Source organism: Ornithodoros turicata, chromosome 1 (genome assembly GCF_037126465.1).
Source record: "Ornithodoros turicata isolate Travis chromosome 1, ASM3712646v1, whole genome shotgun sequence".
Lineage (NCBI taxonomy): Eukaryota > Metazoa > Arthropoda > Arachnida > Ixodida > Argasidae > Ornithodoros > Ornithodoros turicata.
This window is the reverse complement of record NC_088201.1, coordinates 135286485-135347432: the sequence shown is the minus strand read 5'-3', so window position 1 is coordinate 135347432 and position 60948 is coordinate 135286485. Positions and strand designations below refer to the sequence as shown.

The 60948-nt window shown below is 46.2% G+C and overlaps 1 protein-coding gene across 1 annotated transcript; it reads right to left on the bottom strand.

Annotated features, from left to right (window-relative positions):
- Positions 1–250: 250 nt before the first annotated feature.
- On the bottom strand, positions 251–35553 carry LOC135369419 (uncharacterized). The gene is made up of 3 exons (XM_064603014.1): positions 35450–35553; positions 14916–15320; positions 251–561 (listed from the first exon to the last, which is right to left on the bottom strand). The coding sequence occupies exons 1-3, from the start codon at positions 35538–35540 to the stop codon at positions 350–352; spliced, it is 708 nt and encodes a 235-aa protein (XP_064459084.1). The 5' UTR covers positions 35541–35553; the 3' UTR covers positions 251–349.
- Between the last annotated feature and the right edge of the window lie 25395 nt (positions 35554–60948).

Here is a 60948-nt window from a genome sequence, read left to right as displayed (position 1 = left end):
CAGGCAACTTGTGGATAAACACGAAGATATTGATCTCAATTGAACCTCTGTATGCAATAAGGGGATAAGTCGAAAAACCCTAACCGGAGGTCCCTAATCTGATTGTCCGTTCCATTGACACACATGCATTTCCCGTTTTTTACCATGCTGTAGCGGGCCAACAAATCGCAATAAGTTCCCAAAATTGTCATTGGCAGGTGCATACTGGTATGCAGATGTCATTGCAGCAAAAATAGTAAAAGGGGCGTACGTCGAATAATCCGTTTATAGCATTCAAAGGTTCAATTGTACACGCGTCTAAACTGCATTGTTTCGCATGGTAGCATTCCTAAATGGCAATTACAGCGAGTTACTCCAGCGGCGGTTCAAATCGAAAGGCATTCCTTATTGCTACGTATAGCCATCCGTTGAAAAAAGTCGCGGCCGCGGCCTCTAAGTTCTTCTTGAGTTCAGCGTCGAAACGTTGTCTTCTTTCACTATTGAGGTCCGGTTCTCTTGACAAGGCGGCTACTTGAGCGTTGAGCGGAGCCACCCTCCAGGATACCATTTCTGCCGGAGTTCCTGTGAGGGATAAGGGGTGAACACAAAGGTAAGTACCACGAGATAAATTCACCACGTTTTTACCACGTCTCAGGACGTGCTATATAACCCGAACACTTTGCAATAACACATCGCCCACTGGGGCTCTATTCTCGTCAATTATTCTTTGCCTGTTATTGGTCGTTACGTGAAGAAGGCGTGACCATCAAGGCGTGACGACCAATGACAGAGGTGAGACACAAAGTAATCGAGGTCTATTACTTTGACGAGAATGGGGCCCCTGGGGCGTCTTTCCCAACTCGAATAAGAAAATGCACCCTGTTTGATCCGTTCCAGCAGTAGAGACTTTATTTATTTTGAGCATAACAGCGATAGAGACATGTATAGAACGCCTAGAAACTTCCTTGAAAGAGTACGAAGACGCGCCCTTGGGACGCGGTCCACTCGCCGTTGTGGGAAGTAGGATTCGGTCCGCCGGATACGAACAACCCGAAATCCCAGGACTTCCGCATAAGCTCGGAGGAGGAGGAGGAGGAGTGTCGTTGGGAGGAACCCGAGAGGGTTGCCTGCCTGATTAGGCGGCATGTTTCTCGGGAAGGGAAAGGTGGTGGAGAGGAGGAGAGGAAAGGGTGAAGTGGAAGACCGAGCGGAATCCGCTCGGGGGGAGGATAGCTGCGTCCATGGGCCGACTTCAGGGGAACTGTGCCGGCATGCGCCTATTACACATCTGAGGGAAACCGAGGAAAAACCCGCCGGCCCGCGGATTCGAACCGCGGACCTCCCAGTCTCCAAGCGCACGCGTTACCGCTGCGCCACCGGAGCTGGTCCGCATAAGCTCAGGTCCCAAAATCTTGGGATTTCGCGAGCCCACATCCCGGGATTTCGGGATAATAAATTTCGCGTTCGTCGACAATTTGGTTGAATTATTCTTTCTTTCTTTGCGGAATAGCAAGCTGTCGTCCCGTCTGGCGACCTTTCCTCCCGTCCTTTTCTCTCTGTTCCAATAAATATATCCCCCCCCCCCAGTGACCACGTGATTGTGACGCAAGCAATCATGGAAAGCAACGGGCATAATGGTAAGTAAACAGCTTAAATACATGGCACGCACACGAGTATTTGCGGGCTCACGACAGCGTTAATCTCGATTAAGCCAACCGTCCATTTCCTCGGTTACATCGCGAAACTGAAGTATCCAAGCTCAGTTTCCCATAACCGCGGTTTGCTGCATAACCTCCGTTTCGTAGACCGTGCGTCTGCGTCAAACCGCGATTGCGCGATTGCGGCTAGCGCTGCCCATGTGACAAGTGTACATTGAGTTTGAGCTTGATTATAGAAAAAAAAAAACGACAAGTGTACATTCTTGGTGTGTGGCACAATGGAACAAGGTTTGTTGTTTGTGATGTCCTATTTTGCTGTGAAGCGCACAACGATCTTTTTCACAACCCGTGTAGCGACAAGGCGACTGATGACTACATTCACCCGTAATCTGGTGTTTGATCCTCTGCCTCTTAAAACTACCTTATTGATGTCGTGGTGAACCATTGATGTGGGTAAAAGCGCTAGAACGGAAAGGGACGAAACAGAGACACTGAGCGCAAACTTTCTTCGTTGTTGGACGAGAGCGATATGGTTTTTCTGTCAGTTGATACGCGGGGTGTGTGAATAAACAGTTGAAAGTTTGCGCGCACAGTCTGTGTTTCGTCCCTTTCCGTTTTAGCGTATTTACCCACATCAATGATGCGCCGCCGCGTTTCCTTTTTAGTGCAATAGCACTATTGCCCTAGTCAGAAATTCATCTGCTCTGAGCTAGAAACGAAGCTCGGACGGCACATGGTGTCATGGAAACCGTGGGTGCAGAAAAGTTTATGGCTCCTGTAAAAAAAAAACACAAAAAAAACACCAGTGGTCCCACGGCAAACACGGGTCTCGCGCAACAACAACAACAAACAAAGAAGTAATGATGATGTTGTGGGATGTTTCGCCGCTGAAGCGGCACCGTATCCCATTGCTTGAGGGGGAGAAGATGGTGAATGTTCAGAGTTCACGCAGGAGCCCTAGGTTGCTGCTAAGAAGGTGATGAGGTGATGAGGTCCCGCGCAAGAAGCTCGTTTATGGCCCCTAAAATGATATACTGGCGGAAGGTTGACGGTTGTGTTGTACTACCTTCAAGCTCATTTTTGAAAAATCTGTTTACACCCTCAGCGCCGTCAAGCAAACCAGAGGGCAGCGGTTAACATTTACTAACATAACGTTCATATGAGCAGCATACAGAAATATTTTTGAAAATCCACATGAACAAATTGCACAGACACGAGGAAGTATAAGAAAAAGGAAAAGAACCATTTGGGTCGATTACAGCAAACAATGACAGCAGAAGCGTAAAACACGGATATTAAAAAATGACTACGCAACGTAATGGTCGTATAAACATTTCTTAAATTTCGTGGCGTCGTGATCATGGCATCGGGAAGGTGGTTCCACTTCAGCGATGTACGAGGCCCAAACGGAACGTGAAATGACATTGTCGAGCACCAGGCAATACCCACTTGCTGCGCATGATCGGTACAACCTGAGATATACCATAGGCAGTTGGATTAACGATTATGTAAGGTGATTATTATGATAATCAATTTTTTTTTGCAACGAACAGAGACAACGAAAATGACAGGAATTAGCCTAGACAGACTACATTTAAGGACAAACACAACACATAAGCCTCCAAACACACGGAATTCAGAAGGCCCCGTTTCGAATGCTGCTGTCAGCACCTTTTTCCTGAGATGTATGATTTCTTTGTTTGTTTGTTTTGTTTTTGCAAAGTTTGGAGGTTTACGTGTTGTGTTTGTCCTTAAATGTAGCCTTTCGAAAGTCTATGGGGAATTTTTGTTCGCAGGGTTCCGTAAAACTCATTAAATTTCTACATGAAACAGGTATACAGGCGTGCTCTCGTCGAGTTTATCTAGGGAATGAGAATGACACATTTTTAAAGGCCTGACGCGACCCACTGTCTTTTCGCAGATTAAATTTTCTCAAATTTTCAATTCATGGGAGTCTATGGGAGATGGAACAACATTGCTTCTCTCGGTCCGCCCGCCCGTGATATTTGGGCCAAAATGATGTCATTCCCTAGAGTAGCAGTCTGGAAACGGATTGCAATCAACAAATTCGACAAGCTTACTGCAGTTTTCCAGATCCCTGCGAATGAAAATAATGGCTTTGTCGTTTTCCAGCATGTTCTGCGCGCTGGCGCCAATTCTATTACTTCCTTAGAGCGTGCGAGAAAAGCAAAGCGAAGAGAACAATTTTAGGACGGTGCGGCCAACCCTCTCCGGAAGCGAACGTTAACTACGTAGATCGCACGAGTCCGCCTGGAATGTAGCCTGCCTCGGCTAATTCCCGTTGTTTACGTTGTACCCACAAGTTGTCGGAATGTCTCGGTCTGAATGAGGGAGCGTGTGAGAAGGATGCCAGAGAGAATGGTAATAGCGTGATTGGTTGTCCGTCTTCCTGTACCTTGAGGTATTCTAGCTCAGGAGAAGGTCCTTCTGTCGTGGTGTTGCGGTAGCTTGTCTGATCGGAAATCAGAAGGCCCAGGTTCGAATCCTGTCGTCAGCACCGTTTTCCTGAGATGTTTGATTTCAAGTGCAAAGCAGAGGCAGATTGATGTTATGTTTCATGGCAACGACACTGGCGATTGTAATTACCAAACATGAATCAGGATGCCATATTTTCTAATATTTCTATTGAGTTCAACTCAAGATACTACTGTGATCAGTACCCACACACGGAGGCTGCATACCCCAACTTTTGAAGGACTATAATTGACTGTCGAAGCGCGGGTTCGCGGTTCCTTTACTTCCATGCCGTGCAACTACGTTGCGATGTGGTTACGTATGTTACTTATGGCACTCATTGTGCCGCCAGAAAAGTTCTCCACGCCAAACCACACTCCCCTCTCTGCATTTCATCATAACTGACTGAAGTTGTGCTTCTATATTCTTACCCGTACCTGCGAGCCATTACGCGCAATTAAAAATTATCCCCGCATTTTCTCATAACGTCAGGTATTGCTATCACAATCCTTCTTGTTGCATCAGTAGGGAGAGAGATTATTTGAATGAATTTCAGGTAGCTAGTCATCTTCTAGTTGAATGGTTTCTTCGAGAGGATATCTACCTGGCCGTATAACTCAACTGCAGAAGCAACATCTATGCTGTTCTCGCAGCTTTTTATGTCAAAAAATCTGTACATGTAAAAAAAAAAAGGATGATCCATTGCGGGATCCTTTGGAATGCATTAGCATAAGTCTTTGGTTTCTCCTTTTGCTTCCTCCTTTCTCTTTTGCTTCTGTTCTTAAATTCGTTCCTTCTTTTGCTTCCTCCTTTCCCTTTTGTTTCTTTTCATTAATTTCTTGTTTTTTGCTTCCCCTTTCTTTTTTAGACTCTTTCCTTTGGTTCCGTCTTTTGCCTTTGTTGCTCGTCAGTCTGGGCAGCCCGTCGCCGTCGATCGCATTCTGTTTTCCTTTGTCGCCTAAATGGCACTCCATTGTGTGCACAGGGGTGGCATCCAATGTATTCCTCCATTGGACGAAAGCGTGCTGGATGAGCGCAATGCATTCTGGCCAGGTCATCGTCACATGTCACAGCAAACGTCACTGCACACGTGATCTTAAAGACGGCTGTGCCAGTGATCGGCTGTCAAACCGTTTGTAAACAACGCCTTGGCTCTTTCTGAGCGCCGTTTTGGACCTTTTTCGATCCTGGTAACCATTTTATCCGATAATATCGCTCTAAAACGCTCAGTTTTCTACAGGAGAGCTCGTTGACCACTTCCAAACATATGATGGCGACCCCGCATTAGGACACGCTGAGCCGGTATGATGTACGTCAAATAAGGTGAAATGGGATATCATGTCGAGGAAGAAGCACCGTATAATTCACGCTGGCAAAATGCGTTCATCTCTTGACTTTAATATGTCAACGGTAATATGTCGGCAAGACCCAGTGCCTTTGTTTACATCAAGATGTAAACAAAGTCACGTGACCTTAAAATGACATTGTATATGGCGCGTGACCACGACATGATGGCGGTTTTGTGAATTTCGAATGGCATCGTTCTCTCTCCCGATTTCTTGAAAAAAAGGAGGAGTACACCTTTTTTGTGACAATTATGCAGTTCACTGTTGTCCCCAGAAAGGCGTACGCCTCCTGTTTTCAGCAAATCAGGATAGAGAACGACGTCATTCGAAATTTTGGTTGGACTACAGGTGAAGTAGCGGTCGTTCCGCTAACGGTCTCAGGTTTGCTGAAAATAACATAACGAAAATAACGTGCCCCTCAATCGAGGCGAAGGTTTACTAAAGACACACAAATTTGTCTAACATGATGAACTAACCTGCAGCACGGGAACGGAGAGGGAAGTTCTGACAAACACTGTCCTAGATTTCCAACAAAATATATTTTTTGCAGCCATTATGACAGGAACAGCATCAGGTCACATATAGGTGTTCATTGCCGCAAGTGCGGCTCCACTCCAAATGTTTTACAACAACAAAAACAACAGATAAATTTGTGATGATGAATGGGGATATTCGCCACATGAAGTGCGGCCCTCTACCCCAAGGCATAATGGACAGGATGAGATGTGTCCTGGTGATGGGACGATAGACGACGCGGAATGAGGGATAGCCAGCGGTGTCAGTAAGACAACATCAAAGGAACGCTAGGCAAAAACACAACACACAAAAACACACACACAACGCACAGGTAAGCAGGCACATCACAGAGTAGAGAGGAGATCGGGGTCCCGGAGAAAGATACGAAAGCACTGAAGAGCTTGGCGATGGTCGATCTCGTTAGACCAAGACCCGAGGATTTTTGCCAATATGAATGATGCGGCCGTGATCAACTGCCGGCGACACTACAAGGCTGCTCTTTGGGAGGTGTACAGACGGCAGTCGAGAAGCACATGCTTGGTGTCCGTCAAAACAGTACAGCGTGAGCACAGCATACAGTGCGAGCGGCCGATGCGTGAAATGAGGGGTGAACGCAACCCCGAAAGGAAGCCTGTGCACCAGCTATGCAAAATCACGTGACACACGAGAGGGTATGGTGAAGCAAAGGCCAGGATTCACTTGACGCACCAGAACTCTTGATGGATCGTGACGGGACCATTGTGCATGTGCAAGAGGCCTCACCTCATCATTGAGAACGGTTCGCCTGTCGCCTTTGCGGAGGCCTGTCGCTTTGCGGACGCAGCTGCTCAAGTTCCGTCAGCCTCTTCATTGCCGCGGATGCCGCAGTGTGCAGGAACTGACTGGAAGTAGACAGAGTACCAGCTCGTCTCAAGACGGCTTAGTTCTTCCAGTATTTCCACAACCACTGGCGTCTGTGATCCACGAATACCCATGTTCGCTATGCACCGAAGAGCTGCCTTGGAGTCACAGTATATCACCCATCTGCTGATATCGGTGGATGGAATGCGCTTGAGGGAGAACAAAATGGCATACAACTCTGCAGATGTGGATGAGGTGCGGTGTAAGAGACGGTATGCGTGGCACGATGACACAATCGGAATTGTAAAGGCAGTAGTGGAACAGGGTGAACTGATCGACCCATCTGTGGATACTGCTGTGTGTCAATGATAGCGGCACTGCATCATGCACAGTGATAAACACAGTGATAATAAAGGTAAGCTCAGCAAATCCAAACACTAGCAAGGCGAAGCAAGGCAAAGCAAGGCGAAGGCAAGCTCCTCTCCCAAACTACAGGAGAGAACCCATGACAGGAGGCGGACGGGGTCGCAGGACCCCAGTGGTCCGCGACGCCGAGGAAGCACCTGACCCTGAGCGATCAGACCAGACTAGCGCTGGCGAGAGGAGCCGCTCCCCGGTAGGGAGACGCTCCAATGGAGAACTTACGCCGGCATCAGGGACATCACAAACGGAACTCCTGAACGCCTTCGATGATGAGGAGGTGACGCCCCCGCTGGCAGACGGAGACGTGCCCATGTCCATGGATGTTCCGCACGGCCCTCCTCCCGCCCCCCCTTGCTCACCATTCCAAATCGTCACATACAAGAAAAGCCGCCCACGTGGAATCCCAGTTGTCTTCAAATGTGTCGGGGAGTTGGATTCTTTCTGGAATGTCAACCCCAACTCAATAGCCCATGATGTACTCACCACGACGCAAGAGAAGGTTCTCCACCACCGAATCAACAAACGTGGCACCCTCACAGTTCACGTCTTGTCGGAGCACTCAGCGCAAGGCCTTCTGAGCCTTAGGTCCGTCGCTGGGATCTCAGTCAAAGCCTCTATCTCACAGTCCTACCTGCGCACTACCGGAAGAATCACTGGCGTCCCTCGACGTTACAGCGAGGAACAGCTATTCGAATACTTCTGTTCCAGCGGTGTCACTGAGGTAAAACGGGAACTTGCATACTCTCGAGAGAATGACGGGTCCTCACACACCATCATCAAGAGTAGCGTACTCCTGACCTTCAAACCTGGCCAGCCGCTACCAGCGGAGATTCCTCTCGGCTTCACGTACTTCCCCGTGTCGGAATACGTAGACCCGCCAACGCAGTGTTTCAACTGCCAGAAGTTTGGCCACTATGCTCGTGACTGCCGCAGCTCGAAAAGATGCAAAGTGTGTTCTGGCCCACATGATCATAAGCAATGTACCTCACGATGTGAGCCCACATGCGCAAACTGTGGCGGCCACCACGCTGCAACGTACCGTGCCTGTACGGTTGCAAGGGCAGCAACAGCTGCACACCGACGGCGCATGCTCAGTGAAAAATCGCATGCCCCTCCACCCCGTCGCTCCACTAATCTCCACACTGCTCACTTTCCGCGCCTATCTGGCTGTTCCGCGACACCCGCACACGCTGATCACGGCCCTTCCAAGTCTTTTGCCTCTGCCGTCAAGCAAGTGCCACATATCGCGCGCATCGCGGCCCAGGCCAGTGGACAGCGGACACCAGACCCTAAAATTCCGAAGCCCCGTCTGTTGGAGGGACAAAGCAATACATCTCACACTGTAGTCGCAATGCTCTTCGCCGCCTTACACGCCATCGTCCAGCAGCTCCCAACGGCGGCAGACTTACCTGCAGTTCAAGCTATACTTGCACTGGAACCTCTCCTCCGTACTGGCTCCTTCCTTACGCCCGATAATGGACAATGGTCGGCCTCGCGCCTCAATGGTTCATTATCAATCAACCACGATCTTCCAGTGGAATTCACGTAGCCTGCAATCAAAGTTGTTTGACTTCCGTCAGTTTGTGTGGCGCCACAAATTCCCTGTGTGATGCATCTCAGAAAGCGGCATTAAGGATGACTTTCGTCTCTCGAATTACGTGACCTTTGTTTCGGAGCCCCGTGGACAGACCAGCTGTGCTGCGCTCTTTGTCCGTGCCGACCTCCCGACGATCCAGCGTGACCTGCGAACAGTTGGGATCGGCGACTACGTCTGCTGCTCTGTTCGTGTGGGCTCACTTGACGTCACCATAGTCTCACTATATATCCCACCATCGGTCAGATACAACGTGGATGAGCTGGGCTCCATTATAGCTGGCCTCCCCTCGCCTTTCGTGCTCTGCGGGGACTTTAATGCCCACAATGAAGTCTGGGGCAGCATGCGTACTGACACCAGAGGCCAGCAACTAGCAGACCTCTTCGCGGACAAGAATCTCTGCGTTTTAAACGATGGCTCTCCAACTTTCGTTTACCCGACTTACCGCTCTTCTTGTCTTGACCTCACTGTCGCGTCAGCGTCCATCGCTCATCGGCTCCTCTGGAGTGTTGATGCGGACACCCTTGGCAGCGACCACCTACCTGTCCTGGTCGGCATCCCGCATGGGCGCCAATCTTCCAGCTCGCACTCCGTCAAGCGGACCGACTGGCCACGATTTGCTCGAGTGCTCGAGTCTTCCCTTGCATATGACGGGCTAAGCAATGCGCAAGACTTCTGTCGCGCTGTGGCCACCGCAACCCAGGAAGCAACCACAGTGCACCGCGTCCCGCTTCAGTTTTCCGCTACAGACGCGGAATACGAGCGGCTCCGTGCACTCCGGCGACGCGCAGAACGGCGAGCACGGCGCACCCTCCTACCCCATGACCGGCAGGCTGCGAGACGGATTCAGAAGGCTGTTCAGCGACGCCTCCAGAAACTCACACGGGACCGTTGGCGTAACTTTGCATCGTCCCTATCGCCCCGCACACCTCTGTCTCGTATTTGGGGTGTGCTTAAAGGCCTTTGGACACCTGTAGCGCAACGCCACCCGTTCCGCTCCTTGTCTCTGGCCACATCACGCACCGAAATTGACGTTGCAGAGGACTTTTGTGCCCGCCTCACCGCCTTGCCTGCTTCAACTCAAACTGCTACTACTCCGATGCCATCTACCAGCAACACAGTCCTGGACTTACCTTTTACACTAGAGGTGTTAGACTCTGCCCTATGTGCCTCGCCCCAACATACCTCCCCATGTGCAGACCAGATCTCGTACAAGGCGCTCCAGCACCTTCCGCATATGGGGAAGCAGCACCTCTTACGATTCTTCAATGACAGTTGGCAGCAGGGGCGAATACCCGAGGAATGGAAATTGGCGATGGTTGTCCCCTTGCTCAAACCCGGCCAGTCGCCCCATCACCTCGACTCCTTCCGCCCGAAAGCCCTTACAAGCTGCGTGGGTAAAACTCTGGAACGAATGATTTTCACCCGTCTCATCTGGCACCTTGAGAGTGCTCGTTTCTTCCCGGAAACAATGATGGGCTCTCGCTCAGGCCGTTCGTCACTCGATAGTGTCATTGCTCTGGTCAGTGAGACGCAGCAGGCTCGGGCAGACGGCTTCCTGACCGCTGCTTTTTTCCTGGATATCAAGAAAGCCTATGACAGTGTCCAACATAATGCAGTCCTTACGGCTCTCCAGGACGCTAACGTAGGGGTATGCCGCCTATCATGGATCCGGGACTTCCTCACAGGCCGCTGCCTCTTTGTCCGCACTGCTGACGGAGATACCACCTTGTATCCCGTTCACCGAGGCGTCCCGCAGGGAAGCGTGCTCAGCCCCCTCCTGTTCAACATCATTATGGCCTCCCTCCCTGCACAGCTGCCCAGCCACACCCACATCACAATCTATGCAGATGACATTTGTATTTGGACCTCTGCTCTTCGTCGTGATGTGATTCAACGCCGTTTACAACGCTCCTTGAACACAATCTTCAACTATCTTGCCGACCGCGGCCTAGCCATCTCACCCGCCAAAACTGTCGCCATGGCCTTTTCGCAGAGATCGTTCCACAAATACCCACTCTTCATCGACGGTTCGCCCTTAACCTTTGTGAAAACCTGCCGTTATCTGGGCTTCACAATCGACCAAGGCCTCACATGGTCATCTCACGTGAAGACGCTTGCCACGAAAGCCTCCAGCCAGGTCAATGTCCTCAAACGTATCGCATGTGCGTCCTGGGGCCCGTGTTGCCAGGACCTCCACCGAGTTCATACGGCTCTTGTTTTGGGCACACTGCGATACAGCCTCCCGATCCTTCATGACCTCAGCTGCACACGAGAGCAGGAGCTCCTGAACCTCCAAGCCCGCAGTCTCCGAGTTTGCCTTGGTGCCCCTCGAACAACGGAGACATATTCCGTACTCGCCGAAGCTCAGGAGCACCCTCTGAGCCACCCTTCGCGTCTACGCCCGCTGCCTGACGCAACCCTCTCATCCTCTTCGCCGCATTGCTGTGAGCTGCCCTGCATCCGCTTTTGCCAAAGCAGTTGCCCGCTTACGAGACTGTCTCCCGTCCTCGACACCTGCCACTACCTTTGCGCCAGCAATGTGGACCTTAAAACGGCCTCCCATTCACGCCACTATACCAGACTTTCCCCGAAAACAGGCAATCAGCCCTCAGTGGTAGCCCAACAACTCGCTTTGGCCCATCTCACCTCCACCCATCCCCATTGCCGAAAAATCTTCACCAATGCTTCCGTAATGTCTGACGCAGCGGGCGTGGCCTTTTACGTTGCCGATACAGACCATGAACAGGTCTACAAACTGCCCTACCCCATGTCGTCCACCGAGGCTGAACGGTTCGCCATTCTTACTGCCCTAGAATATATAACTGACTTGCCACCTGGGAAATGGGTCATCCTCACAGACAGCAAGGCGTCTCTCCTCCGCTTGATGTCGGCCCGCTCCAACCTCATACAGGGTATACCCAGCTTGATCATTCAGAGGTATAACGGACTCCGTGCCAATGGTCATGCTTTGTCCCTTCAGTGGGTGCCCGGTCATGTGGGCCTGACCGGTAATACACGCGCAGACGCGGCTGCTAGACGAGCCGCCGCAGCTGTTACTCCTGTCACTGCACGTCCACCACTTACACTTTCGGCTTGCCATTTAGCTATTCGCCGCCGGTGTGCAACCCGTGCCCATGCATTTAGATCTCAAGCCGTCGCCTACAACAGTCACGTGCAGTCCATCGACCCCTCGGGTAGCTTTTTCATTGCGTGTCGCTGCAGTCGTCAGGACGAATCACTGCTGCACCGCCTCCGTCTCAACTTTGCCCGCACCCCATTGCTCCTGTACAAAATGGGCCAATCCAGCTCCCCCTTGTGTTCCAGCTGTGGCGAGGTGGGCGACATTGCTCATTGTCTTCTGCACTGCCAGCAGCACATCCCCCAACGGCAAGCCCTCCATCGCCGTCTAATACAGCTGGGCTACAACACGCTGTCCATGGCCACCCTCCTCGGTCCCGTCCCTCGGCCTACTCAGTGGGCCATCACCACAGCCCTGCTCCGCTTCTTAAATGACTCTGGCCTTGCGTCTGCCTTCTGACTGGACGTTCTTCGAACTTTCCTTCGTGCCTGTGCTGCACTGCACTGCGTGCCTGTTTTTCTGTCATCTTTTCCTTTCTTTTGTTTATTCACAGTTCCTTTTTCTTTTCTTTCTCGGAATAGCAAGCTGGCAATAGCCTGGCTGACATTTCCGTTTTCCTTTTTTAACTCTATCAAACATATCCCCCCCCCCCAAAAAAAAAACACTAGAGATATTGTGGAAGCTTATCAAATAAGAAAAGAGGATCCGCGTTCTGTCATGTCCTCTCCTGTCATGTTATGTCATGTCGTCCATTATGTCGTGGCTTGCGTGGTGTTGTTATACGCGTTTCATATTTCGAGACCGCAACTTGCTTATGTGGAAAGGCACCGGTATTTACCCTGGCCTTTTGTTACTCGTTACATTACTCGGTCACTACCCAAGCAGCACAATGTACTGAAAGTTGAGTGCAATAGGGGTGGACGGGTAGGGGGAAGGCCTTGAACAGACTCGTGAAACTAAAGAACATTGATAAGTAGGGCCCGGATTTTTAGGCATGTGCCTAGAAATGCCTATAAACGCCTAAATGCGACATTTTCTGGGTTGCCTGCCTTTTTATATACCCTATTGAATTGTAGTCTTTTTTAACAGTTTTAGACGCCATAACAGCCTTTTTTGTGTAAGTGGGAGTGCGCTTTTCAGGCTCGTGCTGACTGGTGCTTTTTGTTTCTGCGTGTTTGCGACTTTTGTTCCTTTTCTTCTTCTTCTTCTTTTTTTTTTTGCGTTTCCTTCCCTTCAGTTCTTCCGTTTTCTAGAAGGTGTTCATGTACATTTGATCGAAAGATGTGACTTCTCTGAGCCTTTCAAGATCTTCCAGGGTGGAGAACTAAAAGTATTGCTCGATATAGCGTGGTCCCGGGCCGCCTCAGCATTCGTGTACCAGACGTCGAAAAGCTTGTATGGCACCGTACCCTTTAGACGAGCAAGTTTTTCTTGATAGGGCATTCTGAAACACCAACAAAGCCAAAGAGCGCACCAGATTAACGTGCCTATTTTTGCATTTTACTGCCTATTTTCGTATTTTTCAGGGCCTAAATGCCTGCCTATTTCCATCGTTTTTCGTATCTAAATTTCCGGGCCCTATTGATAAGACACATACCGTCCACCCCTATTGCACTCGACTTTCAGTACATTGTGCTGCTTGGGTATTCATATTTTTTGTCGCAGGGATCAAGGACAACGATGCAGCCTCCGTTGATTTCCAGACTGCAACATGCTTATCAGGAAAGGTATCGTATGTACCTGGACCATTTTTAGTCCTTACTTGCTACACGGCCACCATTCATATTATTTGTCACAGGGATCATGGAGAACAATGCAGCCACCGTTGTGTTCCAGCGCCACTGTTTATGGTTAGTCTTATAGGCAGCAACTGTTTCGTTAAACTGACACAACTTTGCTGGATGAATGACACTTGGCATCAGGAGATATTTGGAAAACGCAATGTAGACAACAGGTGAGTGTGGACCTCTATCTCAGAGAGATGAATTTGCTGATGTTACTTGTTTCTTTCTTCCGTTTGAAAAAGCTTATAAACTGTCCCTTCATCTTTCGTTCAGCGAGGTAATTCGTTGGGTCGTTACTTGAGCTTTGCGTCATGTACGCACACAGACGTGTGCACGTTGCATTACTTGCGTTGAGAGAAATAAATGTTTCGATATGATACGACGCTTTGTTTTTTGCTTCTTTCTGGTACGTACGTTTGGAAATACACGACCCCCTGTTGACAAACATGTGACGTCACGTGAAGACCGGTTCCATTTTATATTTTGCTGTGGGCGGCAAGAAGCGGGAAAAACGCGTCGGCCGATAGGCTGATAATGTTGATAGTGCTGCTTTGTGCGGCGGCGTTACGTATTCAATGACGTAGGGGCGCAGGTCGTCTATTCAGCGAGAGGGCAGGGAAAGGGCAAATGAGTGCGAGAAATGGCAACACACACTGCTGGAAGGCCTCCAAAATGAGAGGGCGATCTGTACCTCTCGATCTATAGCGGGTTTCTGGTACCCTATAAATCAGTGGTTACATATTGCAATTTCTTACCGCCTGAATAAGCGGTCGCCAGACGGCACCCACCAGATTTAGAGTGCATTGGTAGCACCGCTGTGTAGTACACTGTGCGAGACTGCAGGCGGCGACGGGACCGAAGTCTACCACGACACCGACACTGTCGGATGGGATACACCTCAAGAAGCTCGAGTAAAATCTCCTTCTGCTATCGATATAATAAAAATACAAATAAAAAGTGCGTGCACTGACGTACGCGCTTTGAGTGTTGTGGACACAAAGGATGACGTAGAGTTTACAGTTTTCGCGCACTATTAGCTCAAGTATACTTTCACACCCCTAGTCCGTGTCATGCATTGGGAAATTCGCATGTTGATGTTGACTTTCGTAAAGGCAGCCGTGCGCAAGGTTCATATGTCGATATTTCAAAATTTTCACCGATTGAATTTTGAGACCACTGCATTTACGAAATTGTAAAAGCTGTGATTCATACACTCACCTACTCTGTATAGCACTTCGAAATACACCACTGTGTCAAGAAAAGTTGCCTCAACATCGATGCTCTTGTTGGTTTGGTGCCAATCTTCGCCCACCGTGAATCCCTTGTACGCTGCCCTGAAGTCGCTCAAGGAAACGTTGCACATGATGGCCGTTCTCTGCTGTGCTCTGGTTTCTGCCTCCGTAACTGAGGAACAATCTCCTAACCTTCTGAGAGGAGGTTCAGGCGGTACCATACGTCCTTTTTGGAAATCCGCTCTGAGCTCACGATTGGAGACGAATGTCGACTCCACGTGAAAGGTGAATGGATACATGACACCCGAACGCAGATAGCGTGGCATCAACGATGATTGCAGAATACTATCCACGTGTTGGTTGATGTGGATGTTGGAGTAGCCAATAGCTCCTGGGGAAAACGAACACGAAGCCATTCTCGTAACCATGACTGTACAATGTACAGGATTAAGGGTGTAGTGTAGGGTGTACACAGTCAGACACGAATGCATCAAATTGGCATACACAAAGAGGGATTACGAAACGAAATATAAAAATTGTATTTTGCTTTAACCGTTGTCCTACCGCGACCGAATGTGTTATATTACCAAATAAATAGGTCACTCGTCATTCTTGTCTTTTCACGAGACATACCCAGTGACATCGGCCTATCCCGTAACTCCAGCGCAGATACGGCTTCGCGACGTGCTGCAGCAGTAGTGACGTCCCCCCCCCCCACACACACACACAGCTGTACATCTGTCCCTTGCTGTTTCAGCCTGCAGCCTGTCTATCAGCCACCGATGTGCGGGTCATATTACAGTCACATACACTCAAGCGACCCCTGGGTCTGCTTCTTTATTGCGTGTTGCTGCACTCGTCACGAGGAATCACTCCTTCTCCGCAACAGTCTCATCGTCGCCCGCACTCCCCTGCTTGTGCTCAAAATGGGTGAATCCAAGAGCCCCCTCTGCGCCAGTTGTGGTCTGGTGACGGGGGACGGGGGAATATGTTTATTGAAAAACAAGGCGAGGAAAGGTTAGTCAGGCATAGACCGACTTGCTATTCCTTTCACAAAAAGAAAACGAAGAGAAAGCAAGAAAACGAAAACAGGAAAGAAAACGAAAAGAAAGAAAAGAAAACGAAAAAAAGGTACGCAAACGAAAAAAGGAAAGAAAAAGAAAAGAAAGAAAGACAACGAAAAAAAGAGAGAAAAGAAACACGCACATACACACAGCCAGACATGTACGTATCTTGAGTATTGTATTTGGAGTACACTAATTTAAATAATTTTTTCAGTATTTTGTATCTTGCTAATTACTTTTCAAGAAATGTATCTTGAAATCTAATTTAAATACTTTTAAGTTTTTTCTACTCAGTATTTGAATTACTTTCATTATTCTGGCTCATAGTCTCGTGAAGATCTTTTTCCGAAGTGCCCCGACGTTTCCCTTCTCCTCATTTTACCGATGACAGGTGAGGGTAGGGCAGTCAAGAGATGACCTCACAATTTTTGTTCTCTCTGCGTGTACGGAGTAGCAGGACGCATGTTAGTCCTCCTGGATGTTCTATACTCATGCGTGGAATGAGATCCCCTACAACCCTCCTGTGACCCAGAAACAAAGCGGGACTTGTACCTCTGGCCGGTTTCCACGCAAGAAGTGGCGCTCAGGTTGATGGTCTCACCGCTCCTGAAATTCGGTGAATTCCGGACCTGCTTTTGGGATATGCCATTGACCTGAGTGCGGACCTCCTTCAGCTTTGAAAGATGCCATATAGGGAGACGATTTCTAAGGGTTGTTTTCAGTCACTGTTAGCTGCGCGCATGATCACATCTCAGGATGGAGCCCCACACGAAGGCTGCGCCTTTACCAGGCTCCAACAGCTCCCCATAGCGCCCATAGTTTGAGATAATTCACACAACACTGCGCACACGACCAATGACAGTGCAACGTTGTAGAAATTATGCAACGCCCGTCGGCCAATCAGGAGCCTTAACTTTGGCTGACCTTTCGACCGGTTCTGGCTACCATCGACTTCTACCGGATTTCACGCCTACCGCCGTTACCCGATATTCAAAATAACTGAAGCTTCTTTTGGCTAAAAGAAATATTTATTTGACATAAAGCACTGATTCAAAGATCTCATACATGGGTGCACTGTGAATACAAAGTCCACTGCGTTGCTGACGCACTGTAATAAAGTTCGAACTTGAAGCAAAACGAACACAGCTCTCGAAATCCGACAGGGCCCGCGCTTGTTCTTCACTCTCCAACCGCTCCAACTCACGAAGCATTCCAGTTCCGGGGTTGATAGACTGTTTGTGGGATAATAGTCATGTCCAGGAACAGCACAACCCACGTTGAATCACATCGACGCATGAATAAACCAGCGAACACTTCTATAAACTGTTCTGCCGATTGACATCACCGAAACACGGAACACAAGAGGACGCCTTGCCGGCCGATTTTATGATAAGCATCTTCTTTCGTTGTTTCCAGAGCAGAAAAGACGTTTGTGTGGCACGTAATCGTAATCCTGTCTTTGTTGTCAGGCCTCAAAATCCGTCGGCGCCCGAACGCGTTCTTCACGCTCCAACCGCACCAGCCCACGAAGCATTCCAGTTCCGTAGTTGATAGACTGTACGTGGGATAATAGTCCTGTCCAGGAACAGCACAACACGCGTAGAATCACAAACTGTTCTGCCGATTGACATCACCGAAACACGGAACACAAGAGGACGGACGCCGTGCCGACCGATGCGAGCTATTTCGAAACTATGCTGAAACTGCTGAAACGGCCGCCGGGACGCTGCACGCACATGCGCGCGTACAAAATGCGATTTCAAACCGTTGTCGACCAATCGGAGCGCGCACGCAGTCTGGGCCAATGAGCTTGCAACGTTGTAGATTGGCGCAGTGGTACATACTCTACAGCCGCATCCTCGGTTACCTGAGGAGGACTGCCTTTACTTCCTTGGCCTTATCTGAGGCCCTATTTCGAAATGCGTTGCCGAAACAGAGAATAACGGCTACAAAGGCTATCGTGGTGTCTGTTCTTTATGCCGAGTACGAAAGTATCTTGTATCTTAATTACTTTTTCATGTATTTAGTATTTTACTCTAAATAATTTTATTCGTACGTAATTTTACGGTATTTCAAATACATTTTCGCTGATGTACCGTATTTTCCGGTGCATAACGCGCGCGTTATACAGTAAAAAAGTACTCCGAAGAGGTCCTGCCCGTTATCTAACAGTGCGCGTTATACACGGAAATACTTTCCTACAGAGTTCCTTTTCTGGTGAGTAACGTGGTGGTCAAAACCGGCGAAAGGACGCTGGACTTCATAAAAATTAATTATGTGCTTAGGGATGCTATTAGGGATTGAGCAGTCAATAATCCTGAATTCATTTCAGAAGGCTGGAGTGATTGAGAAGGGACGCGAAACGGAATGTGTTTCGAATAAAGTATATTCATATATTATATATCGCCTTGGTTTACTGTGTATAGTAGTGGCAGTACAGAAGCTTGTAGCAACATTGCGGTGCGCGTTATACATGGAACTTTTTTCAAATTCGGCCCGTTTTTAGGGGTGCGCGTTATAAACGAGTGCACGTTATACACCGGAAAATACGGTACTCTGTATCTTATTTCAAATACTTTTTTGCGGTATTTTGTACGCGTCTGACACAGACAGATACACAAAAGGGCCTTAGAGGCTGGTCGAGAGGCCGGTGGCACGGAGAAAGCCCAAGAGTGCAATCGTAACTGCCCCCTGGTTGTGCAGGACCGGCCCGAGCAGGGTGGCCAAAGAGGGAACCGGAGAAAAGGTCCCTGGAAAAAAGGTCCCCCGAGAAAACGCCCCCGGAGAAAATGTACCCTCAGGAGTCTCTCCCGTGGAGTTATACTTTATCGCTCGTAATTCGAATCAGTGACCATTAGAGCGCGAATTTTCACGTCATTTTTGTATTGTTGACATGGGACTGATTCAAAGAGTTCCGCGGAGATGTAGTAAGTGGTTGAAGAAGAAACAGAGAGAGAAGAAAAAAAGAGCAGAGTGGGGAACTTTCAGGTACCGAGCATGGAAAGAGGGAAATGTATTGTAGCGACCATTACTTCGGCAGCCAGGAACTCGACACCATGTATATTTTCATGATTTAGATTTTAAAGTGCATTTTTATCTTTGGAGGTCTTATCATTTTTCGAGGCCTTATTTTTAAAGTATATATTTCAGCGTTATCTCTCGGGTCGGACATATGTTCGCTTCTGGCTGTCAGCTCTATCTGCCGAATCCCAACCGAATCCCAACGACAGGACACTGCCCCGTCAGGTGTGTTGGCTATTGCCACAAACAGCATCATCAGTCATCCTGAAATTAGTGGACCAGCTTTGACATGTGTCATCCGAAACCTATGACGAGGCCACATTATCGAGGGCAGAATATACATCTTTTCCCCGTATTTGTATGAATAGCGGATCAGCCCATTTCATCGAACGTCGTTTCATCGACGCCGTTTTATCGATGCCGTTTTATCGAACGCCATTTCATCGAACGCCTTTTCGTCGAACGCCATTTCATCAACGCCTGACCAAGGTTAGGTCAGCAGAGTCTTTTACGTATTTCACACGTTGGGGAGACTAACCAAGGTTAGGTTAGGGGGCCCTTTTACGTATTTCCCACGTTGCCGCAAGAAAAAGCGGCGGGCACTGATTCGCTGAAATGGCGTTCGATGAATCGGCGTAGGGGACCTTTTTTTCGGGACGTTTTCTCCGGGGACCTTTTTTCCTACACCCGGCCAAGGGTACGTTAGGGTAGCCGAGTTGTCGCAAGTGGCGTTGGAGGACGTGTCTTTGTGAGAGCTACTGGTCGTGGCTGACATTCGCCACTGCCGGCAACACCTTTTCTCTACGGTGACGCCATCTGCCCCCGTACAATGCAGGTTGGCTACAACACTGCTTATCTGCTTTTTGTTATTGTCGTTGTTTAGCAAGCCGTCCTTTCGTCTAGCTGACCTTTCCTATTTATTTTAATAAACCATCATGTCCTTCCTTGTCCATACGAGATGAGCGTGACGACTCTTGACTTGTCACATTGAATTGCGAGAAAGTTGTTGCTTTTTTCTTTGTAATCTATCTCGTAGTCTATTATCCTATGGCGCATTCTGGTGGTGATTTAATGTCAACATGGCCTGGTCGGACGTGACCTTTGAAACCCGCACATGACTGCATGGAATCTAGCGATTTTAGTCGTTTGGATCATGCTAAGGGCACCGCGGCCGCTCGTCATTGGGTCTCGTCGTCTGCTAACCTACTTGAACTTCGACGAACGGGGCAATGAGGGTCGTCGCCGCCTTCACGATGCGAATGTGACAGCAACGGATATAGCTGGAAAATACGCTGCTCGGTCGCTTGGAAAAAAGTGGAAAAGATGCCAGCTGGCAAATTCCTGGCGCTCGGAAAGTGCCACGGCGAACATGCGAGATCTGGCAAAGGTGTCGAGAACAGGCGGAATCCGGCAAAAGAGGATGCCAGGAGTGACCATGCGAATTCGCCATTAATTTGTCTCTCGTGCTACAACCAAACCACGTCCCGCACGAAAAAAAAAAAAGGGTAAATCACCACGAGCAAAATTAGCTTTACGCGTATAGATGACACAGTGAATCTTTTTACACTTTTTTTGGTGTAAATTGCTTGTCTCATGGCGCACACCTTTTTGGTGTTGCCTTTACACCCGAGTGAATGGCGTTTTCCAAGGCACCCTTTATTTAGGTGTATTCCTCATACAACACTCTTATAATGGGTCTTTAAAAACAAAGACACCCTTGATAGGGGAGTATTCTATTGAAAACACCTTTTAGAATTGAGTTATTTTCTTGCAAAAACAACCTCTCAAAGGTGGTCTCTCACTGCTTCCATGGCAAATACCACCTTCAACACGGCAGACTTGTAGCCGTGTAGTGTAGCCGTGTAGCTGTGTGGTAACACCAAGCCTCCACAGCTCCCCGCATTTGCGGCAGTAGAAAAATAAAATCACGTCACAGTCACGTGGTATTACATCGTTAGGCATCATGACGGATGCCCATTGGCCAAAGGAGGATGCGCGCTCCGGGATTCGTTGATAAAGTTTCGAATTATCTGACAGCTCACTTTTCGCGGGCAGTCTGGGCAGTCGGCCAGGCGGGCAGCTCCAAGCAAGGTCGCTGCGTCTCCGCGGCTCGCCGATGTCGGTTGACCACAACGACCAAAGAGGAAGTGTACGCGCGGGTTTGTTCGTGAGCTATAGTGACTCTGGCCATGTACTGGTCTCCGATAAAGTGTCAACCTACGGACATTGTTGCCGGGTCGGAACTGGAATGCTTGGTGAGCTGACGCCTGAGGAACACTTTCGAGCGCTGTCGCATTTTCAAATACAGTGACTAAGACGAACGTAACGACAAAAGTATTTCCCGTGACTGTGTGACCTACGGTGCATCGCCAGAATGAGAAGAAGATGCTCATCTGTGAAACGCACGCACTCGTGGACTTCGCTCGCCTCCAGAAGCAGAATGTATATGTGCTTTGCAAGTTCCAACTTGGTTTGGTTGCTGTCTATTCAAGGAACGAAACGTCCTGTACGCACGGTGAATATATGAGTCAAACATTTGAGTTTATACGTTGCATCAATAAATATGTATTTCGCCTATCAAAAATGTCTTAGTTATTTTGGAATAACGGGCGCAGGTATGAAAACCAGTAGAAGTCAATGGCAGCCAGGGCCGGCCGAAAGCCGATCCAAACTGAGAGGTTGCTGATTGGTTGGCTGCTAGGCATCACGACGCGTCTTCATTGGTCGTATGTCCAGTGTTGCCTGAATTATCTCAAACTATGGGCTCTATGGGGAGCTGTGGGCGCCTGGTAACACTGTGGGACCAGCGTGAGTGCCAAAACTGAAATACAATTTGTTCGGTCACGTTTGTTAAGTGTACTGGGGACGGAAAACGTTTGTAACGGTGACGGTAATGCGTTTCTGCAATTAACACGTATGCCTGCAACGAGTCAAAGATCCCAGGTAAATTTCTAACGTCCTTCCTGGTCAAATACTGTGTTTTTAACTCAGGTTATTATTTATAATGTGCGAACTTGCTGAGGGGAGCTCTGAAACCAGCCTATTTTTGCTGTCATGACTTAAAACACCAATTTTAACACAGTATTCCCAGTTCAAATGTCGTGTAAAAAGGTGTATTGCACGTAAACAACTCTTTCAACACCTCAATTTACACCGTTAGTATTTGACATTGGATAAAATGTGTATGTTGATATAATTCACCTTTAGCAATGCTCTTCCTGCAGTTTTTGCTTCAGTCTGTGGGACGGGAAAAAGTGGTTTTATAAGAATACACCGGCTTTGAGCGAATAAAGGTGTAAAATGATTTACTATGCACCATCGGCATCATCCCTTCGGCTGTCGCGTGAGACAGCGTCATTAACCGTGTGTGAGCTACGTTTCTCCCGACTCCTTGATTAGCAGTTTGCTAAATTGGTGACCCGGACGTGATCCGAACACGCACCCTTCCGACCGACGCGCTTTGGCAAGGGCCTTAATGTGGCGAGTCCAGAGCAGATCTGAGTCCATGACCACGGCAAGGAAGCGATGGAAACGTACAGCCTTAAGGTTATTGGCAACGACGCACAAAGGGATTTTGTTTCGTAGTTTGCGTGTGAACGGGTGTTCGACGTACTTATTGGGCGAAAGGTACATCCAAGTTACGTGAGGTGCTTCTGGATGTTATTTAACTGCAAGTGGCGCTAATGGATACTGTCCAAAGGGCAACGTTACTTGCATACACTGGGAGCGACACTTTTCGTGGAATGGTCTGTTTTTGGGTCCGTCATCACCACATTGAAGTGTTGGGCCCATTATGCTTCCCCCGAATTTTTCCCCCTTTGTCGGTGCACAGCGTTCTCCAACGAATAAAATGATTTCCGGCGAAAGAACGATGAGCGTAGGTGACCAACAGAGCGTGCACGAGAGCTTTGTTCCGCACACCTTTGAGACATCCTTCTCGTGAAAAGAGCGCATCGGAGAACGAGAGGACGTAAATTCGATTGCACAGCTATAACGAACCGCAGCGCGAAAATATTTTGCATGCTGACTCCTGGTCCAGGAATGGAATGGAACGGTCCTGGTGGACAGCCCGACAGACGAGGCAGGATTTCATTGTTTCTTTAAGTCTATTTGAACGGGTCTGATGAGATTTATATTGTTACACGACGTGGAAAACCTTATTCAGTGAAAAGCTATCGTCAAGTGTATACATGGGAAATGGCACATCCTGGTAAAGGTCTCGCCAGCCCTGCCTGGGCTAACGTTTCCCACAATTCATGATAAACAAACAAACTAAGAGAAATAACCATACGTTCAAGTGCGTGGGTGGGAGAGTGCTTTACTCGACGTTACTGCAGGTTTTCCCGCTCATTTTATTCAATTGGCCACTCAATTTAATCCAAGCATATCCATAATGCAGTGTGTCAAACACAAATTTGGATTACAATTCTGGCATTTTCATCATGACCATTGCTATCTACAATATGCTACAGAAATATCCATGAGTACTGCTTGTTAGGATGACATTTCATGACTATTTCACAGATACGGGTAATAACTCAACTTTGCGCGAACACCGCTGGTTCAAACAGCGTCGTGCGATGATTTGTGAGTACTGCTTGTCGTTGTGACATCTCATGACTATTTTGCATATATGGGTCATAACTCGAGTTTGCGTGACTACAGCTGCTTCAAATAGTGCACTGCGATGATTCAAAACTACTGCGTGTCATAATGAGATGTACAACAGTGCCAAACAGTGTCAAACGATGATTAATTCGATGAATTAACGAAGAATGTGGACTACTGCTTGTGATTATGACGTTTCATGACTATTTTGGACATACGGGTCATAATTCGACCTTGCGCGACTACTGCTGGTTGAAACAGTGTATTGCAATGATTCATGACTACTGCTTGTCATTATGACATTTCACGACTGTTTTGGACATATGTGGACTTTGCGCGACTACAGACGCTTCTGTTGGGTAGGATGCCAGGAGAAGAGAAGAGCTTGTGCTCGCCAGTACCCATTGGCGCCCGAAGCACGTGACCTCTCGTGCGCTGCCTCGCTGGCGGCGGAGAGGTATGTGATGTCAGAGCCCCATCAGTTTCCGTATTCCCTGTGCCTATTTTCTCCGTTTCTGTTACCCTCCTCGCTTTCAGTGGAGGTTCACATCAATGGTAGCACCGGTATTTTTTTTTTCATTTATCGGGGATAACCAGAGATGACCCGTCGCAACCCCTTTAACGTTTGAATTTGGTCAGTGTGCGTATGGTGGTTATGTTAGTTCGAGTAGGCAGGTATCGAATACAGTTAGACAGGTACGAGGTAGTTATGAGGAAGTATTTCGAGGTTTTGCATGGTTTCGAATTTAGGCAATGTCACGCGTATTTCGGCCCCTCCTTCGGCAGCAACTTTAGTGCGCTTTGCCGCACGCCGTTTCCCTGCATTCTCGACGGCATGTCGCTTATGTTCACTTTCTTTAGCGAGCGCATCCGCAACTAACGCAACAGTGGCGACAAATCTGCGTGCTCTATACTTGCGCGAATGCTCCACAGCACGTCGTTTACACTGCAACTTCGTGGTGTCGAACGACATTGACGGCATTACATGAAACACACTGTGCAGACATTCGATGATTTCAGCAGGTCGCATGCGCTGTACGAAAACGGTACAATAAAGTAGCATATGAAAAAGGTTTGTGTTGTGTTTCTCTGTAGGTGTGTTCCTGCTTCACAACAATTACTTTCCGTACTTTCTTACAATTATTGTTCCAACAATAAAGGAACCTGTCAAACCAAAGTTCCACAACATGATGTCAGCCCTTTCAAATGAATCACGTATTTGGCTCATCGTGTTTTATGAACCGCTTTCGTAAAGACCTTCCAATCTGCTAAATCTCCGCTCGCCGAAACGTTTCTTGTCAGCAAGGCACGCAATGAAGAAATAAACGATGGGGAGATAGCGCATCGCGAGAATGAAAGTACCCCTCTCCACTGATGCTACGTTTCACCGTGGGCCAGAAGTGCGTTAAAGAAACGCTATCGCATTCAATATCACCCCACCCCCACACTCGGAAAGGAAACACTTTCCCGCCCGTTCCCACCCTTTCCCGCACGCTGAACAACAACAACAACAATAAATGAAGAAGTGATGATGACATGGGATGTTTCCCCACACGCTGAAGAAGAAGACAGGAACATTGTAAAGTTAATAATTAACACACACACACACACACATAATTGGTATGATGCTTAATAATGAAAATGTGGATGTGACCGAGTCATGCTAGGGAAATTTTATTCAACTGAAACCACAGGAAATTTATAAACTTTGTACTGGAGTGTGTGAGGTTCCTTCGTATTTGTATGCATTAAAAACAAAACTTTTGCAAAAAAAAAAAAAAGACGGGGCTCTCTCTGTGGAAGAGGCCCGCCAGGTAGAACATACTTTCATATCGGCTTGCTGCAGCAATAGACGCAGACAAGGAGTTAGAACATAAATGGGACAAACCGCCTGCAGACTCACAACTAAGTGAAGTTTATTCAAAGAGGAAATATTTATAGAAAACTTTGTACGTCATCATAGCGTATATCAGGACCCAGTGCACGTCATGAATTTCAAAAACTCACCGTGTGGTGGCTGAGAAAGTGTTGCAGTCATACTTCTGACCTTGAGGGTCCACCAAGATTCGTCAAGTTTCGTACGCCGTCAAGAGATTTCTTTTCCTGGTTAATCAGTGATAAGTCACAAATGAGTGATAGTGAGTGACATCTGTAAATACTTCCTCTTGGAATAAACTTCGCTTAGTTGAGAGGCTGCGGGCGGTTTGTCCCATATATGTTCTTACTCCTTGTCCGCGTCTACTGCCGCAGCAAGCCGATATGAACTTGTACCAACTACCAACATCAGAACATATTTTGGTGACCTTTTAATTTGGCTTACTTATTACATTGATTAATGATTAGTCAGTTACATTAGATTAATTTACTTATTCAGACATAGCATGGAATTCCTCAACTGTCAATCACGTAAAGGATGGAAAATGATGGAACTTCTCCGTCAAAATACGGATGTCCTCCTGACGCAGTCTTCGGGCTCGAGACCTGCTTGGGGAGGCTGTAGGTGAGGAAATCGACGGGGTTTTGCAATGGCAACCCATGACAAACGCAATTTCCCGCTCGGGATTTGTCAATAGCGGCAATTTCCTGAGCCTTTAGGCCATCTTGTCAACGCATAGCTATACTTGATGCATGGCATAGACAGCGATGCATGGCTTCTGGATAATTTTTGTTTTTGTTTGTTTCGTTTCTTGTTAACATTCACAGCCATGATTTGTTGCTGCAGTTCCTATAGCCTCTTTAGTGGCCAACTCGTCGGTGGATCAGAGATATTAGGTATTCACTGAAGCGTTTCACGAAGTGCTTTGCCGCTGCGCAACACATGGTTCAGCTCTTAGTCAGTTCCCCTTTTCTTTAGTCCCCTGCGATTCCGTTCGTAAATAGCTAGTGATAAAATGGTTCATTACAGCTCCCTAATAAATGACATAACAAAAATTGCCATACCAGCAACTGTTTCGTTCTTATGTCCCTGTATTTGCCTGAGTTGCAATGCAGGGCGGTTCCCCAACTATGACATGTCTAGCATCCTCTGATGTGCTCTTCGATGTCTTGCATGATGTTTGGCCACCAGGTCTTATTTTCTACTTCGGATTTACGTTGCCTCCATCACCCTTACGGGCGAATTCTAGTGTTTTACCCTTTAGGCTCCGAGGTATAATGATGCATCTCGATCGCAGCACCACACCATTGTATTCCGTAATATAATCTTAATGTGCTTAACCGTTTCGTATTCTTCGATATTGGTTCCCCATTTTCCACTGCATAGTGCTTTATTGACATCTTGCTCCTAGGTGTCTTTTTCAATTTCCACCTGGATATCTTCGGTAGTCAGGGCAACTGGCTTAGACTGCATGTCTTGCGACAAACATAATAATATATCGATGAAATATGAAAGTCACTGAAAAGGTTAGCCAGCTGTAGGACTCGAACCCACATCTTCTGGATTGCCGGTCCAGGGCTCTACCAATTGAGCTAAGCTAACACTTTTTTTTTTTTTTTCAAGAACGGTTTATTTCACACTGTTACAGTTCAAGACGTAGCTAAGCTAACACGCCTTCTCAGTGACTTCCAGGGTGCGTCATCTGAAGGGACAAACCAGCCACTCTCTCTCACTCATCCTCCTTTCACTCTTACATTTTTGCGCACTCATACACGCATTCATACGACGGTATCGACGCAGGCGGCAACTGATGAGCATGAAAGAACTAATGTTCTGAGGCTGGATGAGTCGTATGAGTGCGCAAAAACGTAAGAGTGAAAGGAGGATGAGTGAGAGAGAGTGGCTGGTTTGTCCCTTCAGATGACGCACCCTGGAAGTGACAGAGAAGGCGTGTTAGCTTAGCTCGATTGGTAGACCCCTGGACCGGCAATCCAGAAGATGTGGGTTCGAGTCCTACAGCTGGCTAACCTTTTCAGTGACTTTCATCCTTCATCGTTAATTTCTTAGGCGGATTGAGGCTTTGTATGTATTTGTCCCTTCTATGTTGTTCCAGCCTCAGAACATCAGTTCTTTCATAATAATATATGCTACAGCAACGTTGTCTTTTTGCCCTGCTTTCTCTTCTAAAGATAGGGGCCGCGAAAACAGGTCTGCGATGTTTGTCGAGTGCTACGGCGTCGTTTCTTTAGGAGTTTTCTCAGTGCAGCACTCACTGTTGCCATGTGTGGGAGGAATTTCGCACAGGAGTTAGAGAACCCCAGAGAGAACCCGCCCAGAGAACTCCGTAGTCCAATAACGTTCTGTGGGGCCCTAGCTTGTTTCATTGGTCGAACTTTCTATTCGTTTAGGCTTATCTCTCGTTGACCCTAAATTGGCATTTCTTCTTGTTTAATGGGAGTCCGGCATCCTTGAGCGCTTTCAGTACCTCTTCTAGTTGCGCATTATGCTCCTGTTGCGAACCGCCATAGGCTATAATGTCGTCTGATACGCTTTTCACTCCTTTTCACTTCCTTGACTACTTGCCGAATTGTGAGCTGATATCGCTCTGCCGCTGATGATACATCGCAAAGTAAGCGTTTGCAACGACACAAACCTTCACGTGTAGCAAACGTGGTAATAGGTCGTGCGTCTTCTTCCAGTTAAACTTTATGATGTCCCAGAGTGAGGTCAAGTTTCGATATAGCTTGCGCGTCTGCCATTTGTTCTATAATTTCGTCGATTGTCGGGGTCACAAACCGTTGTCTCTGAATAGCTTTGTTACCCTTGCGCATGTCAACGCATAGCCGAACCTGGTCGTCTTCATTTGGAACTGCCACAATTGGGGAGACCCGCGCCGTTGGTCCCTGCACAGGTTAGATTATGTCGAAATCCAGAAGTCTGGCTATTTCATTTTCAGCCTTCTTTGTAAGATAAAACAGAATTCATCTCACAGGCTGTGCCTCTGGTCGAACACTCTCGTCGATGCGTAATTTCACTTTGAGGTCCTTCTGTTTTCCAATGCTACTAAAGACAGTCTCATATGCCTTTGGAGAATTGTGTCCACTTCAGCTGTACTGGCGACTATGTAAGCGGTGTCTCTCATGCATAGAAGTTTTAACAAACTGGATGTCTCTCTTCCCAGGAGGTGTGGAGATGAATACCCTCCAGATATCACAACCAGCGTAGCCTTTATCTTCCGAGATGCAAATGTCAGTCGTAAATTCTCCAAGCCTCGGCAGTTGGTCCATATACGCCCTTCCATACGAAAGTATTATATTTGAAGAGGGCTCAAGCTTGATTCCAGAATGTCGTAAGCGTTTCAATTCTTTACTGCTCACTGTACTCGCCGACGGGCCTGACTCCATAATAAAAGCAACTTCGGCTCTCGCTATTATTAAGCTTGATGGTATTAATTTTGCCGCTTCTTCCAACGCAGAAAAGATTGTCCTCTCCATCTGATTCGTCTTGTACGCGTCTTACATCTTGCGAAGTTTTTTTTTTTTTTTAATGTTCACCCCGTTTGGATTCTGTGGCTTCTGACAACGCTTTCTTGGTGCATCTTAGCGAGATTATCTTTGTGCGGCACGCTTATCCTTGTCCTCTGCATTTGTTGCATGTGTTTCTTCATTGTCACTGTGCAATAATGCCCAGTGTGACCAAATATTACGCATCTGAAGCAATTGGTATTGCCCTTTCTTTAACCTGAGCGTGAATAACCTTTCCTCTGCGTTCTTTTTTTTTTTTTTTTTTTCAGTGACAGCTATTTTGGCGGAGTTGAGCATCAGATGGCGTGCGTGCGCTATCCGTCGCAGATATTGCGGCGCGGTGTATGACGCAAGCAGCGCACTGTGAAGTTGGCGTGATGCGACCTTGGGTATCACGTAAAGTGTGGTGATGGAGGCTGCGGGAGTGGAAAGCGCAAGACGCCAGACCTTTAGCCGGCAGCTCAGGGTGGGATAATGTGGACGCACTTGGTTGCGAAAAAATGGACTTTAGTGTTGTCTCTTCAATCACACAACCAACATGCAGGACGAGCTTAATTTTATGGATTATGTTCAGGCCCGAAACGCGGACACCACTCTCACCATTATACCCGTGACTACGTACTACAGCAATCACAAAGCGCATTTAACGGTTGCACCGCGCACTCACAAAGCGCATTTAACGGTTGCTCTGGTGAACGGTTGCACCGCGCCTCCCTCATCCTTGCGTACTTGCAATACGACATCGTTGAGAAAAGATTGCAAAACTCTCTAAATATGTGAACATGGTTAGAGTTGCATTGTGTTTGTAAGAGGTGATTTCGAAATATGAACGTATTGTATCTTAAGAACTCACACAGAGCGAACAGAGAGAAAGAATCCTGTCAAAGTCTACCCACAATGCATATAACGACGGTTGTCGAAAACAAAGTCCTTAGCGCCCTCGCATTAAAACCCACTATGTACCTTCGATACATCGATGATATACTTATAATATGGGGAACACGGGGAACATGAATTTCAAAGGTTCATATATCTACTGAACACTGCGCATAGCACTATAAAGTTCACGTCACAACACTCAACTCACTCAATCAACTTTCTCGACACCACAATATCATTAGACAACGGCAACCTCACCACAACCCTGTAAAAAAGGCCAAATGACAAACAACAATACCTTCACTTCAAGAGTCACCACCCGCGTCACTGTAAGGTTGAAATTCCTAATGGGCAGAGTATAAGACTGCGCAGAATTTGTTCAGACGACACAGATTATGCTGAGAAGCTTGACGAACGCTGCAGCGCACTTGCCCAATAGACCCTCTCCTAACCTTTCCTTGCTTTTTTCTCCATAAACATATCCCCCCCTCTCCTAACCGAATTCCGTCGCAAGGCACTCACACTCGATCGAAACGAGGTTCTGGATCACCGAAAAAATCCTGACGCGTGACAAATAAGCTACATCAGAAGATATTCCAACGCACTTCCAAACATCGAAGCCATTCTACGGAAGCACGAGCCCCTCCTGCAAATCAGTGACGACTTACCAATATATTCACCCATCCAATACAGGTGACCCCCCCCCCCCCCCATACCGACGCGCAAAAAACCTAGAGACTCCTTGGTCAATGCCAAAATTAGCAAAACGAACACCCAGTACACTGGAACACGTCCCTGCAACCTCCCGCGCTGCAAAACATGCAAGCACGTTCAACACGCTAACTCCATCAAAAGCACTGCGTGCAATTACACTCACCCCGTTAACCACGCATTCACAGGCACGAGCTCCAATGTCATATACTGCACTGAATGCGGCGACTGCTCTATGCAATACATTTGTGAAACCGGCCAACAAATGAACAACCGCCTTACCGGTCACAGGACCGACACGTCCAACAAACTCCCCAAAGCAGTCGCGGAACACTTTGAAGGGGCACAAAACAGGTCGACGAACATTTTTCAATTATTATGCCCAATGAAAGAACGTAGCTCACGATATCGAAATATGAAATTCTTGTACTTCTAGCGAGCGTCTTTATCACGAAACAATGACATTCAAAGAGCGTAATCCAAGTAAGTCTCTCCTTATCCTTGGAACCGGATCACGTCACCATACTCCAACGTATAGCAACACCGAATTCTAGGCGCTGGAGGTGGGGGAGATTTCGCTCTCCTAGCCAATGACGGACCCCACTGACAAAAACTGCAGCTCGCAAGGGAACCGGTTGCGGGAACATCGCGGTGTCCTCGCGGTGCAATACAGCACTGAAAACATAGTGCGCACGTGAAATAGAATATTGAGTGGTTTGGGCACAGTTTGATCTGGCTATCTTGGATTTGACAAGTGGGAATATGTTTAGAATTGACCTCGCTTCTCGATATTAGAACAAAATTAATGTATAAGCGTCCCGCATTCTAAATGGCTGATGATGCGCGACGTCAAAATGACGTGTCGCTTTTGTCGCCAGGACATCGCAGGGCTGGGCATGAGGGCGAAAGAGTGCAGTGAATATTCAGTCGGTTTGGAGCCATTATTAACTTTTTTGCGACAAAGATTTTACACCTCGTACACATTTTTTACGCCTCACACATTTTACACAAGATTTTACGCCTCGTACACATGTTTATTGCCCCTTGAACATTCCTGGTCACAATTTTGCCAACATTAAACTATATATTCTAGAAACCGGGTTCAGATTCACACGTGACGGACGTGATAGGGACTCTTATCTCATGTACAAGTTCAACGCTCTTCACCTGTTCGGTGTCAACAAATCACAAGGCACCCTAGAAACACTTCACAGATAAAATATGCTCAGACCTTTTCCCTTCTATCCCCTTTATCATCTGTTATGTTCTGCATGGCCACTGCTTGTTGCTTTCTTTTTTGCATGCCACAACTTTGTATTACGAATATACGTATATCTTATTTAAAAAAATGCTTTGCTCGCTCTGGAATTTTCCCCATGTAACCAATAACTCCTTATCTTTCGGAATGCTTTCCAATTCCCGCCTGTTGTCTCGTTTCGTACCCGTGTTCGTGAACCTCTCATTTCGGTAACCGGTCTGGAGCCGAGATCACTTCATTCACATAGTCCCCTCCACACTCCGCCATTCACTCCGGCCGTAGAAGCGCGTACAGACCCTTTCTTCGCCGCGGGCTGTTGACCCACAATTCGCATGAACCTTTAACACGTCACACCTAACCCTTTAAATACCATGCCAATGATGGGGATGGTGCCCAGAAGAAGAACAGGCTCTGTTCAAAATATCGGCGGCTCCTGTCCTCAGGCAACTCACTTCGTACTTCTCTACCGGTTCGCTGGATTTCAACCCATCTACGACGGCTGTCGTTGTATTTCAGCTTCCAGTACCAAAACGTCGCACTGTACTCGGGATTGTTTTCCCGTCTGTTCTTCCATACGTTCTCTTCGCTGTCGGCTGTTTGCCTTTCGCGTAGTTCACTGCCTTCGCAGGTGAGGTGTTGGATTCCTTCTTCGCGCTCTTCGTTGCTTGTTTTTCGCTTCCCTTCATGGAACGTGCTATGCCTGTCGCCTTCTCAAGTGTCAGCTACGCTTCCTCTAGAAGACTGCGGAGCAGTCTTGCACTTCCGCATTTGTTCACGATTTGATCTCTAATCATCTGGTCCCTCATTCCTTTAAATAATGGTTGTTGCTAGTTTTCTGAGACGAGTAATAAACGTGCCGATTGATTATGTCCCGTATTGCTCTGTTCTGCGTTACACGTGCCTCTCACACGACGCGTTGGTTTTTGGCGCAAAATACACGTCAAAGCTTGCCACTGTAGTATCATGAGACTCGCTTGTGTTTTCGAGGTCTGCGAAGACGTGTTCAACTTCTGGTCCCGCTGTATGCAATAGTAGAGCTCTTTTCCGTGCGTCGCCCCTCACGTTTAGGCATAGCTTGTGGTATTCGAAGCTTCGCGTCCATCTCTTCCGTCATTCTGCTGCATTCCCTCCCGTTATGGTGAAAGCACTTACTGCGGGTACTGGGGTATTCTGCGCCATCCTCGTCGCCAATGCGTTATTTGGTGGGTTATTTTATGCGGTTTAGTCTAGTCCGCCATCCTTTATTCACCCCTTGTTGCCAGTCGAGCTGGCCTATACGCTACACACGGCACCAACGCGTTTTTGTTACTTTAGTATAGCCTGGTTATCTCTTTAATTTCAGAAACTAGTCGCCTCTTCCCTTGTCGGATGTTCACGATGAAAGTTGCATCCCTGAAAAAGTGTTATCAATTACACTTACTGGGTACTGGGTAAGTGGTACTTCCCAAGACTCTGTTACCTTAAATAATGTACACCTTTACGAACAAGCATTATGTTTGTCGTCAAAAGCTATCGAATCGCTTCGTTTATGTCAGCTCGATATTTTATCACCAAGCGTTTATGTGGGGGAGGGGAAGGGTTATCTTTCTTACGAATAATAATGATTTCCAAGGTACGTATAATAAAACTTTTCATAATAAGCGACCAAATTTTACAGCTACTGCTGTTAAGGCCTCACTCCTGACGGTAAAAGATGTATCTCGCTGCGTGTCGGAAAACGGCGAAGTGAGCACGCTGCGATGAATTATGCAGGGCCGCGATCTTCAACTTGTCGTTATTCCATAAGGTGCATTAAGTGCACCACTTCGGTTTGTGATTCCCCAGAGCTCTTGCGCGAGCCAACCACTTTAGAGCGCGCGAACGTGACTTTTCATTTCAACGTGAATTTCAAACGCCAACCTTTGCTTTTTTTTTAGATTTATGTTACTGTTTATTTGTTGATGCACATTATTTTACATATATCCATTATGTCTCACTGTAAGTATATACGTTGTGTATATTAATTGTTTATCTTGTTCTTCTTTTCCTGTAACTCCCCCCTCATGTAATGGCCTATTGGGGTAATTTGAGGTATCAACATAAATAAATAAATATAATAATGACAATCGCTATGTGAAAATTGAAGACCGGGACCCAGATTGCAAAAGCGTCGCTTGCAGACTGTCATCTCAGAATGCCGGCAAATATGGTATTCACAGGCACACACCCTCGCATGCACACCATCTCTTCATGCATAATCGCATAGTCGGCGCATACGAACTACAGCTGTCGCTGCATTCGTTCAATCCCCAGGCATGGGCGCTTGTTTTATCTCCTAATCAATGAATCATGTGCAATGATTAATTGGAGCAGAACCGTCAGACAGCAGCCGCGACATTTCGAACGGATGTCATCTGTGTTCGGAATGTCGGCGGTTCCCGACCTGAGTGTCCTGCCTCACTCTATCGCTGTATTAATTGCCTGTTCACCATTAGCCGTCGCCACCAATGGGCTTAGAAAATACCCACGTATACCTGCGGACAACAACAACAATAAACGAGGGAGAAGTGAATTTGACGTGCGATGTTTTCCCGTGGTAGCCACAGGACCCTACCCCCCGTGCGGACAAAATATATGCGTGTCCTTGGAAAAGTAGTCCAAGTTGTAGGAAATTAAAAATGTAATTATGTTTTTTTTAGTTACTCCAGGTCGTGTGTAATTAAAGTGACCAAATATTACATGATCCACACACAATATATAACATATGATCGATCTATAACATATGATCTGCGTAACAGGCTTGATGACAAGAATGTTTGTGAACAGTGCAACTTACATGGGGAATACATAATGCGCATTACTACTACATGGTAGACCACTGAACTCTTTCCATGTCGGGGCCGGTAGGGACACGGGTTGAAATCCTTGCACTGGCTCTACTGTTTGACATTTCCCTGGGTTTTACAGACTTTCCAGACGAATGTTGACATAGTTCGCCCTGAAGTAGGCCCGGGACGCATACTAACAACCATGTCCCCGCTCTTTCCCGTTCTGATCTGTACGCCGCCACTGTTGCTTCGTTGCGTTAACACTAGTGCTACAGTTGCATGTCATCATCAAATTTATGAAATCAGTAACTGAAAGTTTATATTATTGAATATGTGAGCTGGGTGTACACATGCCTTTTCATGCCTTGTTTCAGTATTCGATGTTTTAAATTAATTTTAAACTATGTAGAGACTATTAGCAACAAGGGAAGTCGTAAGCATCGATGCATTAGCAAAAACCACCGATTTTCGAAAGGGTAATTCTGCAAAGAGAAATTCAAATCAACTCATGTAAAGACGGTGGAAAATAGCTATCCCTCGAGCAGAAGTTACAAACAAAATGGAACTAAATTACAGCTACAATTTCTGATTACACATATGATCTAGCTACACTACTTAATTACTCTAAAGTAATTTAATGTAATCTAACTATTCGTAATCGCTTACTTTAATTACTTATATTTCATAGCCGAGCATGTTAGACTCAATACAGACACACGATGTTTCACAGTGGACTGAGTGAAGGAAGGATCAACGTATAAATCGAACTCACCAATCAATCCCCATAAGAAAAGCGATAGCTGAAGCGCCTTCATAGCGTCCGCACTCAGGCTCTGTTTATTCACCAAAAGAAGCGTGTGCATGCGTTGTTATAAGGATAAGAGACGAAGCCGACACTCATGTTGCTCACAATCAGTGAAGATAACGGAAGTCTTGAATGTCTATGAGCCAAGTGATAAGCGAGGAGAATTCTTTTTATGTATACTTCTCGCTTGCTCGAATACAGGAACTATGTATGTGCGTCGTAGCCAGCCTGCAGCTTCATTCCAACTGCAGCACAGCTGGGTACGGACTGTGCTCTGGAATTAGGAGTCCACTAAAACCACCACCCTTGAGCTTCGGCTGTGGGGGCTTCGCCCCATTCCATGCATAGAAATCGGACGGGGTGCCTCCTGTTCCTTCATACAAATGCATATTTCGATTACTCCGGGTAACGTTTTTAATTTATTACTTGGTATTAATATACATGTGTTATTCCGTCTCCAAAATCTGGAATTCGTTGCCATATATATAAGATTATTAGCGAACTTTTGCCAGTTCAAACAGCAAGTACGTATTTTCTTAGATGGGTAATATGTATTATGTACCTAAGTTTCAATGTGCTCAATTTCCGATGTTAAGTATTTTAGACATGTGACCCACAGACAATTATTGTATTCGTTATATGTCTGTCTTGATAGTCATTGAATTGTGTATATTTCATATCGCTGCTTATTTATAGTGTGTGTAATGTGTATTGTAGGAGAGTGTATAATAAGGCTTGCCCTCACAGTCCAGTTTATTACGTGTTTCCTTATACGTATTTCTGAATAAAAGGACTTGAAACTCTCTGTATTTGGTAGTAGCATAATAATCACAGCACCGTCACGAAACACATTCAAAATTTAGATATAACTATATCTGATACACATCATGTGGTCGCGAACTGGCCGGCTTGCTGTTGTTGGCCTCAGTATTCACATCGTGAGAACCAGATATAGACAAAGATTTGGCCATTCGCGTTTGGGGCCCATTTGGTGTGTGCCGTTTTTTCGTGTTTCTTTTTTTTTTTTCTTGCGCTTTTTCTCTCTCTCTCTCTCTGTGGCAACTTGCAGCCCGTCTCGGCAGGCCAGACCGCCCTCTCTTTCTTATTTATTTATTTTTTCTTTCGATAAACGATAGCCCCCGGCCCCTAAGTAACTGAAAGTAAGCAAGATCAAACTGTTTTCCATTAGCTACATATTTGGAGTAACATTCTGCGTTGAATGTATTAAGTATCAGTTTACTACGTTTCCCATCAGTTTTATGTTGGTACGGGTAGCACGTCCTTAATATAACACACTCTTAAAAATGAACTTCACCGCATAGCACGCTCCTAGCCAACCATCATCTCAAATGATATGGTTATCTGCCCTGATTTGTTGAAAACGGGAGGCGTACGCCTTTTTTGTGACACTTATGCTGTTCATAATTGTCACAAAAAGGCATACGCCTCCCGTTTTCAACAAACCAAGGCACGTAACGATATCATTCGAGATGATAGTTAGCTAGGAGCGTGCTATGCGATGAAGTTCATTTTTAAGAGTGCAGTCCTTGGAAGCTCGACAGCTCGATCCGCCCCTTCCCCTGCGACGAGGCTTCTCCGACGCTCGTGATACATGGGCTTCTATTTTGGATGAATGTGTTATTAGTTAGATTACAGCGTACAAGTGTCACATGCGATAGTTTCGAAGATGCATAAGAATGCAATAATAAAACGTAGAGTATATTTTTCAATCAATAAATTCAATTACGATTCATTCCAACGGGGGAGAGAGGAGGAATCAAATTACCGTTAACTTGTATTTTTCAATAATGAGACACATGAAAAGAAACGCAGATACGCATAAATACACTTTCCAAACTCATTTAATAATTCCTGTCATTATTATACATAATTAATTCAGAGTCAGTCCAGGTTCGGTAACGACATCAGGCCATGCGCGCCACCATTACGAGTTGCAAAGCGTCACACCAGGCAGGTTGTAAAGCATCAGGTCAGGTGGTAGCACCGTCGGTGAGTTGCATGGAATACAGAAACAAAAATGTGCTAACGAGGGGAAAACACGCGCTCACGGAAAAACATGCACACACAGGAATTTCAACATGGCCACACACTGCTAACCGCGCACAAGCACTAAACATCTAATGCTAATCATAAACACTGCCATCCTAAACGTCCTAAAACACTTCAAATCGCGGGCATTGATACTGCTTAAGACCTAGACGCGTCAACAAAGGAAAGCATGCACAGACAAGACTCAACAAATTTCTAAGGCTAGGCCTAAGTGCGTAATGACATGCCTGGGCAGGTCATGACAGGAATGGCGCTGCTCAAACAGATTCTGTCGCACCAGAAAAACACACGTACACACAGACAGACACACAGCTAGCATTGACATGGCTGCTAGGTATTTCAACAGAAGAAAGCACGCACGAAGAGAGAACTAGGCCTTATAGAAATGCACTCAAACAAAGTGGGAGAGACACTCACCGGCACCGAAGTATTTCCACACCCACATCACTCAGTCTAAAACAGTCCTCGTCGTAAAGTCGCTCGTCATGAAATCCGTCGCTAGGAGAGCACCAACAGCATGACCGCCACCCAGAGATCCACCCGAAACATAGAAGCGTCCGTTGATTTCTCCGCCAGGGCATCAGGAGCGCTGCACTGTCATTGGTCGTGGCGTCATCCGTTCCAAAGGTCGTCCAGACAGGAGAGCTTCGCAAATCCCCTTCTGTTATTAACTAAATATTTTAACCAATAATGACGTCACTGTTTATGAAAATCCTGCATTAAAGCGAAATCCAGAGGGGAGCGCAGTTACACGACAACCGTTGCTCTAGCTTCCCCTGCGAGAAAGAAGCACTTGTCCACCAAACACCGCGCTGCCTGACGTCATCACTTCCTCCCATTGTCTGAGGCTGCTCCTGGGCGCTCCCAAACAGCGCCATAACGGTCGACGTTTCAAAATTCGCTCTGCTATCAGGGCTGAGGGATGCGCGCCAGACAGGAGTCCTTCATGCTCCCTAGCAATAATTGAATTAACATCGCCATATTGTTTTCTTTGTTGCCCTATTACCGATTTTCATTCTCACATTAAAGTTTATAAAAACCATTAAAAAAATGCTCTTGCGCCTGTTATTGAAGATTACATGAAATTACTATACTTTTTAACAGCCATAAATTATGTTCACTCGTTAAGGAAAACACCATCCATGCACAAACGCTGCGAAAAAAAAAAACAAAAACAAAACTGAACCTTGCAATTAAGCACTACTGCCTCAAAGACTTACTAAATCATTTGTAACTATGTTACACCCTTTTGAATATAGCCTGATGATGGCGGTGATGAGGTAGCAGAAAAAGATGGCGATATGAGTCGCGACAGAGTCGGGGCCACCCCAGGACGCCTACAAGCGACGAAAATGCAAACAGATGCACATACGGCGAACGGATGAATTGCAAAATGTGGGACAAAGGTCTGAGAACGAGTGAGGGTAGTATGACACAAGTAATATGGGGGGGGGGGGGCACACCAAGCGGGCACTTCGCAAGTCACTGGGCACATGTATATTACGCTTTTCAACTTGAATCTTTATAATCTATAATGACGGCATTAAGGCTGTCGGTTGTGGGCCACAAGCCCAGGTGGCGAATTTCCCCATTTATCATCATCAGTGTATTCGTTGTTATCGTATAATGTCACGCTAGCAGCGCTCTTAGGCAGCTCAATCAGTGGATAAAATGAGTTTAACATGATGTTCTAGGAACCCTTTGTATAACATCAATCCCATTCAAGCATTTTCCGTTAATAATACAAGTGTGGCATTTTTTCTTCTCTCTCTCTCTATATATATATATACAGGGTGTCCCAGAAAACGTGTCATTGAATTATAATAAAAAAACTACACCACCTAGAGTCATGAGGTCAATGGCATTTGTTCTTATTGGGTTTTTGCCACCTCCTCATGTGAATATCGTGTAACGTAAGTTTAATTATGTCAGTTTTTGCGAGCTTAAGTCGGAAATTTGCCTAGTAAAGGTCACTTTTTTACCCCACCGATGTGATGAGCGTGTCTAATTTAGTCAAATTAATGATAATTGACAGAGATATTCAGGAGCTATCCCATCGGAAAAAATAGCCGAACATCATGCTCTACGGAGGTCGCACAGAATAGCGCACGAGGAATTTTTCAGCGCAATCTTTCTCAGTCCGACGAAAGGAGGTTGGAAACCCAGCCCTCCCCGACATCACAGAAAGAGATAAAACAGGCACGGCTTATCACGTCCGACTTTCGCTGGGATAATGGTTTCCCTCTCCCAATTTTAGGAACTGTTACTTTTTCTACTACACTCTTAAAAATGAACTTCACCGCATAGCACACTCCTAGCCAACCATTATCTCGAATGATATCGTTATCTGCCCTGATTTGTTGAAAACGGGGGCGTACGCCATTTCTGTGACACTTATGCTGTTCATAATTGTCACAGAAAAGGCGTACGCCCCCTGTTTTCAACAAATCAGGGCAGATAACGATATCATTCGAGATAATGGTTGGCTAGGAGCGTGCTATGCGGTGAAGTTCATTTTTAAGAGTGTAGCACTCTGTGGGCTGGCTTCGGAACCTCCTTTCGTCGCACTGAGAGTGATTGCGTTCAAAAATCATCGCGCGCTATGGTCCGGTGCTCCGAAAAGCATGATATTCGGCTATTTTGTTCGATTGGATAGCTCGTGAATATCACTGTGAATTATCATGAATTTGAGTGAATTCGGCACGCTCTTCATATTGGTGGGGTAAAAAAGTGACCTTTACTTGGCAAATTTCCGAGTTCAGTTCGCAAATATTTACATAATTAAACTTGGAGTACATGACATTCACATTAGGAGCTGGCAAAAACCTAATAAGAACAAATGCTGTTGACCGCATGATTCTAGGTGGTGTAGTTTTTTTATTATAATTCAATGACACGTTTTCTGGGACACCCTGTATGTATATATCTGCAACAAAATAAGGAGCAAGGAAGAAGGAGCAAGGAAATAAGGAATATATCTTTCGCGCTATATATATATACGACTGGGTCGTTCTACTGGTCAACAGTAAAACCGTGCGTGCAGAGAGAATACTACTGCGGTGCTACAATTTCGGTTTTTATGGCGGATACCATGTTCCTTTATACTTACATAGGGAGCAAAACACTGTTAAGGATATAATGTCATGATTGTTCAGTATATGGTCCCATGTTCAAGTGTAAATTAGGGAACCCCAACCGGAGTTTGAGACTTCATAAATGAAAATGCACTACTTGATATTGCCTTTTGCTATGAGGTACACTAGAAGTCAAGAGTTTTCTGCTTCAATACGTGATCTGTTCCTGGTGCCTAACACCCTTCACTGGAAATGGGACTGCCAAGTACTTGGTTGACATTCAGATCACAAGATGGTTCTTGAGATGCACCATATAAAATTTAAGCATGACAGACCTAAAATCCAGATATTCCACGATATTCCTTGGGCAGATCCTTGTACAAATTTTAACTGGATCTGTAGCATCTCGAGAAATGTTAACATGGCCTGAATTTTTTTCAAGGCCACTGTACACATGTCCACAAGAAAGTTCGTGTCCAAGTACAGGGGGAGGGGGGTAATATGTTTATTAAGAAAAAAAAAGAAGGATAGGCTAGCCAGGCAAACAGCCGGCTTGCTATTCCAAAAAAATGGGAAAAACGAAAAAGAGAAGGAAGGAAAGATAAAGGAAAAAACGAGGAAAACGAAAAAGACAAGGTTTACACTCAAAGACCATGGCTGACACGCGAAGCTTAGCAACTTAAACGTCGCATAAACAAAATTAGACGGCGATGGAAACTAACCGTGGTTTCAGGTTTGACGAAGGCACTGAATGAGGAAATGAGGAAATTAAGTGAGACTAAAAAGAAGTATTATAGCTACGCCTTTGTTGCGTACTCCCAGCAAATTTGGCTTATGACTACTCAAAGTATCGAGCAAAAGAGGAACAAAATGACGCACAGCAGAGAACAGATTATAGAGAAGATGTGGGAAACTCCTAATAGATCTATCACCGTTGTCGCACAACTTAAACTCCCGAATTATTATTAGTATGACATTACTTTAAAGCAGCACTTGTATCTCTATTTCTTATTACGCCACTGTGGGAGGTAAATATGAAGAAGTCTTTTGCGGGTAGATTGGCAAAGGAAAAAAGTGGATATGCTAGTCCAAAAAGTCTCGGGACTGATTACTTCAGGACGCGATTTTGTGGTCTTCTGGGCAAGACAATATTCCGAATGATTTTCTTAGAAGGTACGCCGAGTAAGCTGCGCAATTCCTCAAAATTATTTTCCAGATATCGCTGGACGAAGGCACTGTCCCGAACGAATGGAAATGCGCTCGTATAAAACCGATACGTAAGGCAGGAGTCCCGACTTTGGTTTCGAATTTTCTCTTCTTTCCAACTTTTGTGAATTGCTAAAGCACATCTTTTCCAAACAATTAACATCATGATCAAGTAACAGCATTCCTTGCAGCATATCTTTCGTGGGGGCTACTCCGCTGTCATGGCCCTGTTTGATTTCATCCACGACTTTGCATTTGCTTTATATAATAACCTACAAATTGAAATAGTGGTTTTGAACCTCTCCAAGGCATTTGACCGTGTACGTACCCTATAGAAAGCTGACACACAATACCAAGATCATGGATTGGCTTCGGGACTGATTCCCTGTCTGGTCGAACCCCATACACCTGGGGTATACGACAGGAGTCAGTCTTGAGACTTTTGCTGTTTCTTGTCTATATGCACGATATGTTAAGTAACATTAATTGTAAAGCATGTTTATTCGCTGATGACTGCGTAACACATCGCGCGATATATTCCGAAAAACATAGGGATGTCTGAACGTGCGCCCTCAATATGCCGATCGTTCTCTCTCTCTCTTTTTCTTTCTTTTTTTTTTCTGTGTGCTTTTCTTGTGGCTCACTTTGCTCGCCTTATATTACGCACCTTTGCAAAGCAGTTTAGAACACATCAACGAGCGGTGTTACAAATTGCAAATCAATTTGAACACCGACAAAACTGTATCTATGCTGTTATATGTAGAACAAAGGCTTTGCCAACATCATAGTATACTTGCAAGGGAGCTTAGTACAAATATATTGGGGTCGACGTCCACTCCGAATTTAAAAGGAATTTTCACATGCGCTTAATATGCATCACAGCCAAGAGAAAGACTCTTCTATCTCAGAAGAACACTTCATTATGCTACTGCTTAGGTCAGACTACCGGTATATAGAACACTCGTGTTACCGATCGTCACGTTCGCGAAGGTAACTTGGGACCCCTTTGCTGCGTCTCTTTTGCGGGTTTCTTTCGAATTGTCGCCACTATACAAGTGTATTATGTGTATATATTATTCCGTTCCCTACTCCTTCCTAGGTTCCTTCTGGGACCAGTATTCTGAAATTAATGTATAAATCGTTATATTTTCGTGTCGTCCCCTTTGTCTTCCGGATTCCTTCCCTCTACTGACTGCTCATATGCAGACTGTAATCAGCAATTCCATCGCTTCTGTTGATTAGCTTCAGTTAACGTATATCTCACGCTTATAGCCAACCACAGACTTAAACATTTCTATCACAATCCCCCGTCACCGGACCTCGCAACCTGGAAGGTAAAGGTCGCCCAGATGAAGGAAACGATGAGCATATATCACGAATATCACTACCCAAAGGCAGAACCGGCTGCTCGAACCCGTCTTTATCGTTATCAATGTACACGTGTCCCAGACGCGAGGGCTGATAGGGACGCGCTGACGAATGTCAGCACTGATATATGGGTGTGCCATTCGTTTGCGCCTGCAGTGACACTCAAGGGGCATTTTGCATGCAGAGCAAAGAAAATGTACGCTCATGGGTTAACGGCAGGTGTGTACTCACGTGACGAGTAGCACTGAAATGAGCCGCGAGAGGCGATTAGATCGCATAGCGCCGGGATACGCTTGGCGCCATCTCTCGGCAGGAACATCGGCGGGTACATATGACAACCGCCGAACGGCTCACCAGTCCTTCTAGCCCACCATATCCGTGTTTATCCTCAGATGTGGATCGTTGTGTGGATTACAGGGGCGGATTTTTATGGTGGATTGTGTTGGATTGTTATGTCGAACCCAGTGTTATACGCATGCAATGTGGTTTCCGCCGTATATATCGGGAGTACGAATTCATTTCGAATACCTAGTACAGTGTTGCCCGTAATCTTTAATTGTAATTTTCTAATTAGTTGCACCGTCGATTGGAATGAAACTTGCGCAGTTTTTGTCCTGGTGGCTTGGACTATCGAATAGCCACACTAAATGACATTTGATCGGTGCTGCTTTACAGTACCTTTAAAGGGGTACCGCTTACGTTCCTGACAGAGCAGAGTAACAAATTATACATCATTCGATAGCCCCGTGAATGAAAAATTAAACGGCATAAAGCTAAATCTTATCTGTTTTTTTTACATCGTCTGCAAAGTTGCAGTGAATATTTTTCGATATTTTTTTGCAGAAAAACAAAAACCGACACACCGCTGCCAACATAGGAGCCTATTGTGCCCTAAGTGGTCTCAAGCCAGATCAAGAAATTAATACAATGCGACAAGAAATAGCCTAGTAGGGAATGCTCAAACCTGCGCGCGACGACATCGTCTTCCGAGAGGCAATATTTTCCTCCTCTCCTATTTCCGAAACCGCGCAGCGCAGAGAATTCGAAAAGCGTTCATTTTTCCTAGCTCAGCGATGGCTTCAACATTTTTTTTTTCCTTTCATGCGAGACATCAAGTGTACCGGATTGTTCGATTTGAGATAGAACTAGCCTGTGTTGAATGCTGAGGTCTCAGTTAATTCAATCCAAACTTGAAAATGTGGAATTCGGTCGTTGAAAAAGCTGAAGGACTGGACACCATGTGAGCCGAATAGGCGAATCACTATTCTTGTAGGTCAACACAGAGACGGATGGAATTACAAAAGGGGGGGTCTCTAGAGATGAATCTGAGCGCTAGTTGTCAACTGAAGGAATGATCACGGAGAAGTCATTTCATTTAATCAATGCTCGCCCGAGAGGCCGGATTTTCATCTCCGGAAAAAATATCCCCAGGAACAACTGTCCCCACGAAAAAATGTCCCCAGGAGAAATCGTCTCCGCAAGAAGAGTATCACGAAAGGTAGTTTTCGTCAAACGGCTCTGTAGCGTAGCATCGCGGGTGTGCCCGGCTGTGGGTAGGGCTGTACGCCGAAATATATCGTTCAATATAAAATATTTAAAATCTACGACAAAAACATCACGGAACCTAGCAAAAACTGTGCAACAGGAACTTTCATTTCGTAGTGAAGGAGGGCAGCAGGGGACATTTTGTCCGGAGACACTTTCGGGGACATTTTGTCCGGATCTCCTGTAAAACCTGTGTCTGACCAACAGCAGAGAAATACCAGCATCCAGCGAACGATATCGTTAGCGAACTAATGGAGCGAATTATATCCATGTTATGTTGCTCGTTGAATTGAATGTAAATTTAATTATTCATTAACACATGAAAAAAATTAAAAAGAACCCCATGTCTCCCAATTTCAACAAATCCGAAAAGCGAATGATAACACTCGGTCGGCTGTGATGTGCTTCTTCGGCTATCTATAGATGTACGCAGTTCATAGTTGCATCTATATTTCAAAGGCTTTTAGTGGATAAATTTTCTGCACTTTAACCTTCACACTCTTTTCGTAGTAAACACGATGCAGATTATTGTTGGTTTGTTTTTTATCTTCTCTGGCTAGTCTCTTTCCGAGCACCAAATGCTATGCATTCCAGTTATTTGATTTGAAATACAAGAGCTACAACTTTTTCATAATCTGCCCCATCCCATTCAGTGGTCATGCAGTGGGGTGTCCACCATGTGTGTCTTTGGCCTTTCCATTTTCAGCCTTCTGATTTTCGCCTTTCTGACGGTTCGCCGTTATGATTATTCGGTATTTCGGTATCTGATAGCTCGGCGTTATGAGTTTTCGGCCTTTTGGCTTTCGGCCTTCTGATAGTTCGGCGTTATGATTTTCGGCCTTTTGATAGGCTCAATACTTACACTCAATCAGTCTAAATAAATGCATTGCATTTAGCAACAGCTATTCAAAAAAAGAAAAAGGGACAACAAGGAAGCTCCTAAAACTCCTTGAACTCCATCTTTATGTATAAATGAACAAGATAAAATTAAAGGAACTTGACGCGCGAGAAGGTCTCGGAGCACAAATTCCGTCTCATATGATGCGCTGATTACTACCTCGAAACTTCAGTACTATATTTTTTTACACTCCTTGGTTTTCACAGGGTACTTCACATTACACCAGACCTTTCGTTCAGCGTAGAGTCACTAGTTCAGCGGAGAATCCCCAGTGACCCGGAGCTTTTCCTTATCTTCGTCAGTGGGCCTCCCTTTGTTCGCGGTGCAAAAATAGACGGGTACAGATTAATGGGTCATCCCACGCGCAACCAGCAAGGAGTATGGAAAGATGGAAAAACCAGGGAACCGGTATGGAAAAATTGGGCGTACCTCAAAATAAAGTGATCGAAGTCGCCATTGAAAAATAAACTACTGTAAATAAATGTTGTCTGGCTATAAAATGCACAGTTCTGCGCGGGGAACTGCCAAAGTGCACTTAGACTAACCTAAACATGAAAATGCAAACACCAAACTTTTAGTTTATTATTACAATAAACTAACCAACGTGCTCTTCCGTCGCGTCCGCCCCGCTAAGCCTAAGCCGCCAAAAATGTGGCTCTGGTTTGCTAAAATTACTTGGACAGACATCGAAATTTCGCGAGTGTGTGTGGTAAATAGTGATGTCAGATTTTTAAACACGGCATATCATCGTACGATGGTTTTCCTTGTTTCGAGAACGTGAATTTGGGTTCCGGAAAAGATGGTTCCTCATTGCGTGGGCGGAAATAATGGTGCAGCGGTCGCTTGATCGATTTTTCTTATTGGTTCACCTGGAGCGTTGATAAAAAAAAGATCAAAATAAAAATAAAAAATCAATAAAAGAAAGAAAGAGAAGAACAAAGAAAGCTGGCAGTTGTAAATGCCGTTATCCTAAAGAACATTTATCTCTGTGTAATCCGCTTGCTCGTAAACACGTTCCTCATGCTAACCTACTTTTTCGCATCGAGGAAGCGGTTCAAGGACCGCTTTGTTCACCCTTGCCCGTTAGGCAACTTGATAGGTTTTTCCCCTCTGACACATAGTGATTAAGCATGCCATTAGATGTCTTTCAGCCCTAATCCCCAACCCTTCTTCAAGTAATAATTGATGTCAATTAATAAACATTTTTGACAAATAAATCAGTCTACTGAATAATATCGTATCCTATCCTATCGTATCGTATCGTATTTTCCTATTGTAGGTCAGACACAGACTTTGCAGTTGTTATGTTATACTTTGGATGTCGATGAACCGTATCTTCAGCAGAAGCGGAGCTGTACGGGCCATGAAACAATGAATAGATGGGTGTACAGCTTTCATTGTACATAAACATCGACACAGAAAAGATGCAGGGAACAACTGTAAATCCTGTGTCTGGCCAAGTGTTGAAAAATATTAGCATCCAGAGGATGATGTCACTAGCGAACTAGTGCAGGGAAGTATGGGCACCGTGCGCTAGAGTTTTCAATCGACGGCAGCGGCTCCTCGAGGGGAAACGCGGCGTAATGCACTGGTACCAGCCAGCCAGCGTCTAGCAGTGCTGTGCTAGTTTCACCGTTCGAAAAGAGCGATTTGAAGCTGCCTGCATAGAAAGTCAAAGACAAAAAAAAACTAAAAAGACAAAATGGAAACTAATTCTATGTGGTAATCTGCCACGACAACCAAGTTATTGTGAAAGAGAGGCAACTTGCCGTAAAGTTTTCGTCCTTCTCGCTGTATCGTCCCGCCGATCACGTATTTGAGAGAGCGCTTTCACGGCAATCCACCCAACGTGCCGCTCAAATCCGTTGTTTCAAACTTAGAACTCATTCCTTGCATTTAGTATATTTGTCAATAACCAGTTGAGCGTCACGATGCGGACTTATAGCACAGCAACTGACGTGAAAAAGTTGCGAAATACACCAATGATTGACCAATGAACATTGTGGAGCTTGGCTAAAATTAGTGTCTGCCATATGTCGTACAGTATTTATCTCTTTTACTCGGACCCTAATTCTGCGGCGTGTCGGCGAAGACCGGATTTGGACCTCGTCTTCCTTCAATATAAAGCTTGCATGCGAACACAGAGAATTATTTGGCCTCCCAGGGCTGCGTTTCGCAAGCCGTCATCATTTTATGTAGGTGCATTCTGTCCCTATGATCTTATTATCGTTGCCAAATCTTGTGATCTCGGTTTACAAGTGGTTCTTTGCTCCTTCCTATTCGCCCGCACACACACACGCACACACACACACAAAAGTAATCATGCGTTTGTCGAACAGCAACCTCACTGTTTCTTCTTAATTATTGTCATTTTTTATTTTTTTAGCATAGTTTGTTTTGTGTTTCTTTTGCGTGATATTTCTGGCTGCTTCTATGTTGCAATTTGCGACAGTGTGTCTGGTGCGCTATGTTCACCTATACTAAGGCCGCTGTGGTCGTTGTTTAGCACTAATAAAACATTATTATCATTACATATCCAGTTTCAAACAAAAACACGCCTTATTTATATCCTGAAACAATCTTGATTGACTGATTTATTTTTATTACTATGACTGTGCGTCAACTGCAGGCACATAGGGCTAAAAGGGAATCCCCCGCCTTGAGCGATGCAAGATTGGGAATTATTTGACTAAGAAACTTATCCTCACAGTGCATCATCACGTTAACGGATTATGCATAAGAAAGAAACGAGAACGTTTTTTCCCGCTGTCTTCGTAATGTATATTTCAATTTGTTGTTGACTGTATTATTCATGTGAATTCTTCAGTGAGAGATTTCCGGTACTGGACGTAGCTAGTATCTGATGTGTAGTCTATAATTGGTAGTCTCTTGCGCATAAATATGCACTTAACTTCACGTAAATACGGGCCACAAATACTACACGCTTGTCTGCGCTACACACTGTGTCACACATTGTGCATAGACACATTATGTTCCATGTGCAAAAGGCTTCCCCATCGCATACATTTTACGTGACAAACCACTTCCACACAAGTAGTCTCACGGGTTAATGAGTCCAAAGCCGACATATAAAATTCGGTAAAACACCCGTACGCACCAAAGCTACATACGCGAAGGCGCCGATACGGCGTCAGTACCAGACCGTTACGCGCGAAATCGCCACGGGTGGCGCTGCCGATCAAGCGACCGCAGCGTCCTCTCGCTAGTGCACGGTGCCCATAGCGATTTTATGTTGCCCATTGAATGGAATTTCAAATCAGGAGAGCGAATGGTAACACTTGATCGGCTGACATGCTTTCAGTCGGTGTGTGTGTGTGTACTTATATTTCATGCTTTTCTTATAAAAACGAAAAGTGGTATAGACATATAAATTTGTTGCTATCGATTCCTGAGATATTTTCGGAGAAAGTAAATGGGAAGTTTTTTTTCGGAATGGCTATAGAAGTTTAATAAAAACCTTTTCAAAGAGGGAGGAGAAAAGTTGTGTATTTTTTTTTTTTTTCACATTCGTGACGTCGCCGGAAAATACATACGACATGTATCAGAAATGTATAAACGTTATCCGATTTATCTCGTCTTCCTCTTTATAGTGAAACCGCCCGCACCAGCGGTATGGCCGAGTGGGGGGGGGGGATATGTTTATTGAGAAAAAAAAAAAAAAAAACAAGGAAAGGTTAGTCAGGCAAAGGCCGACTTGCTATTCCTTTCGTAAAGAGGAACGGAAAAGGAAAGGGGACGAAAAGATAGGAAGAAAACGAAAAGGAAAGAAGGCGGCAGGAAAGAAAACGAAAAAAAAAACGAAAGGAAGAAAGCGAAAGAAAGGGAGAAAACGAAATAAAGGAAAGAAAACGAAGAAATAGAGAGAAAACGAAAAAAAAGAAAGAAAAGAAAAAAAAGAAAGAAACGAAAAGAAAAGGGAAAGAAACGAAAAAGAGGAAAGAAAACGAAAAAAGGAAAAAAAAAGAAGAAACGAAAAAAAGAAAGAAACGAAAAAAAGGAAAGAAAACGGAATACACACACACATACACACAGACAGATACACAAAAGGGCCTTAGAGGCTGGTCGAGAGACCGGTTGCACGGAGAAAGCTCAAGAGGGCAGTCGTAACTGCCCCCTGGTTGTGCAGGACCGGGCCGAGCAGGGTGGCCAAAGAGACGTTAGGGTAGCCAAGTTGTCGCAAGTGGCGTTGGAGGACGAGTCTTTCTGGGAGGTACCGGTTACAGGATAGGAGGTAGTGCTCGATGTCGGCTTCCACATAACAAGTTGTGCAATCGGGGGAGTTCGTCTGGCGCATTTTATGCAGGAGTGAGGTTGTCCGTGCAACATTCATTCGAAGGCGGTGGAGGAGTGATTCTTCAGCTCTATTGCAGCGGCAGGCAATAGTGAAGTCCTGCATGGGGTCAATGAGGCGTACGAAATGATGATATGAGGTAGAGTCCGCTCGGAACTGCCGGGTACGGACATAACGCCACCGACGAATGTGCAGGGAGCAGACAGAGATCGTTAGGGGCAGAGGGGTGGCAGGAAGAGCTCTGTTAGATGTTGCGTCTCTTGCTATTGTGTCTGCGCGGGTGTTACCCAGAAGGCCTACGTGTCCCGGGATCCATTGAAGCGTCACAGAATGGCCAGTTACCGCAAGTTGTGTCAGAGCTTGTAGTATGAGCGTGTGGAGAGTGCATATGGTGCTGGGGCGAAACGAGAGCAGCAAATCCAGTGAAGCCTTGCTGTCAGTCAGAACAACCCACTGTGCAGCCGGCAGACCGAGCAGGTGCTGTAGAGCAGAGATGATGCCGAGGAGTTCCGCTTCCATAGAAGACATTGGGTATGGGAGGACAACGGCTTGCTGAAAGTCACTATCAGGGATATAAAACGCAGCACCCGAGCTGTCTGCCGTGACTGAGCCGTCCGTGTATACCTGGCGATGATTCTGATACGTGGAGTGCAAACAATGGAGAGCGAGTTGGAGGGCTACAGGTGCGGGAGTGTCACGCTTGCGCTGAAGACCAGGGATGGTGGAGCAGATATCAGGACGCGCAAGGGTCCACATTGCTGGCGCATATGTGGGAGTGATTGGGGAGGGAGGAAGATGATCCTTCAGGCGGGCGATGGTCTTGCCGAAAGCTGAGTCAGGGCATTCGTCGTCAATATGGCAAAGATAGTGGTGAGGGTGACTGGTTAGATAGCGAGAATATACTCGAAGTGTATCAGCATCCCGCAGAAGAGGGACAGGAGTCTCCCGTGCTTCAGCAAGCGTGCCGTAAGTCTCTGATGTTCGTGGTACTCCCAGACAAATGCGAAGGCCGCGGGCTTGGATGTTAAGGAGCTCGCGCTCCTGTGTTTGGCTGAGGGCATGCAAGATAGGGAGGCTGTAGCGTAGTGTCCCCAACACGAGGGCCTGATGGACGCGATGAAGATCAGAGCAGGACGGGCCCCAGGACGCACCAGCGATACGTCTGAGGACGTGAACTGAGGCAGTCGCCTTTGTGGTAATCATCTTCACATGGCGGGACCAAGTTAGGTCGCGATCAAGTATAACACCTAGGTATCGGCATGAAGTGGCGAAAGTCAGAGGGGAGCCGTCAAGGTAGAGCGGATACCTGCGGAAGCACTTGCGCGAGAACGCCATTGCAACAGTCTTCGCCGGCGACACTGTTAGGCTACGGGAGGCAAGATAGGTGGTAATCACATGTAGAGAGCTTTGCAGTCGGCGCTGGATCGTGTCTCGACGGGTTGCAGAAGTCCAGATGCAGATGTCGTCGGCGTATATTGTGATGGATGTATGAGCAGGGATCAACGGGGTAAGGGAAGCCATGATAAGGTTAAAGAGGAGGGGGCTAAGGACACTGCCCTGCGGGACCCCACGGGTCACGTGGTGCTTGGTGGTGTCACCGCCAGCGGTGCGCACGAAGAGATAACGGCCTGATAAGAAGTCTTGTATCCATCGCAGGGGGCAGCCGCCAACTTGAGCCGCAGTAAGAGCGTCAAGGATGGCAGCATGGTAAACACTGTCGTAGGCTTTCTTTACGTCGAGGAACACAGCGGCAGTCAATAATCCCTCTGCTTTGGCTTGTTGTACCTGACTGACTAGGTTGATGACACAGTCCAGCGCTGATCGGCCCGGGCGGAATCCCGCCATCACTTCCGGGAAATACTCAGCAGTCTCAAGGAACCAGCTGAGACGTGTGAAAATCATGCGTTCAAGTGTCTTCCCTATACAGCTGGTGAGGGCAATGGGACGAAAAGAGTCAATGTGATGCGGCGATTGGCCCGGTTTGAGTATAGGAACCACCATGGCCGTCTTCCAATTTTCTGGGACTTGTCCGGTACACCAACTCTCATTGAGAAGCCGCAGGAGGTGCAAGCGGCCCGATAGGGGAAGGTGCCAAAGGGCCTTATAGGTAACCTGATCTGCGCCAGGTGAGGTGTGCAGGGGAGCGGCTGCAAGTGCAGTTTCGAGTTCAGAGAGGGTGAAGAGCGTGTCCAGGACAGGATGACTTGGCGCGTGGACTGGGACTGCAGGCGTTACTGAGCTAGGGGTGCTGGTGGTAAGTCTTGCACAAAAATCTTCGGCAATTTGTAGTTCAGGCTGTGATGTACAAAGGGACAGGGAGCGGAACGGATTCCGCTGAGATACAGGGGAGGAGAGGCCTCGTAGTACTCCCCATATCCGAGAGAGTGGTGTACGAGGGGATAAAGGGGACGCGAACCTGCGCCAATGGTCCCGCGCAAGCTGACGCAGATGACGCCCAATAACTTTCTGAACGCGCCGGGCTTCGAGGCGGTCAGGAGCGTGACCAGTGCGTCGGGCACGGCGTTCCGCGCGACGACGAAGAGCACGAAGCCGCTCGTACTTAGCATCGACGGCAGAGAAGCACACCGGGACACGGGAACAGTTAGTAGCAGCCTGCGCAGCACCTGCTACAGTACGGGCAAAATCCTGCTGGTTTCCCAGTGCATCGTTTGACGAAGCTGACTCCAGTGTGGCCTGATAGAGCTGCCAGTTGGTTCGCTTGACGGAACGTGATGTAGCCGGCTGACGCGATCGTCGGATGCCGATAAGTACGGGCAAATGATCGCTTCCAAGGGTGTCGGCATCTACTCCCCATGTGAAAAGACGAGCCACTGATGTTGACACAGCGGTAAGATCAAGACATGAGGAGAGGTATGTGGCTTGAAGAAATGTTGGGGAACCGTCGTTTAATATACTTAGAGCTCTGTCGGCGAAGAGGTCCGCAAGGCGCTGTCCTCTTGCGTCGGTGCGTGTGCTACCCCAGACGGCATTATGCGCGTTGAAATCGCCACAAAGCACAAGCGGCGACGGGAGGCTGGCAATAAGTGTGTCCAATTCAGCAATGTCGTAGGGAACACCAGGGGGCAAGTAAAGGGAGACAACCGTGAGGTCAAGGGAGCCTAGACGAACGGAGCAGGCCACGTAGTCACCAGTCCCCTGCGTGCGCACTGTCCGGCGGACTGCGGGGATGTCAGACCGGACGAAAAGCGCGACACGACTTCTTCGTCCTCGGGGTTCAGAAAGGAAGGTAAGGTAATTCGAGAGCCGAAAATCTTCTGTGATACCGCATTCGGAGACGCAGAGCAAGGGGAATTTGTGTCGCCATGTGAGGCCGAGTGGGCTAAGGCGTCCGCTCGTTGGTTGTAACCAAGGTCGTGCTGTAGACTGGGAGGTGGTGGGTTCGAATCCTACCACCGGCTGCGCTGTCTGGGATTTTCCCTGGGTTTTCCGAAGACTTTCCAGACGAATGTCGGCACAGTTCCCCCTGAAGTCGGCCCAGGACGCATACTAATCCCCCTGTCCCCCACTCCTTCCTGCTGTCCTCTCTTCGTCTGTCCACATCTGTTCGTCGCTCATAGCCACAGTTGCTTCGCGGCGCTAACACGCAATAAATAAAAAAAGAAACCGCCCGCGTTAAAATCTGCTCTGTGATTACCGAAAAAAAGCATGAAACACGTTCCATAGGAAATACATTGGGACGGAGACCTGATGTGCCCTCTTAAGGACTCAGATACCCGTATTTCTGCTGGAATAGTAATAGCTATGACTGCAAAAATTAAGCACCTTCATCAACATAACAGTTATAATGCGCGTCATGCTTTATCGAGCAAAGTGCATATACAAGCATCGAATCTCTCCTCAAATCAATCCCATCAAATCACCCCTCAAAGAATTATTAAGCAACATAATACGACATACTCTGAATTTTACCCATAAAACTTACCCATAAACCTTGAACACAGCATCAAGCACGACAGACGTGCAATGTATCAGGCACCTACAACAATAACTGACGGTTAACTAAAAAACACACCCATTCATTTCTACGCTAAGGCATGAGCGATTCGATAAGAACAAAGCGCACCGCTTGATAAAATGTAGATGTAAATGTAAAATGTATAACAAATGTAGTTTAATGCAGCCCTCGCTGCAATAACCGCGTGCAAGGCTCATAAAATCGCTGCGAATCCCGGTAAAGCAGCATGTCCAAAACAAGCATTTCATCTTGCCCGCAAGGCATTCCACAAACAACTCTATTAAAAAACGCAACAAACCTCATTTTGTCAACGAATATTTCGCGCAATCGTAATTAACTTCTTCACTCGACTTACACGAAACACACACACAAAGAACGTACTTGCCAAGTGGGGTCCCCGCTTAAACCACAAACAAAGAAACAAACAAGCAAACACACACACAGACTATGAAACTACTTGTAATACACACACACACAGACTTTTGCCACAGATTCAGGCCGTTTGCATTCGCGTCACACATTAATTAAGCTAACTTTGCTAATTGAACTCGAAAATTAGCCAAGCAGAGGTAACGTTTTTCTGGGTGAATTCGGAAGCCAATGGCCATACACACTATTCCAACCGAAATCACAGTTTTTTTCAGAATATTTGTACAAAAATTTGACAGTCGCAAAACCGTCACTTGGCAAGGCGTGTTCCATGAAATTTGCGTTTGCGTAAATGCTGGCTCTGCCTTTATCGAGAGAAAGTGGAAACAGCCACACCCGATCGAGGGCATTACACCGGTAACCGACGTTATCAGTGGCTGGGGACTGACGGTATGCACGTTGATAAAGGCGGAAGGCGTGATTATGTTCTTGTTCGCATAGGAGGGAGGTTATTTGGATGGAACGAAAAGTTCCGCAACCGTAAATATCAGAAAGCGCTCCTTGCACGGGGACGGTTTTGCGTTTGTCAAATTTTTGTAGAAATCTTCTGAAAAAACCTCTGATTTCGCTTGGGATAGTGTGCTACGGCCATTGGCTTCCGAATTCATCAAGAAAAACGTTCACTTTTGTTGGCTAATTTTCGAGTTCAATTAGTAAAGTTAGCTTAATTCATGTGTGACGCGAATGCGAGAGGCCTGAATCTGTGGCAAAAGTATGTGTGTGCGTATTCCAAGTAGTTTCATAATTTTCTGAAGTTAAACCTACTTTTAGAAATTTAATGACACTTTGTCACCGGACACCTTGTATACAGGGTGTCCCAGAAAACGTGCCATTGAATTATAATAAAAAAACTACGCCAGCTAGAATCACCGGTCAACAGCATTTGTTCTTATTAGGTTTTTGCCACGTTCTAATGTGAATGTCATGTACTCCAAGTTTAATTATGTAAATATTTGCGAACTGAACTCGGAAATTTGCCAAGGAAAGGTCACTTTTTTACCCCACCAATATGAAGAGCGTGCCGAGTTCACTCAAATTCATGATAATTGACAGTGATATTCACGAGCTATCCCATCGGAAAAAATAGCCGAATATCATGCTTTTCGGAGCACCGAACCATAGCGCGCGATGACTTTTTGAGCGCAGTCGCTCGCAGTGCGACGAAAGGAGGTTCCGAAGCCAGCCCACAGAGTGATAGTAGAAAAAGTAACAGTTCCTAAAATTTGGAGAGGGAAAGCATTATCTCAGCGAAAGTCGGACGTGATAAGCCGTTCCTGTTTTATCTCTTTCTGCGATGTCGGGGTGGGCTGGGTTTCCAACCTCATTTCGTCGGACTGACAAAGATTGCGCTGAAAAATTCATCGTGCGCTATTCTGTGCGACCTCTGTAGAGCATGATGTTCGGCTATTTTTTCCGATGGGATAGCTCCTGAATATCTCTGTCGATTAGCATTAATTTGACTAAATTAGACACGCTCTTCACATTGGTAGGGTAAAAAAGTGACCTTTACTAGGCAAATTTCCGACTTAAGCTCGCAAAAATTTACTTAATTAAACTTACGTTACACGGCAGTCACATGAGGTGGTGGCAAAAACCTAGTAAGAACAAATGCCATTGACCGCATGACTCTAGGTGGTGTAGTTTTTTTATTATAATTCAATGACACGTTTTCTTGGACACCCTGTATACATACAGACTCAGTTTTTCATTACACACAACGAGGGTCGCGAGTCTTCACAGTCACAGAAATCCATATTATTTCTCTAAGTCAATAATTATGCATCGCAAGACACGGCCCATGTATACTATACAGGGTGTCCCAGAAAACGTGTCATTGAATTATAATAAAAAACTACACCACCTAGATTTATAAGTCCCAAACATCGCCACACCAGCATTGGACAGCTGTTTCGGCCTTATTGGGCCTTCATCAGCAATGCGTAGGTGGGCGACGTTTGAGCGAGTGGCGTCGGAAGGTCACGTGGAACGTGATGTCCTCCCGTCAGGGTGAGTGACTCACCTCTGAAAGCCCAGTGCGAAGCCAGTAAAGTATTAAATGAAGAAAAATAGCATACGCTCTTTGGCTGCACGTTGAACATATGTTTATAAGTCCCAAACATCGCCACACCAGCATTGGACAGCTGTTTCGGCCTTATTGGGCCTTCATCAGCAACTGGGCTTTCAGAGGTGAGTCACTCACCCTGACGGGAGGACATCACGTTCCACGTGACCTTCCGACGCCATTCGCTCAAACGTCGCCCACCTACGCATTGCTGATGAAGGCCCAATAAGGCCGAAACAGCTGTCCAATGCTGGTGTGGCGATGTTTGGGACTTATAAACATATGTTCAATGTGCAGCCAAAGAGCGTATGCTATTTTTCTTCATTTAATACTTTACTGGCTTCGCACTGGACTTTCAGAGGTGAGTCACTCACCCTGACGGGAGGACATCACGTTCCACGTGACCTTCCGACGCCACTCGCTCAAACGTCGCCCACCTACGCATTGCTGATGAAGGCCCAATAAGGCCGAAACAGCTGTCCAATGCTGGTGTGGCAATGTTTGGGACTTATAAACATATGTTCAATGTGCAGCCAAAGAGCGTATGCTATTTTTCGTCATTTAATACTTTACTGGCTTCGCACTGGGCTTTCAGAGGTGAGTCACTCACCCTGACGGGAGGACATCACGTTCCACGTGACCTTCCGACGCCACTCGCTCAAACGTCGCCCACCTACGCATTGCTGATGAAGGCCCAATAAGGCCGAAAGAGCTGTCCAATGCTGGTGTGGCGGTGTTTGGGACTTATACACATGCAGGGTGTTTCAAAAAACGTGTCATTCGAACTTTATAAAAAGACGGGGCGACGGAAAAATACGGGGTAAACGGCATTTGTGTGGCAACTGAATTTGCCACCTTGTAAAATATTTTCACTTAATTTTAATTAAAATAAATTGAATTTCTTTAATTGAACTCCAAAATTTACCAAGTCAACCTAACGTTTTTTTTTTTTTTTACAGAATTAGAGAGCCCGTAGCGAACTTAGTCAGATCCACTAAGAAATCCGCTTGATATTGCAAATGGAACTGCCCAAAAAAAGTCCCGAAACTGAGGCTTCAAAGTTTCGGGTATTCAACGGCGCACCAAATCAGTCGCAAAGATGCGCTGAGAGCAGCACATGCTCCTGCCCCCATGAAAGATAGAAGGTCGAAAAAAAAAAGCAGGGCGGGAAAAAAGAGGCGGAATCATTTTTGTTTGCCACTTATCAACGTATGGTGGAATGTCACCCGCCTTGTTATCGGCGCGTCTTGTGCTGCACGCCGGTCCTGCGATAAACTGTTCTATCTCCGTGGGGGCAGGAACATGTCCTGCCCTTCGCGCATCTTTGCGACTGATTTGGTGCGCTGTTGAATACGCGAAACTCTGAAGCCTCAACTTCGGGACTTCTTTTGGGCAGTTCCATTTGCAATATCGAGCGGATTTCTTGGTGGATCTGACTAAGTTCGCTACGGGCTCTCAAATTCTGTAAAAAAAAATGTTAGGTTGACTTGGAAAATTTTGGAGTCAATTCAATTTATTTTAATTAAAATCAAATGAAAATATTTTTGCAAGATGGCAAATTCAGTTGCCACACAAGTGCCGTTTACCCCGTATTTTTCCGTTGCCCAGTTTTTTTATCAAGTCCGAATGACACGTTTTTTTAAACACCCTGTATGTTCAACGTGCAGCTAAAGAGCGTATGCTATTTTTCTTCATTTTACACCACCTAGAGTCATGCGGTGAACGGCATTTGTTCTGACTGGGTTTTTGCCACCTCCTCATGTGAATGTCGTGTAACGTAAGTTTAATTATGTAAGTTTTTGCGAACTGAGCTCGGAAATTTGCCTAGTAAATGTCACTTTTTTACCCCACCAATGTGAAGAGCGTGTCTAATTTACTCAAATTAATGATAATTGACAGGGATATTCAGGAGTTATCCCATCGGAAAAAATAGCCGAACATCATGCTCTACGGAGGTCGCACAGAATAGCTCACGATGAATTTTTCAGCGCAATCTTTGTCAGTCCGACGAAAGGAGGTTGGAAACCGAGCCCACCCCTGCATCGCAAAAAGAGATAACGCAGGCATGGCTTATCACGTCCGACTTTCGTTGGGATAATGCTTTCCCTCTCCCAATTTTAAGAACTGTTACTTTTTCTACTATCACTCTTTGGCTGGCTTCGGAACCTCCTTTCGTCGCACTGCGAGCGATTGCGCTCAAAAAGACGTCGCGCGGTATGGTCCGGTGCTCCGAAAAGCATGCTCGTGACTATCACTGTCAATTATCATGAATTGGAGTGAATTCGGCACGCTCTTCATATTGGTGGGGTAAAAAAGTGACCTTCCCTTGGCAAATTTCTGAATTCAGTTCGCAAATATTTGCATAATTAAACTTGGGGCACATGACATTAACTTTACAAGGTGGCAAAAACCTAATAAGAACAAATGCCGTTGACCGCATGATTCTAGGTGGCGTAGTTTTTTTATTATAATTCAATGACACGTTTTCTGGGACACCGTGTATATGCAGCCATCAAACAATAGAGCTTCAGTCCGGATGTAATAGGATTCACCGTCTGCCGATCGACGTGTACGAGAGAGAGAAAAGAGAAGAAGAGTAAAAAAAAAAGAGAGAAGGAAACGAGTGAAAGCATGCAGGCCAGGAATGCGCGTTGGCTATGGCTATGCGTAGAGAAAAAATGAAACGGTGCAACGCTTATATGCAGCAATTATAATACACCTCCCTATTATTATTTCTTCGCGAACATCAACCTCATAATACACATGGGCTACACAAAGTTCGGATTCTTTCTTTTTACTTCTATTCGCTTGCACCAAAAGAATTTGAAAGAATACTGTGCAGTGGAACAGGTAGATGAGAACAGAATCTCAGCATTCGTTACATACTGTACCTTTTTAATGCAAACCAGATTGCATTTATTCATAAGCATGCTATCTTTCACTAAAATAGGTGAGTGGCTGACGAATAAAAAAAAAATACAATTCCCACATCATTGACTGGAGGCTTGAGTACCCAACAGCGCAGCGGCCTTTGCGACCCCTCTACTCCCCTTGAGTCTACCTGACAGGCTCGAATCCTTTCTGAATATATCCTCCAGGTACTGAAATAAAGATTTATCCGAAAGATAATCATCTGCGCTGCACGTCGTGTTTTTTATAAGAAATAGTAAAAAGTCTCGCTCTCAGCGTGTTAAACGCTATTTGTAGGAAATAATAACAACAATGCCAGAACATTTTTTTATTTCGTTATTTGCAAGAGCTCATTACTTTGTGCGAGCCATCGAAAAATTAAAAAATTATGCTTTGCTGCCGTTAAAGTACCACTAAAGCGCGCTGGAATAGCACAGTGCATATTGACAAGCATAACAAAGGCACACGTTAACGACAACCGTAACTACTAACAAACACAACCCTTCATTTCTACGGAATTCGCGTTAGAAGCATATAAGCGCTTCGACAAGAACAAGCAGGGCGCTTGAAGTAAAAGCCTAAGGGTACATTTATGCTGCAGCATCGCTGCTCGCTGCTCGCTGCAGCTTCAAGCACATCGCTGCTCGCATAACCGCTAGGGCGCGTTTACCCTGCAGATTGCTCAAGATGCTGCTTGCTTTCGCTATATCAGTCGCCTAGCAGCGTTCACTGTGGAAGGATGGAAACGAGGAAAAGTGGGAAGGAGGAAACCGACTTCATCACAACCAATCGCAGGTCGGATTTCAAGACGCCAGTCATCAATGATACCAGGAAGACAAACATGTTTACATTCCTAGGTGCAGCGAGCAGAGCGGCAAGCAGCGGCGAGGATAAGCGAGCAGCCAGGCTGCAGGGTAAATGCACCAACAGAAAGCTCTGTGTTTGACCTGTCATCGCCAGAAGTCAGGTAGTCCCCGGGCATGTTCAAACATGTTTGGCAGCATTGTTGTGGCGATGATCATGGCGTGCATCTTTGGCAAGCAGCGATGCTGCAGCATGAACGCGCCCACAGAGATACATGTGTTTGTTTCGTCATCGCCAAACAGCGATGTGCCATGTGCCAGCAGCGATGCTGCAGCATAAATGTACCCTAACGATTGTAGCTTCACGCAGCCCTTATTGCAATCCCCGCATTGAAAACAGTTTTTTCTTTCTGATTTTTCTTTAAAAAGGTAGCTGAAAATTTTTTTCGCACCTAACATTAATTGCTTGCTCCTATCATGCAATAAAGCAGGACAAGAATTACAACAATTAAATTTAGCAAATAAATAAACTCTTTTGTCGTACCGATTCACTGTTGTCTTTCACTAGCAAGCACACAACCATCCCCTCCCTTGTTTGTTCACAGTGCGCATGAAATTTAAACACTATTACTTAAAATGCAACAAATTACCGCAGAATTGTCTCACGGGGACGGGAATTGCTACCCTCTGCGCTAAGCGCTCAGATATCAGCATTTTTGCTCAAATAGCAAAATAGCTATGAGTGCAAAAAAGTACGCCTTGATCGAGCAATGTGCATATCGGCAGGTATGACAAAACAGACGCTAACAGACA

Excerpts from the sequence above, each read along its gene's own strand:
- LOC135369419 (XM_064603014.1), bottom strand. The coding sequence starts at position 35,540 with ATGCACACGCTTCTTTTGGTGAATAAACAGAGCCTGAGTGCGGACGCT. Across the intron at positions 15,321-35,449 it reads TTTCTTATGGGGATTGATTG|GAGCTATTGGCTACTCCAAC; the intron begins GTGAGTTCGATT and ends CGTTTTCCCCAG. Across the intron at positions 562-14,915 it reads CGAAGTGCTATACAGAGTAG|GAACTCCGGCAGAAATGGTA; the intron begins GTGAGTGTATGA and ends TATCCCTCACAG.